This window comes from Lotus japonicus, chromosome 6, assembly GCF_012489685.1.
Source record: "Lotus japonicus ecotype B-129 chromosome 6, LjGifu_v1.2".
Classification (NCBI taxonomy): Eukaryota; Viridiplantae; Streptophyta; class Magnoliopsida; order Fabales; family Fabaceae; genus Lotus; species Lotus japonicus.
Genome location: NC_080046.1, coordinates 38,400,665 through 38,472,753, shown reverse-complemented (window position 1 = coordinate 38,472,753; position 72,089 = coordinate 38,400,665). Strand labels below are relative to the sequence as shown.

Sequence of the window (72,089 nt, the reverse complement as noted above, 5' to 3'; positions counted from 1 at the left end):
TCTGAACAGTGGCAAATACTTCAGAAGCTCTGAAGATGGAAGCTCTCAAGAAGTTCTGAAGAACTCAAGTCAGAAGTTCTGAAGACCAGATGTTCCAGTGGAACGGTCCAGAAGCAGAAGACTCAAGTTCTGAAGACTTGCAAGAAGTTGGTTCTGAAGACCCCAGCTATTCTAGCTCTGACGATCAGAAGTTCTGAGGAACGTGTTCAGAAGCAGAAGTTGCAAAGGTCAGAAGAATCCAAGCTTCAATCTGACGATGATCAGAAGCTTCACCAACGTTCATCTGAAGCTCCTTGATCTCAAGTCAACTGGTGAAAGGACAGGTCGCTTTCACAGTACAACGTCGTACATGTCTCAGTCTGTCCGCCACCTACCTTGTACAGCCTAGCAGTCTGATATCACAGAATTGCCACTCCAACGGATAAAAACCCTAGCAACGGCTACATCACAAGTCTTGGAGTATATAAAGGCTGAAGAAAGAAGAAAGAAGCTAAGAAACTTTGCTGAAAACATTCAACATATACGAACCATTCTCTTAGCATTATTTCTTCACTGTTCTTAAACATCTGAGTTTACTATTCGCTTGTTAGAAGCACTTATTGTAAACCCGAAACCTTTTACATCACATTGTAAGTTCATCAAGAGACCAAGGTTGGTCGGATCTTGAGAGGACTGAATCAAGGCTGATTCAGTATTTAGCTAGTCTTAAGAGGATCGGTAGATCAGCTTCTTAAGAGGATACTAGTGAGAAAATCAGTGTATTGTTAGTCACTTAGCAGGTTGCAAAGTGCAGTTGTAACACTCATTGATTTTAGTGGATTGCCTTCATCAGAAGAAGGAAGAAATCACCTTCACAGGTGGACTGGATTAGCTTGAGCTTTTATCTCAAGTGAACCAGGATAAAATACTTGCGCTTTACTTCCTATCATTCAGCACTTAGTTTTTATCTTTGAGTTTTGAAAAAGCTTAAAAGTATACCCGTGATTCAAAAACTCTATTCAAACCCCCCCCCCCTTTCTAGTGTTTTTCGCACCTTCAATTGGTATCAGAGCCTGGTTCTGATTTTAACACCTAACAGTGTTCTGTAATCCAGAACCTTGTGTGAAAAACAAACAATGGCCTAGGCCAATACTTCCGCTGACAACAACAACAACCACTCAGAGCACCAATCTTTTGATGGTGAAAAGTTTGAGTACTGGAAAGATAGAATAGAGTGTTATTCCTTGGCACTGACCAGATCTCTGGGATATGGTCATTGAAGGCTACACTGATCCAGTAGATGCTTCAGGAGTGAAGATCCCCGTTCTGAAATGACTGACGCTTAGAAGAAGCGTTTCAAGGATCATCACAAGGCGAAGTCTATGCTATTCAGCTCAATATCATATATTGGAGTATGAGAAGATCTCTGACAAAGAAACTGCTAAATCCATCTTTGACTCCTTGGTCATGACGCATGAAGGAAATGAAGAGGTCAAGGAAACCAAGGCTCTTGCTCTCATACAACAATAGAGCAGTTTAAGATGGAATTTGGTGAAACCATTGAGGAGATGTACTCAAGGTTTCAAACTCTGATTGCTGGAATCAGAGTTCTAAACAAGGGCTACTCTACTGGTGATCATGTCAAGAAGATTATCAGAGTTTGCCTAAGGAGTGGAGAGCTTTTGTCACGGCCTGAAACTCTCCAGGAATTTGAACTCGTTGAAGTTAGAAGAACTCGTGAGTCATCTCAGAAGCCATGAGATTGAACTCAAAGGGGACAAGCCTCAGAAGAAAGACAAGTCTATTGCTCTTAAGTCAAAGTCTGACAAAGCTAAAGCTTATCAGGCAGAAGAAGAAGATTCCTCTGAAGAGCTATCAGATGCGTCTGGTGATGAAAGAACTATCTCTTTTTCACAAAGAGATTAAGCAACTCTGGAAGAACAGACACAACAAAGGCAAAGGACCAAAGAAAAGTTCAGGAAGATATGAATCTTCATCTGGTCAGAAGAAATCATCTGGAAAGGAAGTCACTTGCTTCGAGTGCAAGGAATCTGGACACTACAAGAGTGACTGTCCCAAGTTAAAGAAGGACAAGAGACCAAGAAAAGTTTTCAAGAAGAAGGCTCTCTTAACCTTTGATGCAACTGATTCTGATGAAGCTGAGTCAGAAGAAGATGAAGCTGTGGAGGCTCTGATGGCTACCACCAGCAGAGGTGGTGAAGCTTCAGAAGATGACTCAGACTCTGACAATGACGATGAGGTATTCTCTACTTTTTCTATATCTGAGCTAAGAACTGCCTTATCTGAAATAATGAAAAACATGATGTTCTGTTAAATAAGCATAAAGAGCTTAAAAGGAAATATGCTGTTAAAACCAGTTCTTCAGAAGTCCATGAGAAGTCAGTCTCTGAACTCATGGAAGAAAACTATACTCTTGTTAATGACAATGCTGTTCTTCGTGCTAAAAATGATGTGCTAGAAGACCAACTTGCATCATCTGATGTTAAGTATGAGACAAAATATGAGAAAGCGTTTCAAAAGTTCCTTGCAAAGGGCATAGACAGAAGTCTTATGGCTTCAATGATCTATGGCATGAGCAGAAATGGGAACAGCGGCCTTGGCTACTTTCAATCCATGAAAGATGAGTCATCTGAGCCCAAACGCGAACCTTTGCATAAGCATTTCGTTCCCGCTCGCACTGTCATTCCAGAAAAGGTTACACCAAAGGTGGTGAAACCAAAGGGAAAGTTTAAACTTGATATGTCTAGATATTATACTCAAGTTCCTCTGCATTATCCTCCTGTTGCACCCAAAGTTCCAAGAACTTCTGGGAAAACTAACAAGAAAGGACCCAAGATGTGGGTACCTAAAGCAAAAATTATTCCTGTTGCAGACATCTTATGCAGCTCAGTTAAGACACCTGTCATGGTACCTGGACAGTGGATGCTTGCGACACATGACGGGCACAAGGTCTATATTCCAAGAACAAACACCGCTTAAGTCAGGAGGAGATGTTGGCTTTGGAGGAAACCAGAAGGGAAAAATTATTGGAAAAGGTTCCATAGGAGATGGAAAAATTCCAGTCATCAATGATGTACTTCTGGTGGAAGGATTATTTCACAACTTGCTCTCCATAAGCCAAATTGCTGACAAAGGTTATGATGTGATCTTCAATCAAACCGGATGCAAAGCTGTTAGTCAAACAGATGGATCTGTTTTGTTTTCTAGGAAGAGGAAAAACGATATTTACAAAATCAGATCTTCTGAACTGCTATCTCAGAAGGTTAAGTGTCTCATGTCAGTTAATGATGAGCGGTGGATCTGGCACAGACGCCTAGGGCATGCCAGCCTCAGGAAAATTTCTCAACTTAGCAAGCTAAATCTCGTCAGAGGATTGCCTCGTCTGAAGTATTCATCAGAGGCTCTATGTGAAGCTTGTCAGAAGGGAAAATTCACCAAGAAGCCATTTAAAGCAAAGAATGTGGTATCTACAACAAGACCCCTTGAGCTACTTCACATTGATCTCTTTGGACCAGTGAAAACTGAATCCATTGGAGGAAAGAAGTATGGGTTAGTCATTGTAGATGACTCAGCAGGTGGACATGGGTAAAGTTCCTAAGGCATAAAGATGAAACACACACCATGTTTACCAACTTCATCACTCAAGTTCAGAAGGAGTTCCAAACTTCAGTGATCACTGTTAGAAGTGATCATGGTGGAGAATTTGAAAACAAAGCTTTTGAAGAATTGTTCAACTCTCAAGGAATCTCACACAACTTCTCCTGTCCTCGCACTCCCCAACAAAATGAAGTTGTTGAAAGAAAGAACAGAACTCTTCAGGCGATGGCTCGCACCATGATGCAAGAATCAAGTATGGCCAAGCACTTATGGGCAGAAGCAATCAACACTGCTTGCTACATCCAGAACAGAATCTCCATTAGACCAATTCTGGAGAAAACTCCTTATGAGCTATGCAAAGGAAGACAACCTGACATCTCTTACTTCTATCCATTCGGAAGTACTTGCTTCATGCTCAACACTAAGGAGCAATTGGGTAAATTCGATTCTAAAGCTTTAAAATGTTATTTTCTTGGTTATTCTGAAAGATCTAAAGGTTTTAGAATTTATAATATTATTCATCAAACTGTTGAGGAATCTATCCAGATTAGATTTGATGATAAGCTTGGCTCAGAAAAGTCAAAGCTGTTTGAAAGATTTGCAGATTTAAGCATTGATTGTTCAGAAGCAAATCAACCAATGAAAAGCCCAGAGGATGTTGCTCCAGAGGCAGAAGCATCTGAAGATGCTCCAACAACTTCTGATCAACTTCAGAAGAAGAAAAGAATAGTTGCTTCTCATCCAGAAGAACTGATCATTGGCAACAAAGATGCTCCCGTCAGAACCAGGTCTATGCTCAAACCTTCAGAAGAAACTGTTCTGAGTCTGAAGGGACTTGTTTCTCTCATTGAGCCCAAATCAGTTGATGAAGCTCTTGAAGACAAAGGCTGGATTCTGGCAATGCAAGAAGAGCTAGATCAGTTCACCAAGAATGATGTATGGACCTTAATGCCCAAACCCAAAGACTTCCATGTCATAGGAACCAAGTGGGTATTCAGAAACAAGCTGAATGAAAAAGGAGAAGTAACAAGAAACAAGGCAAGACTGGTGGCTCAAGGCTACAGTCAACAAGAGGGAATTGATTACACTGAGACTTTTGCTCCTGTAGCAAGGCTTGAAGCTATAAGGTTACTGATCTCCTTCTCAGTAAATCACAACATCATTCTCCATCAGATGGACGTCAAAAGTGCCTTCCTCAATGGCTACATCTCAGAGGAAGTGTATGTCAAGCAACCTCCTGGCTTTGAAGATGACAAACATCCAGAGCATGTCTACAAGCTCAAGAAGTCACTCTATGGATTGAAACAAGCTCCCAGAGCGTGGTACGAAAGGCTCAGCTTCTTTCTGCTACAGAATGAGTTTGTAAGGGGTAAAGGTGACAATACTCTTTTCTGCAGAACCTATAAGAATGACATTTTTATAGTTCAGATTTATGTTGATGATATCATTTTTGGTTCTGCTAATCCCTCCTTGTGCAAGGAATTTTCTAAGTTAATGCAGGCTGAATTTGAAATGAGCATGATGGGAGAACTTAAATACTTCCTGGGAATTCAAATAGATCAACGACCAGGAGTCACCTATATCCATCAGAAGAAGTACACCTTGGAACTTTTGAAGAAGTTCAACATGAGTGACTGCAACATCTCTAAGACTCCAATGCATCCCACATGCATTCTTGAGAAAGAGGAAGTTTCCTCTAAGGTTTGTCAGAAGCTTTATCGTGGAATGATAGGCTCTCTCCTTTACTTAACCGCCTCTAGACCTGATATATTGTTTAGTGTGCATCTCTGTGCTAGATTCCAATCAGATCCTAGAGAGACTCACTTAACTGCTGTTAAGAGGATCCTCAAATATCTGAAAGGAACCACTAACCTTGGCTTGATGTATAGAAAAACATCAGAGTATACACTTTCAGGTTTTTGTGATGCTGACTTTGCTGGAGATAGAGTGGAAAGGAAAAGCACTTCTGGAAGCTGCCATTTCCTTGGATCAAATCTTGTATCTTGGTCAAGCAAAAGACAGAACACAATTGCTCTATCAACTGCTGAAGCAGAGTATGTCTCAGCTGCCACTTGTTGTACACAAACCATATGGATGAAGAACCATCTAGAGGACTATGGATTGTCTATGAAGAAGGTTCATATCTACTGTGACAACACAGCTGCTATCTCACTCAGCAAGAATCCTATTCTACATTCAAGAACAAAGCATATAGAAGTAAAGTATCATTATATTCGTGATCATGTTCAGAAGGGCACTCTATCATTAGAGTATGTTGATACTGACCATCAGTGGGTAGATATTTTTACTAAGCCCTTAGCAGAAGATAGGTTTTTATTTATTCTTGAAAACCTGAACATGGATTTTTGTCCAGAGTAAGGTTTTCCTCAGAACTTCTGACCATGGTACCTCTGAAGTCATCAGATGTTACTTCTTCAGAAGTTACTCGATCAGAAACACTTAACCCACCGGTTAAACTTCTGTGGTAGGCAACAATACACGTGTCACTTCATTTGTGACATAGTTCCTTGAGTCGCGTGGTATATCTGCTATAATGATGATGTCTACTCTTCTCTACTATGCTATTTTCAGACTATCTACTTTATAACCGTTGATTTTGCCTTTAATTTCTTATAATTGTCAACGGTTACCATTAAACCCACTATATGCACTGTCACACACGATCTTCCACTCACTTACACTTACGGTTTTGAAACTCTTCATGTGCATTGCATTCATTCATACTCCTCCCTCCAACATTTCCCCTTTCTCTATGAACCCTAAACCTCACTCTCTGAGAATCATGGGCAAATCGAGGAAACCCAAGGTAAATGTTTCTGCTTCTTCCAAACAAACTACCGAAGAACAAGAGAATCAAAGGTTTGAAGAAGCACAGAAGATTCTGAATGCACCAAATGTAGTCACTTGTGCCAAGAAGGTAGAAGAACTGAATGTGTGCTGTGAAGCAAGAGTTGACTTCGACAATCTGGCTGAACATGGGTTCGACATCAGGGATCAGGTCAACTTACAAGGGTGGTCTGGCTACTTCAATAGACTTCGTGGTCCGATTTATCACAAATTGGTTGTAGAGTTCTGGAAGAACGCTGTCTGCAACGACTACTACATTGTTTCTCATGTGCTGGACAAGAAGATTGTAATCTAAGAAGAGTCCATTGCAAAGCTGCTGGGTATGGAGTTCCAGCAAGGTAAAAGGATTAAAAATGTTGATGCAAATGTTCCTGGGATGAGGACCGTGGTCAACAAGGAGCTTTATGATAACTGGTCTCAGGAGAAAACCAAGTATAACATAAAGGACTTGAAGTCTCAGATGAAGATTTGGCAGAAGATCTTCATTCACTGCATTCACCCCAGAACTGGAGGAACTGATTACCTGAATGCAACTCAAAAGGTAATCATGTACTACATTTCCATAGGTGAGCCTATATGTCTGCCATTCCTGATCTTCAATTATCTGAAGGAATGCATTGAGAAATCAAGGACCACAACTGGTTCTGAGAACAAAAGGTTCATTTCTTACATTCCGTATGGAAGGCTGCTGTCAGATATCTTCGTCCAAAATAAGCTTGTCAAGACCCTGTCAGACATTGGACTTCATGAAGATCTGGCCATGTCTATTGGCGATGCTCTGAATGGAACAAAGTTGAAGAAAATACAGATCATGCAGAACAAAGTTGCTCCCAGAGAAGACACTTCTGATGAAGTTCGTCAGAGGAACTATCCTGTTGATGACTTCCCTCTCTGGTCCAAGAAGGACAATCCTGCATGTATTCTGGAATATGTGCGGATGCTCAGAAGACAAGGAGATCCTATCCCTCTTGAGGAATTTGTTCAAGCACTTCCTGAAAGCCCTCCTAAGTTGGCAACAAGGAAATCAAGAAGGGCAACAAGCAGCAAGCCTTCAGATCCTAAGGGCAAAGGGATTCTAACAGAGGAACCTGCAAAGAAGAAAGCTGCATCCAAGACTGTGATCATCAGGGAACCCTCTCCTGAAAGACTTCCGAAGAGAACCTCGGTTCAATCACGTCAAGTGTCTGATTCTGAAAGCTCTGAAGACACATGGGAAGATTCCTCAAGCGAGGAAACTGAAGATGATGATATTCCTGTGGCTAAGAGAAGAAAAGTTACTCTTGAGGAAGAGGAAGATGAGCAGGATGACCATGAGATCATCTAGAATGTGCTTCAGGTTATAAGGGAATCTTCTGACGCTGAAGAATCAACTGATTCTGATGTTGTTCCCTTAGTGAAGAGAAGGAAGCTTCCTCTGAGGGGTCCACTTCAGCAGAAAGAGGCAGAAGGAGAGCAAGCATCTGAACCTGCTTCAGAAGCTCAACGGGAAAGAAGATCTAAACGCACTTCTGATCCAGCAAGGGCTGCAAATCTTATCACAACCACATCCATCAGAAGTCCAAGTAAGGTAATTACTGAAAGCATTAACTCTGATTCTGCTTTAGTAGTTATTCCTGAACAACCCCTGCCTATATCTACCTCCATGCCTATCTCAAACCAAACAGCACCCACTCAACCTGAAACACAAGCTGAAACACAAACTGAACCTCAAGCTCCTAAATCAACCATCCAAACAGCTACCACAACCATCTCTTCCATTCCAATTTACACCTCTTCCACATCCATCCAAACTGAACCAGTACCTCCTTTCAATTCATTCATTCAAGGTATTGTTCAAAGTGAGGCTACCCTGAGAACCTTGGTTCAACAATTCACTCCCAAGCCTGCATCCACTTCACACACCTTCCTCATAACCCAGACTGGTGAGATCCCTGCTGAGACAGAAAAGGAAGATGATGATGTTCAGATCCTTGTACCGCCTTTCAATGTGAAGCCTCTTCAACAAGTAGCTTCCAACTTTGAAGATCCGCTTCAAGAGGTTCCTGAGACATCCTATGTGTCCCTGTCCAACTACTCTGCAGTCAACTCCCAGGATATGAGTTTCACCTCACCTGAGAAGACTGTTACCTCAAGGCAAAGGCCAGACACAATCTCTGAAGCTGAGCACATGGATGAATCAGATCACTCAGGCATAGAGAAGGACCATGAGATTGAGTCCACTCCTTCAGAACAACTCAAACCTGATAGCTCAAACGCTTCAAGCTCCAATGCTGTCAGAACTCCTCAGCCTGTTCTGACCTTGGCCACCTCCTTCCAACCTTAGAATCTTACTCAACTCATTCAAGGATTCTCTGAAGAGGCCACCAGAAGACTGAATTGGCTGTATCAGGTAACTGATAATCAGTTTGATGCCTCTCTGGTTGATGGTCTATGGTCTGCCTTTGAAAGATGGTCAGAAGGCAAAGTTCATGAACTTCAGAAGCAACTTAGCAGGGAGAAACGACTAAGAGTTCATGATGCATCTGAGAGGGCCTATGAGCAAAGGCAGAGAGTGCTGCACAGGGTTTGTGAACCCTTGAGAAGAGCTATGGCTGAAAGATCATGTGTTGTCTCTGAATGTACCTCAGAAGATGTTGGAAGGCCTTCAGCAGAGGTTGAAGAAGAAAGCTCTGACGGTATAGTCATTCTGGAAGATGCAAATATAAATGAAGTTGAGCAGCAAGGGCAAATTCAAGTTGATACTGCAATGTCTTCAGAAGCTGAAGTTGCTGCTCATACACAAGCTCCAGAAGTTCCTACCTCAGCTCCAGCTCCAGCTCCAGAAGTTGCCATTCTTGCTGCCCGGATTGACAGGATTCAGGATGATCAGCAGAGGTTATTTCAGATGGTTGCGCAATAAGGACATGTTCAGAATGAGCAAAGCAAGCAAATTCAAGAGTCCTCAAGCAAAATGGAAGCAATCATGAAGTATTTAATGGACAACCTTCCCTCATCTTCCAAGCCATGAATCCCCCACATCTATCATGCATGCATTTATTCATTATGACTGAATTTATTTCATGTTGACTGTGTTAATTTTTCATTCTCTGATTCAATGCACCGTCCATTTAGTAACTCACATGCATTTATGATTGATAAGTTTTATGCATGTTTTTCTGTTACTTTTCTTCTTTATATTCACTGCGTTCATCTTCCCCTTCACCATTCAATCCCATTCTCCTCCATTCATATCCATTTTCCTCTCTTCTACATCAAAATGACAACTGTCGAATTGATTTCTGGACTCAAGACTCTGGTATTCGACCAAGTCCTTCCATGGAGTGTTAATCTCTCCTCTTCTCAGATTTCTCAAGCTCTTGAGAAGATTGAGAAACTTCTGAAATGCTGGCTCACTTCTCATCAGACTCACTGTCTTCAGAACCTTCAAGATGTTCTGAATGACCTCCTCTGTCTGACCAATCGCCGGAAGGACGTTGAAGATCAGCTCCAGGGCATTTGTATGCTTCTGGAATATGAAGAAGATCACAATGCAGCGGATCAAGAGGCTGTCCAGGAGAATGTTGCCTTGAAGGAAGAACTGGCTACTCAGTTAGCCTCAATTGATCAGGACATTCGTCCCCTCCACCTTCAACTTCTCTCCATGAAGAATTCTCGAGCCTTCCTATTTATCTAGGATTAGTCTTCTTCATTCCTCTCACTCCTCTGTACTTCTTCTCCGTTCAGTAATAATAACATTTCTTATTTGCCTCACCCTCTTGTTATTGTTATTGTTGGTTTTGTTTTTCACTCTTTTTGATTATGACAAAAAGGGGGAGTACATAAAATGGTTTTGATAAATTTTTATATTATATAAAACCAGTAGAGGAGAACAAGTATCAAATACTTATAGCACATAGATATTGTCAAGCGTCTCAAATAAGGAATACATTTTGTTCATATTCTGAACTAATCTTGCTTCTAACGCCTTATTCCAATTATATCTGGACAAGAATCTATGTTATTATGTGATATACGCTAAGTTCTGAACCATCACTTCTGATGAGTATACATCTCTTCAAGCGTAAATTCTGATCACATAACCAGACTCCGAATCTAGACTATTCACCAATTCATCAAGTCATAGATTCAGGAGGAGTCAGGGGGAGACCCAAGCTCAGAATCAGGTGTTATCCCAGATTCAGAAAGAGCATTACAAACCGTTACACAAGGATAAGTTTAATCTATGATCTTTTCTCTCCTGTGTATTCAGTTTATTGTGTAAAAATTGTTCATCAAAATACTTGTTTTGTCATCATCAAAAAAGGGGAGATTGTAAGATCAAGGTTTGATCAGTGGTTGCATCTCTATGTTTTGATGATTACAATTAAGGTTTGTGATGATGAACAATTGTGGTACCCTAACGTTTGTCTTTTTAAGATGTGATAAACAGGTTCTGAATCTGACCCAAGCCTATTCGTTCAGAAGAAGAAGAACCAAGGGTTACTAAAATGAGAGCTCTTTAACCTACCATGTTTGTTATGAACAGTGGCAAATACTTCAGAAGCTCTGAAGATGGAAGCTCTCAGGAAGTTCTGAAGAACTCAAGTCAGAAGTTCTGAAGACCAGATGTTCCAGTGGAACGGTCCAGAAGCAGAAGACTCAAGTTCTGAAGACTTGCAAGAAGTTGGTTCTGAAGACCCCAGCTATTCTAGCTCTGACGATCAAAAGTTCTGAGGAACGTGTTCAGAAGCAGAAGTTGCAAAGGTCAGAAGAATCCAAGCTTCAATCTGACGATGATCAGAAGCTTCACCAACGTTCATCTGAAGCTCCTTGATCTCAAGTCAACTGGTGAAAGGACAGGTCGCTTTCACAGTACAACGTCGTACATGTTTCAGTCTGTCCGCCACCTACCTTGTACAGCCTAGCAGTCTGATATCACAGAATTGCCACTCCAACGGATAAAACCCTAGCAACGGCTACATCACAAGTCTTGGAGTATACAAAGGCTAAAGAAAGAAGAAAGAAGCTAAGAAACTTTACTGAAAACATTCAACATATACGAACCATTCTCTTAGCATTATTTCTTCACTGTTCTTAAACATCTGAGTTTACTATTCGCTTGTTAGAAGCACTTCTTGTAAACCCGAAACCTTTTACATCACATTGTAAAGTTCATCAAGAGACCAAGGTTGGTCGGATCTTGAGAGGACTGAATCAAGGTTGATTCAGTATTTAGCTAGTCTTAAGAGGATCGGTAGATCAGCTTCTTAAGAGGATACTAGTGAGAAAATCAGTGTATTGTTAGTCACTTAGCAGGTTGCAAAGTGCAGTTGTAACACTCATTGATTTTAGTGGATTGCCTTCATCAGAAGAAGGAAGAAATCACCTTCACAGGTGGACTGGATTAGCTTGAGCTTTTATCTCAAGTGAACCAGGATAAAATACTTGCGTGCTTTACTTCCTATCATTCAGCACTTAGTTTTCATCTTTGAGTTTTGAAAAAGCTTAAAAGTATACCCGTGATTCAAAAACTCTATTCAAACCCCCCTTTCTAGTGTTTTTTCGCACCTTCATAGAGTCGGGTGTAAGGCTAGAGCCTTTGGGTAGAAAAGCTTACCGTTATTGGTTTAAGCTTGCATGATCATTTTATGATTTGTATTTGAGGTTTTTGGTAGGTTTCGGTGCATTGCTTTCTTATGGTTATCCAGTGTGGAAATCATATGGAGTATATCGGATCTATGGAGTCATTACATAGTGGGTCCGTTGTTGGATCTTATTTTATTTGTCATGTCTTTTATTTTGTGCCTTAGTCAAGGCCAGATGTAAATTATTTACGATTGAGAGTATGCATTACATGTTTTAAAAATGCTTCGAAAAGGAAAAAAAATACTCGCATTTATAAATCTCTTTTTAGAAAATACTGCATATTTACTTTAACAGGTTACCAAAGTGACCCCCGAAAGTCGGGGTGTTACAAAACCCTAATTCAATGATGAGATTTACCAATTTAAGCCAAATAGGAGAGTTTAGTTTTTTAATGTTTTAAAACAAAACTGTTTGACCCAAAAAGTCCAACCCATTAAGTAAAAGTCATATGAGAAATTTTCTTAAAAAATCATCAATGAACTAAAATTAAATAAAACTAAATACATATTATAGAAAAAATTTGTATCACAAAATATAGTACTCCCTATTAAAAAGATAGAATACAATAGATTTATTGTAGGTTTATGACAAAGAGTCATAGATCGGTAAATAAAATTATGCAAATGAGAAATCAAAACAAAACAAAAGACGACTAATTTCAAAAATAATTATAATGTAACACTAAAATATGACTAACAACTACAACAAGCACAATGTTCCTACATCCTACCTCTCACATTCACATTAATTGTTAAAGCAACATTTGCAAGTTACTGCTTGCTCATTTTAAAAACATGTTTAGTCAAACAACATTGGAAAATAAGCCCAAGACGAGTCTCACATATACGTTTGAGGCTACTTACATCATAAATCATTATATGTTTGAATGCCTAATTAGTAGAAAGGAGAGGTACAAGACAAGTCAAAGCATCATATCATAAAGAGATCCATTAGTATCAGACAAAATAATAATGAGAAGATCCAAGTCCATTCCTTGCAGTTTATTTTTGGCATCATGATACTGTGTCTTCAGAGCCTTTTCAACTTGATTGCGTTGAGCGCTCTGCAATGGTACATTTAATCCGCAGTGCTCGACCTGATTATAGAGCGATCAACCTAATCAAGTCGAGAAGGTTCTTAAGACACGGTACAATGATGCCAAAAATAAACTGCATGGAAGAGAACTAATCTGCGAAAGTAATAATAAGGATTAATATGTTTCAAGTTCTTGAGATATAGGATTTAATCCGAATGTGTCCACATAATTATTTAATGACTTTTGGTCCTCTTCAAATATTTTAATTAACATAAAGACAAGTGATGTCATGGTGCTCACATAATCATTCTACGTGGGCTTTTCATATCACTTTTGGCTATTCTAAAATTTCTTTAATCACTTTTGATCTTTCTCCTCCTTTTTCCCTTTTTCCTCTTCGTCCTCCCACCCAACCTCCACAGCCACCACCCAACTCTCACTCTACCACCACCTAGCCCACTCTCAAAACCATTCTCATTGAAACCTCTCTTTCTTCTTGTTAGTCGGTTACACCCACTTTCACTTCCCCTCACTATCTTCTTAGGTTTTTCCATTTTCACTTTTTTATAATCATAAGTTTGTTCATCGGAATTTTTGGTTTGTTGCTTTTGATATTTCAATAATATTTGTCTATGCTATCAAAATTGTTGTTGATTTGTTGCTTTGGTTTCTTTCTCTCCAACATCGCTTCTGTTGATTCTTAATAGCTCTACATCGTCGTTATGTGTGTGTGCTAGATTTTATCATTTGATTTGCAGTGCATGAAGGAGTAAGATATGGGTTAGTGTGAGAAATTGTGACTCTATTAGTGTTGTAAACAAATCCCGAATTTGTGAGGTTGGGAAGCTTGATTAGAAGGTTGTTCACATATTGGTGAAGTGGGAGCTGGGCAACGATTATGGAGGTTGGGTGGAAGAAGGAAGAGGGAGGAAGAAGGGTAAAATGGAGGAGAATGACCATAGGTGGTTAAATAAATTTCATAAGCACCAAAAGTGATATGAAAAGGTCCACGTGGACTAACCATGTGAGCAGCATGATGTCACTTATTCTTATTTGAATTAATTTTTTTCAATGACCAAAAGTCATAAAAAAAAATTCTAGGAACCTCTTTGGTTTTGACCCTATATGTCAAGGACTTAGAACATATGTAATTTAATAATAATAATAATAATAATAATAATAATAATAATAATAATATTATTATTATTATTATTATTATTATTGCTGCAGGTTATTGATGACCAAGAGTAATAGATTGATAAATAAATTTTGTTAAGGAGAGATGATAACAAATTATCATGAGTCTGTATGATTTTCTTAGATTGGTTGGTTCCTTAGATCAGCATCAGTAAGCATGCTTTAAGCTTAATTTGTTATCTAATTATGCATTGCAGAATCACATTTTCGGATTTAAGTCCCACTGATGTAATTGCCGTTAGGCAATCTTTGAATGTTAATCTTTGCACCGTTAACCAAAAAAAGAGAGGATTTATTTCTCCAACGGTGGTTTATAAGGATTGGAAAAAGAAACAGTGAAGAACGAACTCCTTAGTTTGAGTTTGTCTGTGCTCCACATCAGTTGATACCATGTGATCCCCTTGTGTTGTGCGACTGTGATACTATATGTAGGAGGGGAACTAATTTTGTTATATACTCCCTCCATTTTAAAACAATTTTTATTTAAGGAAATGCATACAATTTAAGAACTCATTAATTGATATAAACATTGGCTAAAACACCCCAATTTAAAGTTGAGTTTTATTAGAGAGAGAAAATGATAGTTATTGGTTAAGTGATTGGGGAGAATTGTGATAAGTGAGAATTAAAGGTGGTAGATGAGAGATACAATATTAAAGGAGGGTATATATGGAAGAAGATGTGATAAATAGTCTTGAGGTACGAAACTCTAATTCAATGATGAGATTTATCAATTTAAGCCAAATAGAGATAATGTTGTTTTTAATTTTTTAAGAAAAACCATTTGACCAAAAAATTCTATCAACCCCCCCCCCCCCCCACAAAGTCTATCTCATTTATACACAATCATGAGAAATTTTTTTGAAAAATCATCAATGAATTAAAATTAAAATTAAATAAAACTAAATACATATTATAGAAAAAATTTGTATCACAAAAAGTACTACTCCTTATTAAAACGATAGAATAGAATTTTTGTAGGTTAATGACCAAGAGTCATAGATCGGTAAATAAAATTTTGTAAATGAGAAATGATAGCAAAACAAAAAAACAAATACTTTCAAAAATAATTGTAATGTTAAATAAGCCCAAGATGAGTCTCACATATACGTTTTAGCCCAGTTACATCATGAATCATTACAAGTTTGAATGCGTAACCACTAGAAATGAGAGGTACAAGATAAGTCAAAGTATCATACCATAAAGAGATCCATTAGTATCAGAAAAAATAATAATGAGAAGATTCAGGTCGCTTCCTTGCAGTTTATTTTTAGCATCATGATACTGTTTCTTCAGATCCTTCTCAACTTGACCGGGTCGGGCGCTCTGCAATCATACATTTAATCTACAGTGCTCGACCGGATTATAGAGTGCTCGAGCTTTTCATGTCGAGAAGGTCCTGAAGACACAGTATCATGACACCAAAAATAAATTGCAAGGAAGGGAACTGATCTTCTCATTGTTATTTTGCCTGATAATAACAACTTTCTCTATTGTATGATGCTTTGAATGATCTTTGTATCTTCCTTTTCTAATGATCAGGTATCCAAACATATAATGATATATTATGCAAGTGATGTCTAAAGTATATGTGGGATGTATCTTGGGCTTATTTTTCAATGTTGTTTGACCAAACATGTTTTTAAAATGAGCAAGCAATACCTTGCAAACATTGCGTAATTAAGGTGAAGGTGAGAGGTAGGATGTAGGAACATTGTGCTTGTTGTAGTTGTTCAACATTTTTTAGAATAAAGGTAAAAGGAAGAAACCTATATAGAATGAGAGATCGATAACAAAAATCACTCACATAGAACCAAAAAGAGCGGAAATTTACCAGAGAAAGTTTTTGGGGAGGTTATCAGTGGACTTTCGAAGATCTGAATTGTGCAAACATTCACCTGGTAATCTGCAACATGCACCAGGAAAAAGAGAGGATAAATAAATAAGATGAAGGGAGTAATAAAGCTATAAAAAAAAGACCAAAATCAACCTATACACACCAAACCAAAGCTTTTATGCAACCACTTGTGAGAAGAACAAGAGTGTATGTGTGCATGTGTATGAGAGGTACAAGAAATTCATTTCAAGAGTGTATTATATCATGTCCAAAATATAAACAAATGATACAATCAAATCGTCCATAAGTATCAAATTAGGATCTTTCCCCATCTCAAATCGTTGGTGCTACGTGAAGCACATCCAAAATTGAAAGATTGGTGGTGATACCCGCGATTTCGTTCAAAGACGTAGTGAGACTTGATCTTCTTTCAGATCTTGAGGGATTCCTTATCCCGATCTTGACGATTGAGGTGGTGACAGTGTGAATGACGACGGATCTGGTTTGAGAAGCGACGACGGTTGTTTCGTGGTGGAAGAGTCGAGGTGCGATGGTGGTGGTTTTTGGGTTCGGTGGTTGAAGGTTAAAGTCGTGGAGGAGAAAGATGAGAATAAAAGGTTTTAGTGGTGGCTAGTGCGTGCGGTTACGATTGGCTTAGAAGGATAGGGTTTGGGAGGAACATGGAGGTGGGGTTTTCGGCGGTAGCAGACAGAAAGTGATATAGAGACTGGGAGACTTTAGAGAGAGAGAAGAGAGAGAGAGAGAGAGAGGGAGAGAGATGTTGAAGGTTGGTGGAGGCTAAGGGTGGAGAGTATGAGAGAGAGAGAGAGAGAGAGAGACGCATGTGGTGGTGGAGCTTGGGAGTTTCGAGGAGCGATGGTGGCGGTTTTTGGGTTCGGTGGTTGAAGGTTAAAGTCGTGGAGGAGAAAGATGAGAATAAAAGGTTGTAGTGGTTGCTGATGAGCACAGTTACGATTTGCTTAGAAGGGTAGGGTTTGGGAGGAACATGGAGGTGGGGTTTTTGGCGGTAGCAGATAGAAAGTTATAGAGAGACTGGGAGACTTGAGGGAGAGAGAGAGAGAGAGAAAGATATTGAAGGTTAGTGGAGGCTAAGGGTGGAGAGTATGAGAGAGAGAGAGAGAGAGACGCATGTGGTGGTGAAGCTTCAGAGGTGGTTGGCGGCTAGGGTTTGTGAGCAAGCTGAAGAGAGGTTGAAGATTTAGGGTTAATGAATTAATGTGAGTATTTATATGACTTAGATTTTTTTTGAACGGTGGTGGGTTCAAGGTTGGATTGGGCCTTATCTGAGGTTTCTAGTTTTTTTTTATCAGAGTTGGTTCGATCGGTTCAGAGGTCAAATCGAACTCGACCGAACAAAACCTCCAGAAAATAGTTTTTGCAGTAGGCGGAACAGTTCCGGACGGGCAACAAAAAAATGGATAGGCCTACTATAAAGAAGAGAGTGGAAGGGTAGCTCACTTGGTGAGCTATGAGAATGAAGGGATTTGCAGGGTGAAGGGTCAGAGTTCAAATCTTGGCGAATGAACTAATTTACTAACAATTAACAACTAACATTTTCCTATATAAAAAAAGAAGAGAGTAGAAAAGGGAAGAAGAAAAAAAGGATGATGACGATTTATGCACGTATCAATAACATTTTGTTGTGGGCATAAACTAAGTTAAGATGTCTTTATATAGTTGAAAAAGTGATGAGAGGATGAGGGAATCTGAAAGTAGATAAACATTGACTTTTACTTCCACATTAAATTGTCAAAATTGTCTTTCCCAAAAAGAAAAATTAAGGACATGAGAATGGAGAAATATTTATTATAAAATACAATATTAATATAAATTATAAAGCACCGTTGATTGTTATAAAAACATTGACTCTTAAAATAGAAAATATTTTTTAAAATTATAGTATTTTATGTTATTAATATTAAAAATATTTAAAGTTCAATTTATTTTAAGCAAAAATATCATTACTAAGCCAATTTGTTCAAGTATGTATCAACCAACATTCTAACGCATTGACTGAAAATGAAAAAGATTTATTATAAATATAATATTCAATGTCATCAAATATCAAATTTTCAAATATGATATTTAATATATTTAATGAATATTTTTCTTAAAAAATTGTCAATGAATTCAAAAACATAAAATCAAATGCATAAAATTTTATAGAAAACTAAAAATAAGTCTTTATTCAAAAGACATAAAAAGAATAATATATAAATTCTTTAAAATAGGTCTAAATTTGTTTTGGTTACAAGAGGAAGAAATAGGTCTAAATTTATTAATAATATTTTATTTAAAGAAGTTAAAAATATAAATAACAATTTTTTCAAATAAATAGTAATTCTTGACCACATGATGATAGTAGAATTGACTTATATATTTTTTTGTGTAAATTTTTTGCTTCTTAAAAATCAATGCTCACAAAAATATATTATCATTATTATTCTTACTTTTGTTATATTTTAATTTTTTTTATCTTAATATAATACTATCTTTTATAATTAAGTAGTTGAATTACCCGTGCAATGCACATCTGACTTTATGATTATATATATAGGAGTACTTAGGGAAACAAGAGTCCAAGTACAAGAGTACATAATATTACAACCATCAACAAGGTTAAGAGAAATAAGAAGAAAAAGACTAAGAAAATGCATACTAAAGCACAAAGATTCAAGGAAAAAGACAACAGTAACAAGAGCTGCAATTCCAGACATAAAAACTAGTGTTTAAACAAGGACCTCACACAAAGAAATGGGAGTCCCCTCAACGACCTAAACAACGTTGATATGGCAAAGGTATTGCAGAAATCAAAACACGCATGAGCAACACCAGTAGAAGATGGCCAGGATAAATCAACAGCACCAAAAAGAAAAAGATCACCTCCTTACTGACCGCCATCACTTACAGCCCAGAGGGTAAGCAGCAGAAAAAACACTGACCAGTAACCTGAACAACAAGCTAAACCAAAGGAGTCTCAAGACAAACCCATAAGACTTCAGGCCTATTGCAACCTTCTTTAGCAAGTTTATCAGCTTTTTTCATTTGCTTCCCGGAAGATGTGATGGAACCCCCAAACAATTTACTTGACTTGCCAAAAAATCTATATGATTAAGATCATTTAGAAGAGCAAAGGGCCTTCTTTCTTGAGACATAGCCCAACCCATAGCTAAAGATAAGTCACTTTGAATGATAATATTCCTAAACATGAATTACTGACAAAACAACAAGGCATTAAGGATCGCCTTTACCTCTGATGTGAATGCCTAGCCGTGACCCAATTCTTGGAGAAATAACCCAAAATGACATTGTTGTGATTGCAAATCACTCCACATATACCAATTGGATCGGGGTTACCTTGGGAAGAACGGTCAACGTTAAACTTTAGAACTCCGGGAGAAGGAGGGTGCCAAACCGCCACCCTTAAGCCGGTTCAAAAAGACACTCTTTCCACAAGTTCTTTGTCCACCAATCCACTTTCAGAAGATGCAAGTCCCACACTTCATTTGTCCTGAAACATATATTGTTGAAATGTTTATCGTTCCTACCCATCCATATGACCCACACCAGAGCAAAGGGTATTAAATTCTAGAGAAAGATATCAGAGGCAACCACAAGAGAGCTCCACTCTTCTGCCAAAGCGAAGAGCGAGCCGGGGATGGCCCAAACTACCTTTTATAATTAAGTAGCCTTCTCTTTGCATAATAGCATTCCATAAAGACCAGACAACACTGTAGTGTAAAAAGAGATCCATGCTTGATTCTAAATTACTATATGTTGTGCTACTATAAATAAGGGGAGGGACGAATCGAAGCGACAATAGCTGAATCTCAGTGGATCGTGGCAGCAAGGCCACTCTGCCACTTACAATAGCCCGTCGCATATTTAAGTCATCTGCAAAGGATTCTACCCGCTGCTTGATGGGAATTGCGCTTCAAGGCGTCCCGCAAGGTGCATCCACCTAACGAATGTCGCCAACGACACGTGGTTTTAGGGAGCATAAGCCCCCTACTACTGGTAGTGGGAAGTTTTGTTATGTTTTCAAAAGTTCTAATACGTCGTTACTCTGTCGGTTTTATTTTAGGATTTCCCGCGACGAGTCCTAGAAACCTTAGAGAGTCACGTGGATTAGCTTGCAAAGGTGAGGGCACTTCGAATTAGAAACTTGTTTGTTAGTTCTATTGTGTGCCTATGATGTATATGTGCTAGTTATATATTGTGTAGATGATGAGATTATGTTAAACAAATTATGAAAGTATGATATGGAACCTAGAAGCATGTTTAGGAAATAGTTTATTTAAAAATTATTTCAAGTATGTTATGTTGATGAGATGATGAATCTAGACACAAAATGCTGCTGAAATTGTGCTAGAGATGCATGTGGTTAGGTTTCTTATTATTTGCCTAGTGGAGTAGGTATTTAATTGATATTTACATGAAAGTAATGAAGCAATTGTATAGTTTATGCTGGATAGATAGACTATAGGCCACGAGAACAGTGGTATAGAGACTTGCATGGCATTGACGTGAGAGAAAGTAGAAAGTAGAACATTGTTAATTCCCTAACAAAGGACTAAGACAATGTTTTAATTCCCTAACGAAGGACTAATTAAGTTAATGGTAGATACACTGCGGTGTGTCAAAGTGGCAAGCAAAGTGTAGGAGTTCGTCTCTAGCTTACCCCCAAGTGGAAATATTGGAAGAAGAAGTGTGCTTGTCCCGTATGCCCTGCGGGGATGCGTAAAGGATATATCCGAAGAAGTTGAATGAGGGAGGAAATCGTGCACGTGCATATAGACTAACGAATGATTTAGGCTATATGACTAACAAATGTGATGAGAATATGTGATGAGAATATGTGATTTTGAGACTGCACAATCATGGCATAAGAGATATTTGTGGTATGAAATTGATTGTGAGAATGTAATTCAGATAATTCATAAAACATCTGTGGTAGAAATTATGTTAGAGTAGAATCTCTCTCCTCTCTTTTCTCTCTCTTTTATGGAAGTTGACCATTTCTGTTTGTTTGTTGTTTGGGCGATGATTGCCTTTTGTTGTTGTTGTTGTTGCTGTGAACCGGTTTGGTTGAACCGCTGGCTGGGTTTACTGGCGAACCGGGCAGTCTTGGCTGGCTGGACCGGTCCTGGGCTTCAAACCAAAAAAAAATGGGTCGGGTCTTGTTGCAGGCGCGGGTTAGAGCGCAGCAAGAAGAAGAACCTCCACGGGCGTCGATCTGTGACCAAGAAGGGGAGGTCTGGCGGCGGCGCGGGCAGGCGGTGGCTGAGGAAAGCGGCCGGAGGAGCTGCGTGCACGGGAGGAGGCGCGGGCAGGTTTCGCTGAGAACGAAACGCGCGCAGCTCTGCTGGAACACGCACAAAGGAGCGACGATGCTGCTGTGGCGGGGCCGGCGGCGCGACTGGAGGCGCGGCTGGGCTTGGGCTGCGGCGGCGGCGGCACAAGAGGTGCGGGTGCGGCGGCGGCAGTTGGAGAAGGAAGAGGAAAGGAAAAACAATAAAAAAAAAATTAAAGGGGAAAATTAGGTCAGAAAAGAGGATCTGAACGTGCTCAATGATACCATGAAGAAAATACTTTCCGTGCCTATTATTGATAATAGATAGGGTATTTAAACAAAATACGGTTGACTAAATAATAATGATTAAACCTGATTATAAACGTAATTACAGTAAATAAAATACACACGAGGTAAATTGCTCTGATACCATGTGAGATAGTCGGGTAAATTCAATGGGTCATTTGCTCATTCATTGGAATGGAGATAAATATACAAAGCATATGACCAAAGTCAACTCATAAATATATGAGACTAATTAACCTAATTACATGAGAACAATTAGCTTAATTACAAGAGAATAATTCATATTGTATCAGTTGGACCTCAAATGTTTCAAGAAGAGGCGAAGAATTGGGAGATCGACCTCGTTGAGATGGAGTTATTTGACTTGGGTATTGGAGCTGATTTCTGAAGATGGTCGGTGAGAGTCAAGTTTGGGATGGGATGAGTGACTGTTTTCGAGCGAGTAGTTTCTATTTGTTAGTTTAGAGTTTTGGAAACGCTTTACTCTACGTATTTTGTAATCTCTTTTATTTTATAAGTTGGTGTACTTCGTTGAAGGTTTTGATATACAATTTGGAACAAGGTGTATTATTTACCTTTGAAGTTTTAATGAAAGTTCTTTTGGGTTCTTATTTACAAGAAGGTTTACTTATGATTTTTTCGCTGTGATAATTATTTCGAAACGAGTTTACAAGTAAGAGTTTTACGTTTCGCGTTGTGTATGTTTACGAAGTTTTTCCGCTGTGACATTAATTCTGACGCGACAACTATTTCTTTAAAAGGTTTTGTTGATTTTTAATTACGGAGTTATGAAGTGGGGAAAATGTTTACGAACTTTAATGAAGAGCTTTGTCATTAATGATGTTTTAATTAATCGACGCAAATTCTTTCGTAATTTCATAATTGGTTACTCAAAGTAATAGTTCCGAAAATCGGGGCGTTACAGTTTCGCCTCCAATGCTGGACAAGCCACCGCTGCAGTCCTCTCGGCCCAACACCTAGTCTCGTCCTCCTACAAGTGTATTCAAAATCAATTTTGATGCTTCTTTCCCGCAGGACCATATGGCGGGGTTTGGTTTTATTGCAAGAAACAGCGCGGGGAAGATTCTAGCTGCATCAACAAGTGATCCGACTGAGGCTGAAGCGCTTAGCTTCCGGTGGGCTATGTTCCTTGCGGTGGATCTTGGGTTCCGAAGGGTATGCTTTGAGACTAACTGCCTTCCTCTATTCGAAGCTTGGAAGAGAAACTTGCAGGGACCTTCCTATAAATACTTTACTCAAGCCAGACAAATAGTTTACTCATACAAATGACAAAAGTAACCATTAACAACTTAAAAAACATTGAATCTCACCAAAATATGGCAGGGCAAAATTGAAGTAACCGCAATATCTTTGAATTATATCTGCTTTCCAAGTTCGAACTACAATTTTTTAAAGAGAAAATATTATATTATATTAAAACAGGTGATTAAATATCCCAAGAGTCCCAGAATATAGGATATAACAAGATCACTTGGCTTAGAAGCCAGTTGGATTCTCCAAAGATGTGAGCTACCCCAAAACAGCCCACCTCCCTCATGATAAAATCAATCAAATTCAACTCATTAAGCAAAGCTAATGGTCGATTCAGTTTACAATTGACCCAACCCAAAGCCAAAGAGGAAGCACTCAAAATCATAACATGGTGGAGAGAGAACTGCCTGCAGAGAAGGAGAGCCTGATAAAATAGCCAGAACTTGTGCTTGATGAGCATATAAACACCAGGTTGCCAATGAAAAATGCCCCAAGATTTCTCCAGTTCTGATTCCTCTAGTATGCCTACATTATCATTCAAGTTGTAAGAAGGAATGCAACAGAGAAAAGGACTGGTTTGTGAGCTTTGCAATATACAATCAAACTCCAATGTAATAAATTATGAAACTCGAAATTAATAGAACAACTAAATAGAAATGGCCAAAAGCCCTCTCTTGCATCAAACAAAAAAATTAGAAATGGCAAAAAGAAACTGAAGCAGTTAATTACCTCAACCGGTCCAGACTTCTTATAGCATCCTTTTTCGTCCTGTAAAGAGGTGATAAAACAATTAAATTCAAGCATTCGATAGAGTAAACTATCTAAATTACAATGGCTTACAATCCATTCATTTTATAATCATATTGCTGATAAAAATAAGGGGTTAATTTGCTTGATGTCAGAAAAAAAAAATAGAATGCTTATTTATGAGTTGTGAACAATCCAGAGAAAATATATTAAATACATAAGATTTCCAAACATTACTCCAATAATCTGTCTCAGTTAAAATAAAAAAAAAATAGAAGAAAACCACATCCAGAGCTGTTGGAGAAAATCACCAAAACCAGATTTGAGCAATAGCAACAGCAATGCACAAAATGAAACTATCAGAAGTAGGAGTGGAAAAATAACAAATATCTTCTGTGCAAGACCATAAAACCACATGGCTTACTTAAAGAAGCAACCCCACCATCAAAAAGTATGTCCTTTGTCTCTTAGATTTAGATCAAGAAAAAAAGGAAGAAGAAAAAACAAAAACCTTAGACATTAGAGAAAAACTGAATAAGTAAAAACTTACAATATATATACATTTCAATCTAATCTGGAAAATATACATATTCATTTCATTTTCTCTTTACAAGTTTTCTCTTTGTTATCTCTCTACCTTCTTCATCATGTTGAATGATTGTTCTTGGGTTTCGGTCTTGTGGAAGATTTATGGAGGCATTTCAATTACCCAGATTTTCCTAAGAATCAGGTTTCTGATTTCTCTGATATAATTATACTAAATTTAATTTTACCACACTTATTTTTCTTATACTTGATTATACTAAACCTTAAAACAAAGATATCAATATTTTATGATAGGATTAGATTAGTTGTTAGGATATTTAGGAAAGATGAGATATTGAGATAGATCAGAATTATCTGATCATAATCTTCTCCTTTTCTGTTTTTAGTTTTTAACTTATCCTTTTTCCTCTCTCTCTCTCTCTCTCTCTCTCTCTCTCTCTTATGTTCAATTTGAATTGTAATCAGTCATTCAGTCTGGTTAGGAAACCTCTAAGCAATTATTTCTACCTATAAATTCACTGCATGTGAACTTTTTTTTGAAAACAATTTGTATTAATTAGCTTAAGTATGTCCTGAGACATTAGTTTTTCAAAACAAGTTAACCATTTGTGAATTGTGAGGCTTGGGTGTACGGGGTACAATACAATGTTAGCATGATGGAAGTATGAAAAACATGTTAAATTTAGATGAACAAAAAAGTCATCATTTTACAAAATTAATCACAACAATAAATGTAGAAAAGTCTTGTGAAAATAGAGGATATAATTCGCAACTGTAAAATTGTTACCTGGTGCAGGAATGGCTGAAGAATACTCCATAATTATGTCATCAGCTGATTCACCATATATTACATGGACTATTGTCTTCTTCACAGTAAATGGATGCCCCAAAACTACGACAACCTGCACGTCATTACCAGGTTCAAGATTTGACAAAAATCCTTGCCATTCTATATCTTTGAAGGAAGATGCTGTGCCTCGGTTGTAGGACAGAATGATGTTCTTTGTGTGATTCATTATCAAGACGCTAAGAATATCACATTCAGAAGCCATGTTCACAGGGGAAGAGGAACATATAATATGGAGAGTCATTCCTTTCAACCTGCTACCAGTGTCAGGCATTTTAAAAAACAATGACGAACCTTCACTTTTGAAGGTTAGCCATTTAGTGTCACCACCAGGAAAAGAACAGTCACAGTCACCGGATCCATCACTAGTCCATCCCTGTACAATGAATATTTATGTTAACACAGAGTAACAGCTATATATGTCATCACGAGAATTTCTGCATATTCTATTTTCATTCATCTTTTGTAGTAGCAGCTATATATATAGCTATATATAAATAGACAATCAAGGACTCTATTTTAAGAAGTACACTATCAAAGGCTAATATTGGTTTTCTCTTAGAACAAGGGATACAACTCATGCCAACAATTTAGAAACATTGCATGCATTTAATTATCCATCCAGATTGGAAGGACATTTTCCATTTTATCATTGTAACATTGGAAATAGAAGATCACAAAATCAAGTATTCTCATTCAATAAGTTTTTGGTTTTTGTTACAGAAGATCATGTATATATACTACTAAATATGTAACTAGAACTGGCTTTACAAGCCTTACTAACCGTAAGCACTAACTTACTCTTTTAATTCTTTTATGTATTTATACCCAATATATCAACAAAACTTTTCTAATATTTATATGTTTATTGAAGCTTCTTAGCCATCCAATATGAGGAAAATGATGTATAATGACAGTACTGCTCTAATTACTAAGAGACTAAGAGAGAGAGAAAGAAACCTGAGAAATACTCTCTGTAAAAGAATCACTATCAGTGGCTTTAGCTTTGCTGCACTCTCCTGATTGAATAACAAGAGAACTTGTCAAGTTTTCAGACTTTGCAGTGTGAATGGAGATCTGAAAATCAATTGATGTGTGAGTTTCTGTATATGTTATCTGAGGTGTTCTTGGTCTTAATTCCATTTCTGCAGGATTCATGCTAGCTAAACCAACTGAAAGACTTTGAAGTGATGATGAAATGCTCCCAAAAACTTTACACATAAGATTACGTGGAGACATTAGAGACAAAATTAGAGAAGGAAATACATGACTTGATAATCCTTCATAGCCACACAGAGACACATGTTTGATATTTTTTAATCTCATTAGAGAATCGGGAACCTGTGTGATAGCAGTGTCATCTGCCTCTAGATTTGTCAATGACTCCATCTGCATGATGTCCTCTTCCAACTTGTCAATTTTTGAACAGCCGGAAAGAACTAGAGATTTCAGAGATTTCGACTTATAGACACTTTTTGGGAGGTCAATGAGGGATTTACAGTCCTTCAAATTTAGCAGGATAAGATATTTAAGATCTCCAATTGTTGGGTGAACCATCAATAATTTTGGACAATCTTTCAGCATTAACTTTTCAAGATTTGGTAGTCTTAAAAAATCAGGTGTATGTGTCAAGTAATGGGAATGACTCAGATTGAGGAATTTCAGCCTATCAAGCAACTGAAAATATAAAAAACAAAAATGAATTAGATGCCAGCTATTATGTTGATCAAGAGGGACTGTCGAATTTGTTTTAATTAATCACCTGAGGCTCCTTCCAGATAAATTGCAGATTGCTGTGCTTCAAGTCAATAGCAACTGATTTTTTAAGACAAAAGTTCCCAGGCATGTATCTTAAAGGAAACCCAGGCCAGCAGAGCCAACGCAAGTCTTTCGAGAAATATTCAAAATCTCCAGTAAGTTTTACATGACCAAGTTGAAGCAATCTGAGTTTCTTCATCTTCTTAAAAGCTTTAGTCCCAAAAACAACATCATCATTGTTTTTTGGTAAACTTAAAGCCAGTCCCTCGACAGCTATTGTTGCCTGTAAAATAAAAAAACAATGTAATGCACAACAGCAAAATATCAAAGTTTAAAATATGAAAAAGACATCACAATTAAAAGTTAGGAAACAATACTACGCAATAGTTTTTTTTTCTTTTCTTTTAGTTTATGATGAGTAAACAAGTTTATGGTCCATTCAACATATTGACACACTTTTACTTTCCATAATATGTATTAAAATGTATGAAACAATCTGCCTATCAATGTAGATATATGAGAAAGTTCTTACAGTGTTGTTTGTCATCATATCAACAACATCATCATGAAACCATAACCTGCTGCGCTTCTCGGGATTCTTTGGTGACATCTCACGTACAATCTCTCTTCCCATTACTTTGAGCAAATCATGCATTTGAAGCTTATTATTCTTGTCAACTTTTAAAAGGCTTCGCTCAATGAGGACAGTAATTCCAATTTCCCCATGAAGTCCACATCCATCTAAAATCTGTGTAACATAGTTTCTGCCCTTACCTATGAAGAAACAACATATATCAAGGAATATATCTTTCTCCATCTCATCGCTTAAACCATCATAGCTTATTTTTAATTTTTTTTGAATTTGACCATGGGGAATAACTTCAAGTTTCGACAATGCACTTTCCCACTCAGCAATTTCCCTTTCAAACAAATGAGAGCCAAGAACTTCAAGGGCTAGCGGTAGTCTTCCAGAATAAGCAACAACCCTTCTTGAGAGTTCAATGAAATCTGCTGGTGGAGCAACTTGCTTAAATGCATGCCAACTAAAAAGCTCAAGAGACTCACTTTCATCCATTTCTTGGGTTCTGTATATATGAACCACTTGAAGAACTTTCAGTAAATGCTCATCTCTAGTTGTGATGATTAACCTACTTCCTTGACCAAACCATTCACGACTCCCGCACAAAGCTTTTAGTTGGTCCAAACTATTTATATCATCAAGTACAACAAGTGCCCTCTTGTGGCAAAGACGTTCCTTTATTATTGCTTTTCCTAATTCAATGCTATGTAATTTCATCCTTCTATTTCTTAAGATGCCTGAAAGAAGTTGTTCTTGCAAAGCAACTCTGCCATCATGTTGGTCCCAAGCTTCCCTTATATTTGGAAGGAAGCATTTGCCTTCAAAATTCTGATTAATTTCATTGTAAATGGCTTTGGCAATGGTTGTTTTACCACTTCCTCCCATTCCCAAGATTCCTACTATGCGAACCTCATTTGATTTACCACTTAATAATTGAATCATGTCCTGCACACGAGATTCCACTCCCACTGGGTGATCAGCAACAACCAAGTATGCACTGTCATCTAGTCTTGCAGTAACAGTTTTAAGAATATCACCAATCATCTCAATTTCAGTCCTGTCAAATACATAGATTACCAATGAGATAAAATAATCATCTATTAATAATTCTTACTATTAACAGTGCCATCAATCAAAAGGGGGAGAGGAATTTACGATGGATCTTCAATATGAGAAACAAAAATAAAAACAGGAAATTGAATTTTCAAGCAAGTTTTTGTTATATCTTAAGTTTGGGACAAAGGTTATCTCATAGACTACTAATGACCATAGTTATCAAATACGCAATATTCATTAATATGGATTCAATTATGCAGTATTGTTGATCAAAATTATCGTATGTGTTATACCTAGATGATTTGCTGCTATACCGATATAATCAAAATATAATAATTTAAAAAGTATGAAATATGCATACACATAGGGCAACTAAACTGTTGGATTACTTGAGTTCCCTTATTTCCTTCATTTTTGCATCTTACTTATAATTTTATTTGTATATCTGTACTTTCCTTATTTCTAGTTTTGGGCAGATTATATTATCAGAAGTAAAATTGAGACTGTGTATTGCAAGTTGGTATTAGAGCTCCCAATTTGTAAAGTTCTCACATGGACTAGATATATGGTCAAAATATTTCTTATATAAAGGGTACAGATTCCCTCACCCCTAAGCTAGTTTTGCGGTTGAGTTAGGCATAGTGAGAATTAGAGAGGTAAACTCCACAGATTCCCTCATCCCTAAATGTTAGAGCAGCCTTCATTGCTGTTGTTACTGCCTTTGTTACAGTGTCTTGGAGCAGCCTCCATTGCTGCAGTTCCAAACCCTCCATACCTGCTCTTGTGGTCGTACGTCACTACTGCAACCTTGAGGTATTTGCAAAGTCAAGCCCTAGTTGAGCTCTAAGTTGTCATTCCCAGCTGGATCCCTGATTCCCATCCCATCCAAGCCATGCTCTGGGACTAACGTTTCCATCCTAACCCTTTTAGCCGTCACGGCTGGGATCCCGGCCATCTGGCAGGACCCCAACGAGATAGTAAATGCCCCCCGTTTTCCGAAAATGCCGTCCCCTAAATGTAAACATTCAGGGTTTTTATTTAGGGGTACTTCCGAGTTTCCCCAAAGGAAAAACCCTAAAAATTTGATTTTGTTCAATCCTTCCTCTCTTCTACCCTAAGTTGTCAATCCCAGCGGGATCCCATCCCATCCCTGTTCACTGTCCCGGCAATCCCAGCAGGATCCCACCAGGATAAAATTATAAAAAAAATTCAAAAAATTTCCCCAAATGTAAACCGTTGGAGGTTTTTATTTACGGGTATTTCCGGGTTTCAAAACGAAAAAAACCCTAGAAATTTGATTTGTTCGATCTCTCTCTCTTCTTCCACCCACTTTGACCCTCTTCACGTCTGTTCCTATCATGTATATCATTGATTTAGTATGTATATATATGGTTTAAATAATACAAAATGTATACAAAATTTTGCTATCCTAGCCATCCCACTTTTCGGGATCCCGCTTTTCAGGATCCCGATAGCGGTGTTTTTCTTCCAGATCCCATTATCCCAGTTTTGAGGCTGGGACGAATTGGGATTGACAACATAGTTTCTACCCAATTCGACCTCTTTCTCCTTTGTTCTATCTTCACACCTTCCCTCTCTTCGGCCCAAAACCAGCCGCCAACCACTAGGACAGGACCTCCGACCTTTCTTCATCAAGTGTTACCTCTGTTCTACTCACTTCGACCCTCTTCTCCTCTGTTCTACTCACCTCTTGCATGTAAGTTCAGGTTAATGACCCAATGGGTTGTACCATAATATAAATACCAATGGTCCGCCTATTGGGAGGAGGAATTTTCACACACTTATTTAACTGGTCTTCTGTGTTAGGCATTCTTTGTTCTTGACTCCTTCGATAGATAAAAAGTTCACTTTGTTAACAGAAGGCACACCCAGAGTCAGGATGGTCATACTCTCTTTAAAAAACATTTATGCTGACAAACCAATACTTCTTATGATTATGGTATCTTTGTTTTTATTGTTATGAATCCATGTAGTATAAAAACATGTAACAATTCTCATATATCTCTCTCTTTACCTTTTCTCAATGCTCTACTCTCTAATGCAACTTGTTACATTCTTTGAGGAATCTTTCTCCTTTATTAGTTTCTAAGCATCCTATTGTGTATGAGATTCTCCTAGATCGTTACTGCCTTTAGTTGGTCCGTCTAATAAAATGAAGCCTTTTCTCACATTACGCAAATTTATCAAAATTTCTTATGAGCATATGCAACTATTAATCAATTCCTATTGTAGAACTTTTAACTACAGGATGCTACCGATATTGCTATTTGTAAAGGTATTTCCTTCCAATCTAATCTTCAACAATCAACATGTTTACATGATCTCAGATACTATTTTTGTCTTTCCTATATTTTGTCCTTTAGCTCTCATCTATACTGCTTAGACTACAAATGATACACTGAACCATTTCATGAGACCATAGACAATTGAAGCTCGTTCTTTTGTCCATTTGAAACTCTATCATTAGGTGTCATTGCATCAACAATAAAATTGGCCTCAATGGAAAAGTTGATTGTCTAAAAGCATGATTTGTGGCAAATACCAACAATTTTAAAATTAGTTGGACTATGGTGATGCATTCTCACATGTTTAAAAGATTAATTTTGTTTACCTCTTTCTACTAATGAAAGAAAAAATTGATTACCTGTAACTATTTAGATTCCACCCGGACAAGTTTGCAGCTTCAGCGAGTGCTCTTTTCCATCTGATAATCATTTCTTTCGTAGCTGAGGTTTTTTGTACAAGTTCTTCCAGTGCTTTTCCAAAAGATCCAACTTGGTTGCGTACTTCGGACGGTTCCACATCATAGAATACAGGTACAACTTCTTGACCAATAGTTTTATGACATTCCATGATTTTCTCCAACTCTTGTAGGCACCATCTTGAATTTGCATAGTTTACTGAAAAAATGATTATAGAAACTCTAGAGCATTCAATTTCTTGCAACAACGAGGATGAGATATTTTCTCCCCTTTTCAGTTTGTCATCCATGTAAACCTCAATACCAGCATTTTGTAAAGCGGCATAGAGATGAGAAGTGAAAGACCTGCGAGTGTCTGAACCTCGAAAGCTCAGGAACACATCATGGACCCATTTAGATTTTGGCTTCAAACGATTCAGTTCTATTCCCATCTCTTGCACCAAATCATGCATTTCAAGCTTGTTATTCTGGTCAACCTTTAGAAGGCCCCGTTGAATAAGTTTACATATCCCAGTTTCGGCAGCAAGTCCGCAGCTATCCAATAATTGTGTGATATTGTGTCTGTCCTTTCCCATATAGAAGCAAGCAACTTCAATGAATATTTTCTTCTCATCATCATCAAGAATATCATCATCAAGAAAATCATAGCTCAGTTTTAGGACATTTAGTACCTCATTACTTTGATTTCTATTAAGCAGCTTCAATATACATTCCCACTCTGACGCTGTTCTGTCATGTAACAACGAACCCAAAACTTCGAGAGCCAGTGGCAGTCCTCCACAGTAATAAATTGCTTTTCTTGAGAGTTGGATCAAATCATTAGGAGGACTATAATGCTTAAATGCATGCCAACTAAAAAGCTCAAGTGATTTACTTGTGTCCATTTTCTTCATTTCATATACAACGTCCAATTCAAAGAGATCAAGTACTTGCTTTTCTCTGGTTGTAATCAGTATTGTGCTCCCAACACCAAACCTGTCACGACTTCCACATAAAGATTTCAGTTGGTCTAGCTGACTCACATCATCAAGTACTACAAGTACCCTTTTGTGAGATAACATTTTCTCCATTTCAGTGCTACCTACTGACATGTCTGTTGTATTATTGATGTCAGAAAGAAGTTGTTTTCGTAGATAATCGTCACCATTATCCTGCTTCCATACATTCTTAATATTTGCAAGGAAACTTGAACCCTCAAAACTGTGGAAAATGTTGTTGTAAATGACTTTGGCAATGGATGTTTTACCAATTCCTCCCTTTCCCCATATTCCAACAAAGCTAACTGTTGTTCTCCTCATTCCAAATCTGTCAATTAAATCTTCAGCACGAACATCTAACCCTACAGCTTGGAGTGGGCGGGACAAAAATTTACTATCTAGTACCATACGAACAGAACCCACAATATTACCCACAGCATCACAACTGCAGGAATTAAAATTAGGAATCAGAGAAAAGCAAAATCAATTATTTAATATGAAATTAAGAATGACATCAAGCATATATAATTAATGGACTAATTTCACTTTTAGCCTCCAGAGTATCACGATGTGCAAATTAGCTCCTTTTTACTAAAATGAGTGAATGAGTCCTCAATGTTCACATGATGTAGCAATTAAATTAAGTTCTGACATCAGTGTTTCGTCGAAAATTAAAAAACTTCAAATCTAGCTTCCAAATGTGTATAAGTGATGCGGCATACACGTAAGACGGTCACATGACTTGTATATGATCTTCCCCTTTCTTCAACCAAGATGAACCATTGTGAGAAGAAATGGGGTCTTCATTGAACTCTTCTCTGTTTCCTCACGTATCAACTTCCCCTCAATTGGACTGCCAGATTGTGCAGTTGAAATGCTGATTTGTTTATTAAAGCTTACTGATGTGGTAGCTGATACTGATAGGAACCAGAAAATTAGATAGAATTAATTACATAAACACTAGAAATTTGAGAGTCCAGTTCTCTCCCAAGTCCCAAATTCCAATTTCCCAATGATCCCAAGGATAACCAAATCATTTAGATCTGATCCTTATTTATAGATACACCATAACTACTCCTAACTAGATGTAATTGTTCACCAAATGGTTGCGTCTGTTGGCGAAGATGTGCCTATTCCCAAATGGACGTATCTGTTCCTGAACGGATGTGTCTGTTCCGAACAGATGTATTTGTTGGGAGTCCTCTTCCTAACAATACTCCACCCCTGAAGATTCACCTTGTCCTCAAGGTGAAGGACTGAATTCACACTATAGAATTGAACAATAATTCCAAAGATCCACCACACTGCTGCTGATATTTCTTCAAGTTTTGGGTCTGCACTTTGTTTTCTTGTACGGTGAATATAAAAGCAACCACTTGTGAAATCTGAAAATCCACCACCAATCTGTCACTGAAAAGTAAAAATATCCTCCAGGATCCCATGGAACAGTCTTGATCTCCATAACACCCAGCCACAAATCCTTCATTGTTATCCTAAAAATCCACAACCACCTTGCGCGGATCCATCCGCAAAATTTCAGAAAATCAGCAAAAGCTGAACAAGGCAACGCTGGCCACCAAAACACGAGACCTCCATGAAACCCGTGCCCACATTATGTCCCCCAGGAATCTGTCATCACTACCTTTAACTCAATTTGCGGCCTCTGGATGATTCTCAAGCAACTGTTGTTCCAAACCACTGATCATAACCTCCTCCTCAGAACCACCATACACTAGACCCAGTTCTTTGCCCAGCTTCCATATGCGTTTTGCTCTCGACCTCGTAGTAATGCCCAAATCATCCAAATCTTCCTCACTGACCGCAGGTCATGCCGGCTTCGGTTTGTTTTTGCTCCCCTTTGGTCCTGATCGTTCTTTGGTCGCCTTCATCGTCGGCTATATACTAGATGCCTAAACTCTCATAGCAATCCCTTACTTATAAGCTATAAGCCGACTAAGAGCAACTCCAATGCCTTAGACTTTTATACACTATTCAGCATTATTCTACACTATTTATGTGTCATGTCAGACTTAAGAGCCTGCTAAGAGCCTGAAGCAGATTTTGCTCCAATGCATGGGCTCTTAAATTACTATTACAAGGGTCCTACTGTGTCCCACCATACAACATTAAATAATGATATTTATTTTCACCTAATTTAAATTTAAAAGGCTTAATTGCAGTTTTCGTCCCTGATGTATAGTGCTTGTGCAATTTTCATCCCATGTGTTTAAAACGAGCGATTTTGGTACACCTAAGTTTGAAACGTGAAAATTGGGTCCATCCGTTAGTTCACCGTTTAATACTTAACTCCGTTAGCCTATGTGGACATCCAAAATGGTCTGGAATTACTACCTGCACCACCCTTGATTAAAATAATTTATTTTTTGAAACAAAAGAATTGAATTAAAAGTAAATTTAAAATAACTCAACCCTAGTTCCCAAATCTATTACCCGATTAACCTCACCAATCTTAGAAACCTTATCTTTTTCACCTTCTTCTTTGTGCACATCGAACCCCCTTTCTTCCTTCCCCTTCAATCTCCTTCAACCGATTGTGAGGAAGTGTGTGATCGAACGGCTCCAACGGAAGAATCTCCAATGGCTAGTGGGCACGCGCGTGGAACACGAGGCTCACAGGGACAACGACCAGGAAAGGAGCATGTGGTCCCTGAACCTGAACCTGAACGAAGAACATGCGACAAGCCACATCCATAGAACCTTCTCCCTGGGTTCTCTCTGGTCCACGACGTCCTAAGTGGAGAAACAACCCCACAATCGCAAATCACTCTTCTGCCATGGGGGTCACCCACACTCGTCGCAGACGACGACGAAGCTTGAGGCACTCGCCCATTCATGTCCATTCACGAAGCCTGGAGAAAGTTCTTGGTCTGGGTTCTTGGTCTGGAGAACGTTAGTCTCGAACAACTGATTTCTAGGGTTTAGAATTGGGAAATTTGGGACTGAATCCTTATTTAAATGTCCATGGTAATTTTTTTATTTTATTCATCTTTTTTTTAATCACATGGAAGCTTATCTGGAGTCATAGTGGCAGTACAGGTCATTAATGAGAGCCACGTATGCCAATTTAAACGGTGAACTAACGGATGGACCCAATTTTCACGTTTCAAACTTAGGTGTACCAAAATCGCTCGTTTTAAACACAGGGGATGAAAATTGCACAAGCACTATACATCAGGGACGAAAACTGCAATTAAGCCAATTTAAAATTTAATAGTATATCAATACTTCAACTAGAAATTAATTTAATTATTACTTATACTAATTTAATTTAAAATTAATTTTACTAAAAAATTTAAAAAATAAATTTTAAATTTGAACATGTTAACTTAAAAATTTTTAGAAAAGTACATTGTATTGAATTATAGAAATAAAAGAGAGCCAAACTTGAGAGAGAGCCTCATTAAAACCTTACTAGGAAAAGCCCAATTGGGATACAAGCCTAGTGAAGGAAAAAGAGTACAACAATCCCTAAGAGAGACCTTAATACACTACATTAACAAAATAAATACGAAAGGAAATACATGACAATGAAAAAATAAACAACAATACATTTGAAACGAAATACACATTAAGACGTGAAGATTAAATTTCATTATTATCGATTTCAGGAAGCTCCCAGATATGCTCCACCAAGTCTGCTTGAAGTTGGCGATGAATTGACTTTTCAATTTGATGTGCTCTCCTTTCCAACATATTTCTAAAAGCGGGAATAGGACCGCTTAATACTTCAGCATCCGATATGTCATTATTGACCTGCTCATAAACAAAATTACCTTTGTACGTGTTGCGCTCATCTTCAACAATCATGTTATGCAATATGATGCAAGCATAGATGATTGACTTCATGTCATTCGGATGCCACCAGCGTGATGGACCACGGACAATCGCAAACCGAGATTGGAGCACTCCGAATGCACGTTCCACGTCCTTTCTTGCTGCTTCTTGTCTTTTGGCAAACTTTTGCTTTTTTTCTCCTTGTGGCATTGGGATGGTCTTCACAAATGTACCTCACTCGGGATAGATATCGTCTGCTAGATAGTATCCCATGTGATACATTGTTTCATTCACTCTAAATTTCACCATGGGAGCAGCTCCACGCAAAACCTCATTAAACACGGGAGATTGGTTTAGCACAGTAATGTCATTATTTGAGCCTGCAATGCCAAAAAATGCATGCCAAATCCACAAGTCTTGTGATACCACTGCTTCAAGCATGATTGTGGGTCTTCCATGATCACCTCGGGTGTATTGACCTTTCCACGCAACTGGACAATTCTTCCATTTCCAATGCATACAATCAATGGAACCTAACATACCTGGAAATCCACGAGACTCCCCCCATTGAAGTAGGCGTGTCATGTCTTCCTCGTTCGGACGCCTCAAGTATTGCCCACCAAATACTTCACACACACCTTCTACAAAATTCTTTAAGAACTCAATTGCAGTACTTTCACCAATTCGAACTTATTCGTCAACACTGTCAGCAGGTGATCCATACGCCAACATACGAATAGCGGCGGTGCACTTTTGTAATGGTGATAGACCTTGTCTTCCAACTGCATCAACAGACATTAAAAAGTACGGGTTATAAGACCCAAGGGCCTCTACAATTCTGAGGAACACATGCTTTCGCATTCGAAACCTTCGTCGAAAAAGCTCTTCCGTGTATACAGGATTTTCAGAGAAGTAGTCCTTCATCAACCGCTCGTTCCCAGCTTCACGATCTCTCTTTATCACTCTTCTTATTTTCTTGGGTCTAACGGTGTTGGCATGTTGTTGTTGTTGATAGAACTCCATCTCCTGCTGCATCATATCTTCAACGAACGTGTCATTCATAAAATCCTCCACACATTCGTTGTAAAATGTGTTCCAGTCGGGTAAATTGTTTGGGTCCATTATATGGCACAATGAGAAAATATTGGTGTAATTTGATAGGAGGAATACAAGATGAGAGAACGAAAGAACTGTTGAATGTTGAAATGAATGAAATATGGCATGAATAAATAAGAGAAACAACGGTTATATTCCCAACGGCTATATTCCCCAACGACTATATTCCCAACGGCTATATTCCCAACGGCTATATTTCCCAACGACTATATTCCCAACGGCTATATTTCCCAACGACTATATTCCCAACGGCTATATTTCCCAACGGCTATATCCCCAACGGCTATATTCCCCAACGGCTATATCCCCAACGGATATATTCCCCAACCGCTATATTCCCCAACGGCTATATTCCCCAACATTGACGTAGTACTTATTACCAAATTTGAATGATAAAATTACGACATTGACAATATACTAATTAAGAAATTAGAATAACGAAATTACAACATTGATGCAGTACACATGAAGAAACTAGAATAATAAAATTACAACATTGATGCAATACACATTAAGAAATTGGAAGAATAAAATTACATCACTGATACACATTAAGCAACACAAGAAGATTTAAGACATTCCTAGTTCACTTAAGGCGAAAGCACGTAGTGAGTTATGCGTACGCAACTCCTCATCGTTCATTCCAGATGTGTTCTTGTTAAGGATATCCATATATGCCCTAAAGTTCTCCGCCTTCTTAAATTTGAGTTCTTCCTGTCTCAATTGCAGTTCACTTTGTTTCAGTTGTTGGTCAGCTTGTTGCAAATCTAGTTCTCTGTTCCTTATCTCCCTAAAATTTGCCATCATTTCCATTTTAGCGTTCCCCATGGCTAACACATCAGGGTGAGGAGCAAAAGATAGAGTACTTGACGCAGTATCTGTTGTTTTGGCCTTTCTCTTCTCTGCCTTTTTGCCCTTCGGGCGGGTTGTTGGTGGTGTTGCCTCATATTCGTCGTAATCAATTGATGCACTTGGGTCAGTCGATGTTCCGTCGGCGCCAGCTCCTGACTTCTTTTGTCCCCTTGAATTGGTTTTCATTGATTGTCCCTTCCACTTTGGTTCATCTTTCACCATCCGCCATACATTCTCATGTGTGAAATCTTTTTTATGGTCTACCTGAAATAGGGCATGCGCCTCAGCCATGATATCCTTCTCTGAGTGTCCACTTTTCCAAGGAGTGGTAACTTTGTTGTAGCAACCGGTAAAGAATTGAATATCTTTACTCAACTTTCCAAAACGACATTTCAGCATCTTCCCTGTCCTCGGAGGAGTGTCAAAGTCACGGTACTCTTCAAATTGGTCGCGGATCCTATCCCAAAACTTTGATGCCGTTTGATCAGTTCCCACCGTCGGATCCTTAGAAATGTTGAGCCATGATTGAACAAGAAGTAAATCGTCTTTAACCCTCCATCTGGTGCGTTTCTTTCCAGAAGATTGATCTTCATCTTCAAGATCAATATCATCTAGACCCTCGTGTTGTGTATCATCAGGCGTAGCCTCACATTGTGTATCAGAGACTTTTGAACCAGTACTACCAGTAGGAGGGGCTTGGCTTTGAAATTGGTATTGTGGTGGATGCATGGGGTATTGTGGATTTGTGAAATTTTCATCAGGGTGAAGTGGTTGGTTTTGAGATGTATATGGAAACATTTGGTACTGAGAATTATGAACATTGCCACCGGTGTGAGGCGGTTGGTTTTGAGGTGGATATGAAGACATTTGGTATTGAGAATTTTGAAAATTGCCACCGGGGTGATGCGGTTGGTTTTGAGGTGGATATGGAGACATTTGGTGTTGAGAATTTTGAAAATTGTCACCGGGGTGATGCGGTTGGTTTTGAGGTGGATATGGAGACATTTGGTGTTGAGAATTTTGAAAATTGCCACCGGGGTGATGCGATTGGTTTTGAGGTGGATATGGAGACATTTGGTGTTGAGAAATTTGAAAATTGCCTTGGGTGTGACGCGCTTGGTTGTGAGGAGGAAATGACAGCGTAGGTCGAAACACCTATGAAGGTTGGTTTCCTTGTTGTAACATCGGCGGAGGTTGAGAACTTTCATTGGTGGGAAGTGTTTGATCGTCCAACAATTCATAGTATTGTTGATAATGATGGTGATCCATTTTGAATTTTGTTTGAATCTTTGGACAAGAGAGAACTGTGGGAGTAAAAATTGATGTGTAAAATGATGAAGTGCACACTATATATAATGTATAAAAGCTGAAAATGGGAGAGAAACGGTCTGATAACCGGCCAAACCGGTCAGACAACCTAAAACGGTAAAAAAACCGGCTCCAGCCGGTCAAAACCGGTCTGAAACCGGTCCACAACGGGAGGGTGACCTGCCCAACCGGTCACCCTATATATAAACCCATTTCAGCCCCATTTTTTAACCCTAGCCGTTTCTCCCCCTCGAAACCCTCTTCTTCTTCTTCTCCCCTCTTCTCTTCTTCTTCTTCTTCTTCTTCTTCTTCTTCTTCTTCTTCTTCTCCCCTCTTCTCTTCTTCTCCCCTGCCTCCTCGAAACCCTCTTCTCTTCTTCTTCTTCTCCCATCTTCTCTTCTTCTCCCCTGCCTCCTCGAAACCCTCTTCTCTTCTTCTTCTTCTCCCCTCTTCTCTTCTTCTCCCCTCTTCTCTTCTCTGCTTCTACCTGCAACCTCACTGCAACCCCACCAAAACCCACCTCACTGCAACCTCACCACCACTGAAACCCAACCCACCGAAACCCAACCCACCTCACCGCCTCAAACACCCACCACCACAGCCAAAATCCACCTCACCGCCCCCAAATCGACTGACCACCACCCAAATCGGAGCCACCAGATCAGATCAGGGGAAAGGAAGCCCCTTTTCGCACATGCAAGTCTCCAGATCATCTCCCTTTCAAGCAGATCGGACATGCAGGGCTCAGAGATTTTTTTTTTCCTATGTAAATATCAGTTGCAGTGTAAAAGTTTGATTTTTTATCATTCAGTTTGATTTTGGTTGTAAAGTTTGGATTTTTTTAAAAAAAATTGATTTTGGTTATGTTCTTGTGTTAGTTTATTTCAAATCTGTTGTTCTTCCTTCTTCCCTTCTACCGTTTCTTCCCTCTGAAAGTAGTTGATGAGGAGCATGTGAGAGAAGATAATAGTTTTTTAATATAAGAGCTCATTAAGCAGGAGCTCTTGCAGAAGAGCCTCTGCACTGTAGCTAAGAGCTTGAAGGCTCTCTCCAACGCACAGAAAAAATAAGAGCTGGCTCTTAAGCCCTCCAGCTGGGCTAAGAGCCCAGCGTTGGAGATGCTCTAACAATAAGCCCACTCTAGTCCTAGGTCTCTATCTCAAGTTATCTTGGCTAAATGTAGTAATCATTTATTTCCTGTGTTAAGAGTTGAAATTTCTAAAAGAAAACCTTCAAATTCTTTATGTTGATGCAGCAACGAAGACACGATACCTGAATGCTAGCAATCAAGAACTATGTCCTCCCAATGAAGCTAGACTATCTTCAGATAATCTTGATCCCCCAACGCCTTGGGAAAATAAGTCTCGTTGCTAGCTCCTACAATTTACATTTCAAGCACTAATCTTGTGCAACGCATTTTCAAAGTGTTCGCATAAAAAAACTTTAGGGCATTCTAGATTCTACGAGTTTAAGGGTGACATGAATAGATATGGGAGTGACACTAATAATAATTCTCTTTCTAAAAACCCATTCCTCTCCCCTCTAACCAAACAGGGGCTAAAAGTTGCACCACAAAGTTTCAGACCAACAACCGATTCCAACATTTAGGGTTCACATAAACCCTAACCACCATTCCTTCTCCCAATACTTGTCCGCTCTTGAACTATCCCTACATTTTCTTCTCTACCCTACGGAAAGTTTGGAATTGTCCCTTCATTTTAGGAAATAGCTGATTTTGGTCCTTGCCGAAGTTTTGTATCCAGCCAACTTGTCATTCTTCCCCACCGTGCTTTTGTGAAATGCTTACATGTTAAATGAATAGGATGTGTAATTTTTGTCCAACTTGTCATTCGTCACCACCATGCTTACGTGTCATGCCTACATGTTAAATGAATATGACGTGTAATTTTTTTTCTTTTTCATCCTATAAATTAAAACATTTCGCATCATTAAAAATAAAAAAATTATTAACTAACCAAAAACTTCTTTATTTTTGTGCAGTTCTCTTCTCTACCACCCTCATCAATCAAACCCACAAAAAACTCTAACCCTGAAAAAATCTCAAAATCCTTTGCTCTCTTGTCTCGCAGCTAATGTGCACCAACATAACTATAAGGGTTGATTCTAATGGTGGAGCAAGTCTCATATCATCTAATATGTTAAATAAAGAAGAAGGTAAAAGTTTAGTTATTAGGGAATTCCCAAATCTCCTGATATGGTCAAGCCAAAGGGAGGTCAAAGCTATATATTGCACTTAAGTTTTTTGTTTTTAGATACAATCTATGAAGCACGGGTACTTAAAAAATGATGTTGCACCCGTACCGGGTACGTACTCGATGGGTACGTGTACGTACTCGAGACGTATCCAAAAATAATTTAAAACAAAAAAAAATGGGTACTTCTTGGGTACTCCATCAATGTTTTTGGGTACTTTTGCATCATTAGTGAATGGTTTCACAAAGACACCTTACTAACTTCATACACATTCGCAAATCACACATTACTGGTAACTCTACCTCAGAAACGCCTCCTCTAAATGTTAAAATGTTTCATTCAATTTTAAAATGTTTCATTCATATTCAGCTTAGCGACTTATTGTGGTCTATCCATTTAAGTCTTCTTTACATTAATATTATGATATATTTATTGAATATTATTTTAATTTATGGTTTTTCTATATTTTTCATGATATGGTCATATTTATATATAATTTTATATTTCAATTCATACACATATATAATTTTTTTTTTAAATATACACATATTCTAACGTACCCGTACCCGTATCAGTAGCACTATAGTTAATATCTGACTTAGTTTAATATTTGTTTTGTGAGAGTGCAAGTGTACTGGGGTATTGGGGTGAGAACGAGAGAAGTATGTGTTGTAAAAAATTTCACATAAGTGACTATTCTTTAGTTGTCGATTTAGACAACGAACTTTGTTTTTTCTCCTGTTTTGGAGCTTTTCCGCATTTATTCTTGTTTCTTTTAATTGTGCTTATTTTACTTGTTTAGTTGTGTTATTTTAATTTTCAGCAATAATTGCATCATCAGATCACAAGAAATCCAGAAATCAATGTTGAACAACCAATGTTCAAGAGTTAGACATCCAAACCTAGCCAACCCAGAATCTCTTTCAACCAACATATTTAGAAGAGAAACTAGGAGGAAGATGTTTGTATCAAATTTTTGACCTTTAATCCTTAGATTAAATGGTTTAAATTAATAACTAAAAAGTCGAATTGGGAGTTGATCAAATGAGTCAATATAATATTTAAGATGAGGATCGTACCGGAATCGGTCAGGGGGCGCAGAGTAACCCGTAAAGGAAGCAATTTCCGAGAGGGCCTTTCTCCAAGTCAAGACGGTGTCTTCCTCCACCGACCTTCTCTTGACCATCAGTTCAAACTCTTGCCCGAAGATACCCTTTTGCTCCCGCACATCGCAAACATCAACGCCAAAAAACACAGGCAAAACCACTTGACCCTGGACTCTGTGACACTCCAAGATCTTTTCCAGCTCCTTCAGACACCGGCTGGAACCACCGTAGCGCTCGGAGAAAACAACAACGGAAACCCCTGACCCTTTGATTTCTCGCCGGGGAGGATTTCCCTTCACCTTGTTGATGTTGTCGAAGCAGCATGTTGGGATTGATAGTTTTTTGTGGAGAAGGGAAATGAAAGGCTCCACCTCAATGTCCGCCAATGTGTAGCTGAAGAAAACTCGGTCTATTATGCTTTCGAGATTTGCAATGTTGGTCGACGATGAAGACATGATCGAATTGATTGGATTATCTCTGCAAGAGAGGAAGGGTATGATTGAGGAGTCTTTTTCAATCGTAATAATTAGAAGACAGCAGTACCATAAATAAGCTGTGAGAAGAAAACAAGTCAACCAAGTCAAGAAGCATCACTCATTCGATTATCTTTTATCTCATTGGATGGAGTCTATAAGTCATCACCGTGCCGCTTCATCTTTTTCTCCTTTGCTTCAATTATTTCAGAATTTCTTTGCAACTTCGAGTCACAACCACCTTTGCGAAGAAATTGTTTTTGTAGGGCCCTTTGTCTTTTTCATTCTACTTGTTTTCATGTGTGAATGTGTGTGATCCCAAAAAAATTCCACACATGACACGACTCCTTCCCCCTAACTTCCTTCCTCTTAGTGTAAATGAATGACGGAACTCTTTTTTTTTTTATCTTAAATAAATGAGGAAATCTATCTATCTATCTATATCTATCTATCTATCTATCTATCTATACTATATATAAAGGGAAAGTTTTTGCAGCCTGGAGGGCGACTTTGTCATTCAATATTTCATTGTACACCACTTTTAAATTAAGCATGGGTATTTATCTAAAAATGCTACATATTTCCGTTAGATTGGATCAGGACCGTTGATTGCATCTGCAATGTTGTTGGCATCCCTCATATGTTAATGCATCTTCCTTTCCCCATTCACCAGTTACACTTTCTCATAAACCTCTTGGGCTTCAACAATCTTCCCACCATTCAATGAATTTAATTCATCCTCACATGGGCACTCCTAAGATCAAACAAGTTTGCATCGTCTCTTCCTCTTCCACCTTCTCAAGTTCCACGTTATCATCCACCTCTTTAGCTTCAACTATCTCCCTATAAAATGTCTTCAACAAGCTTTCCTCACATAGGCACTCTCAAATCAAAGCACGCACGCTATAGAGAAACACGATTCTACCAACCCTCCGCACCACTTGTGCCAATTTTCACATCAAGGTATAACTCAATCACTTATGCTTCATTCCTTTGATTATATTCAGTTTCATATCTCAATAATCTTTTGTTTTATCTCACATCTTCCCTTCCTGTTTCTTTACCATACAAGCCCTACATATCATCCTCTACATTACTGTAAGAACTCTCTTTTGAACACTTTTTTTTGCTTTTCATGTTGGCATTTTCTCTGAGAAATAGTTTCTGATTTATAATTCAGGCATATTTTACTATATATGTTAGTGCATTTGTTGTTAACTTGACAATAACAATTTTAAATTTTTTTGCTATTTTTAACTTTATTGTATGCATGTTTATGCTACAGAATCAAAATCATGGACGGATAATTTGCTTGCAGTTCTAGAGAATGTGTATTTTCATGACCATCATCTGCCATGATTTTAGAAGTCATTGTTGTCCATCTACAGCAAGTTTGCAACGTTAGAATGTCACTCAAATCATTTTAACTATTCTTCTCCCAATTTTTAATTTTTCACCAGTATCTTCTTCTCCCCCCAAACCACTGATGAGTTGCATTCGTCTCTTATTTTTATTTTTTTAATTCACCTACCCAAGATAGACAATCTAAGGACTTCATCACATTTTTTGTAACACATACCTCAAAGGTTTACAACATTGTTTTTTTTTTTCATTATGTAATACATAATTTGGTCTCTTCATTTATCATAAATGCATACGGTTGTGATTCTCAGATTTCTATTCTATTTGTACGGTTATGTTGCAGTGCCTTTAAACTTAGTTCTTTCATGGTGCCTTATGTCATAAGCTTACCTATTCTTAGTGCTTTTGCCATCTCCATTTCATTTGGAGCATACTTCTATATGTGGCTTAATCACTTGAGGTCCACTAAATGAAAAGAATTCATCAATTGGCAAAAACAATTATCACCTTTGTTACCTACCATCTGGATAAGGTTAGATAAATGGGAAACCTTGCAGAAATTTAGGCAGGTTAAAACAATATTATGTTTTTTTATTCAACATTATTCCTCTTATCCTATTTAGTGGAGACACTGGAAGAGAGCTGGACTGATTTTTTAATAGAACAGTTTTAACTTATTTTGTAATGGCTTTCAAGTAATTTGTGAATTCATAGTTTTGTGGTCAATTGATCAATAATTAGGATTTTTATTTTGTTGTTAAACTTTAATTGATTTTATGTTGAGCTTTGATTTAATTTGCAACTGAACTTGATTTTTTTTACCTTACTTTTCAAGATACTAGAGTATTTTTAATCTTCTCTACTGACATTGGTGTGTTATTTTTTTTTTGTTCATCAGAATGTCTCTTTGTATCATTTTATTTAATTTTAATGTTTTTCGGCACTGTTAAGTACTTTATGTGATAAGGATAATGGTGGTGGTTATATTTGGTCGGGTGGTGTTAAAATTTAAAAATAGGAACCTCCAATTTGCACTTTCCTGCTCACTCTTATTTGTTAACTACTTTGTGTCTTACTTGAAATTTATTGCTTATAGTTATAAGGAATGTGGTTATATATAGTGGGGTGGTGTTAAAAATTAAGAATAAGAACAAACACTTTGCACAAATGCAGTACTTCCCATCTGAACATGTTTCATGGCCACAAAAGAATGAAGCTTATTGACAGATTTGGAAACACAAAGATTGAGAAAGCTTTGTTGGATTGTAAAAGAACAAAATAGGAATTATACTTGGGGAGCGAATGATATGAATTCTGGAAAATTGCTGAATTTGGGAGGAGAGTATTGGCTTTTAGTGTAATGCACACGATTTTTATGTGGGCGTAAAGCCCCTGGAGTTACTGTTTGCCTAATAGAATATTCTTTGGTTTTCCTTTTGTTCTGTAAATTCAGGTTCCCTGTAGTACGAATGTCCTGCACGATGCTAGGACAATAGGTTCGACAATCGCTAACAGTAAAACAAAACTTAAACCAGAAACAACAAGACACAAGAATTGTTAACCCGGTTCAGTGAAAAACTTTCACCTACGCCTGGAGGGTTTGCACCCAAAGAAAGGAAATCCACTATCTCAAGATTCAGGAATTACAGACACTCATGAACACAATAGTTCATAGTTCACTTCCTAATCTACCCAGCGTATTTCTACTTAGAATCTCAACCTAAGTATGAGAGCCCCTCTCACTTTCTCTCAATCACTGCCACAGTGATTGGTGAATACAATGAAAAATCAGAGTTTGAATGCAATCAAACACACAGAACCCTTCTTTGCTTTATAGAATCAGTGAGCAAAGAGAATTCACAACTAACAAAGGACAAAGCACAAACACAAATCCTAAAACACTTGATCTCTCTCTTAGCTTCGGTGGTCTTCATGTTTTAGGTCTTCATCCTTTTATAGACTTCAGCAGCGGTAGCATGGGCTCTAGGGTTAGCATGGGCTGAAATAACAGATTGCAGCAACAACAAATCATAACGCAACCTTGATAGATTCAGTTTACTTATTGCACAAGTAAAGATAGAAACCAATCTTTTAACAAAGATTGTTTCAACAAATAACAACCCATAATTAAAACCCTTCTAGAATAGCTACTTGCACCTTAAGTAACTTGAAAACATATCTTCAGATAATCTTCAGAGGGCCCACAACAGAAACTCAAGCTAAGGACTGGTGCCCTAGCTTCACGAGATCAGATGCCACGGTATCTGCTTCGACAATCAGTTGTTTTGACAAAATGCAAGGCAACATGTACCAACAATCTCCCCCTTTGTCAAATTTTGTCTAAAACAACACAAAACCAGAAAGGATAAAAATAGAGAATTAGAGAATCAATTCTCCCCCTTAGTCAGAGCTCCCCCTCAAATGATGCATCCATACTAACAACTAACATACACCAAACAGCATAGTTGGAACAAAACACTTAGCAGCAAAAACACACAACCAGAAGTACAATCAGGCCTTAGCATATGATGACTCCAAAATAGATCAGCTTGAACATCAACATATCAGAAATACTATCAGAAGCTACTTGCACATAAGCTATCCATATAAAGCCAGAAAATGCAACTTGAAACACAACATAGCTGTCTTGACATTGTCTTCAAATTAAACAGACCAAAGATAACACTAGCAGAACACAGAATCAACTTCATAGGTCATAGGTCTTCATAGAAGTAGCACAAAATATTACAGACCATAGCAGATAGAATCTTCAAACTTCAAACTACCCCCCCTTTTTAGCACAAATTTGCAAAGGGTGCACAAAAGAAAATAGCAAAAGAACATAGCAAACTAGTCTTCAGAATTGGACTCCTCTCCAGACTCTTCTGCACTCTCTTCAGATCCTTCCTCCTCTTCATGACTCTCATCCTTAGCAGCTGTAGCAGCAGCACTTTGCTCACCACCTTGATGTTCTTCTTCTTGTAGCTTGAGTAGCAAAGCATCAACCTTGAGCTTCCTGGCAGTGCTCAACCTTGACTTCCTGTAATTCAGCAATTATGACCTTAGTGCCAGATTCAGTCACAGGAGGGGCAGATGTCCTGCTGGTTGGCATGGCAATGTCTAGGACATGTGGCTCCATAAACAAACGTTGATCCAAGGTGATTGGAACTCCACGAGACATAGCCACTTCATCAGCCCTAAGAATCTGAGGATGTTGCTTGAGAATGATATCAGTAAGAAGTGAAGGAAAAGAAACAGGCAGCTTCACAGCACAAGTATCAGCATGTTTCAATGTCTGCTCAAACACAAACGTTCCAAAATCAAAAGCAATAGACTTGCCAATCCTATAGATCAATTTGGCAAGAGTTGTAGAAACACCAGAGGTATGTTGGGTAGGAACCCAATTCACAGCACCAATCCTGTTAAGGATTTCATACTTCACAGTAAGATTTCCAGTGGACAACAGCTTCTTGCTGGGCCACATCTTCACATAACCAGCAGTAAGTTCCTTGGCAACATCATCCATATACACTTTTTCATCAACAAACTCAATAACACTTCTTCCAAGTGCTTGATTGATCACAGCAGGTAAGAACACAACACATTCAGCCCTCACAAACACTTTCCTGAATTCATCACTATCAGGAAGACCAACATCCACAGAGAGATTCACCAAGAACTCTCTCACAAGCTTCTCATAGCACCTTCCAACATTCTGAATTGTCTTCATCAAACCAGCCTTCTCAATAAGAGCAATAACATCCTTACACTCAAGAACATCAGGACCGACTTCCCTTTCCTTGGCCATTCTCCTCTTACAAACAAACTTCCACTTCTGAACATTCTCTTCCAAATGAAAAGATACTCTATCAATAGGAAGAGCAGGAACATTTTGAGGAATACGCTTACCATAAAATTTCTTTTTCTCAGAAGGTCGAATGTCCTGGACATCCACTTCAACATCTGACTCAGAGTCTTCAACATCAACTGGAATCCTCCTTTTCTTCTTCTCACTTGGAGTCTTGACATCCTTTTGCTTTCCCTTATCCTTCACACTTGCTTGTCTAGATTTGTAGGTTACAGGAGATGACTTGGATCTCTTTGGTGGAGTGGGAGTGGCTTCTGGAGTAGAGACCCTTCTTTTTCTTTTCATCCTAGCAGCAACGCTATCAGGAATGGACTTAACCAGGGGCTCATCATCAGAATCATCATCAGAGATGTCCTGAACAGGAGCTAGAGCCTGGGTTGGCTCTGCAGAGTTGGTATCCTCAGAATTGTCATTCTTTGGATCAACATCCTTTGAAGAGGATGATACAGAGATATCAGGCTGGGTAGCATCGCCTGAATCTTCATGAGAAGTGGAATCCTTTTCAGGATTTTCTTTGGCAGAAATTTCCCTAGACCCATATGCCCCAACATCAGGCACAACATCAGGAGGCAGTTTCACAGGAGAGTCTTCAGCATCGATGTCCTCTTCATCAGTGACATCCTCACAGAGAGGAACATTGGTGGGTTCTTTGTTTTGAACCTTGGACATGTAGGTTTTTCTTGCTGGGTATCTTGTCTTCGTCTTCCTATGAGCTTTCTTTGACATAGTAGATGGTTGGGAAGAACCACTCTTCAAACTCATGCATTTCACTCCTTTAGCAGTTCTTTCAATCTTTGCCTTGACAGAGTCATTCTTTCCTAAACTTTGAGACATGATGAAATGAGAGCAAACGAAAACAGAGCACAGAACAATGAAGAAAAATTGCAAACAAGAGAGAATGAGCCTTGAAGAAAATAGATGAACAAGCGGTTGAGAGAACACAATTTGCTCGTTGGAGGTAGTTATAGGGCATGTGAACCATGAAATAACTTTCTCTCTGCTGATGTCACAACGGCAGTTAATGATGACAAAAAATAAACTAGCCGTTAACACAATGGGACACGCTAATTGTTATGCATCAAAAAGGCAAATCCCTAGATTTCCTCTTAATTTTTCAAAAGTAATTGCATCAAGGGGTTTTGTGAAAATATCAGCCAATTGCTTGTCAGTTGTAACATGCTCCAAATTGACAATTTTATCCTCCGCCAAATCTCTAATAAAATGATGTCTAATATCAATATGCTTGGTTCTGCTATGCTGTATGGGATTCTTGGAAATATTGATGGCACTGAGATTGTCGCAGTACAATGTCATGACATCCTGTTCAACATCATACTCCTTCAGCATTTGCTTCATCCACATAAGTTGAGTACAACTAATTCCTACTGCAATATACTCTGCTTCAGCTGTAGACAATGAGACACAATTTTGCTTCTTGCTAAACCATGAAATCAGATTATTCCCTAAGAAGAAACATCCACCATATGTGCTCTTTCTATCATCTGCACTACCTGCCCAATCTGCATCACAGTATCCAACTAAAGAGGAATTTGTATCATGAGAATAGAGAATAACATAGTCACTTGTGCCATTGATGTACTTGATAATTCTCTTGACTTGTAGCAGATGACTAGCCTTAGGAGCTGCTTGATATCTTGCACATACACCAACAACAAAAGTGATGTCTGGTCTGCTAGCAGTAAGGTACAACAGGCTTCCAATCATACTTCTATAGAGACTTTGATCAACATCTTCTCGTTGCCCCTCCTTAGACAGTTTGATGTGTGTAGCAGCAAGAGTTCTCTTGTGACCAGCCTTTTCAAGGCCAAACTTCTTGACTAAGCCTTTAGCATACTTACTCTGTGATATGAACATAGAATCCTCCATTTTCTTGACTTGAAGCCCTAGAAAATAATTCAATTCACCAACTAAGCTCATCTCAAATTCAGATTTCATTTGTCGGACGAAATGCTCCACCATTGAGTTCGACATTCCTCCAAAAACAATGTCATCCACATAAATCTGTGTTATCATGAGCTTACCTTTGTCATTCTTCACAAACAAAGTTTTATCAATTCCACCCTTACAGTAACCATTGCTTACAAGGAACTCAGTTAACCTTTCATACCAAGCCCTAGGTGCTTGCTTCAAGCCATACAAGGCTTTCCTCAACTTGTACACATGATCTGGATGATGTGGATCTATAAATCCTTTAGGTTGTTCAACATAAACTTCTTCACTCAAATAACCATTTAGAAAAGCACTCTTCACATCCATCTGATAAAGTCTGAACTTCAAGAGACAAGCAACACCTAACAAGAGTCTTATAGATTCCAGTCTAGCTACTGGAGCAAAAGTCTCATCAAAGTCAACCCCTTCTATCTGAGTATATCCTTGAGCAACTAGCCTTGCTTTATTCCATGTGACTGTTCCAATTTCATCTGATTTGTTCTTGAAGATCCACTTGGTGCCTATGATGTTTACTTCTTCAGGCCTAGGCACTAACTCCCACACTTCATTTCTCCTGAACTTCTCTAGCTCCTCTTGCATAGCATTTATCTAGTATTCATCAGTGAGAGCTTCATTGACATTTTTGGGTTCTATCTTAGAGATGAAACAACTGTGAGCAATCATACTTCTGGATCTGGTAGTCACCCCTTCTTGAAGATTACCAATAATGTTTTCTTGAGGGTGATTCTTCTGAACCCTGATTGATGGAGCTTTGTTTGATGGGATATCTTTGTCTTCCTTTTCATCAGCACTTGTCTCTGACTCATTGTCGAGGGCGGTTGCTGGAGCATCGGATGGAACATCAGCACTATCATCATCTTCATTCAAATCTGCTTCTTCCTTCTTGCTTGGTTCATCATCCACAGTCACATTCACAGATTCCATCATGGTCCTTGTGCGAGAATTAAAAACTCTATAAGCTTTGCTGTTCATAGAATACCCCATGAAAATCCCTTCATCACTTCTTGGATCAAGCTTCCTCCTGGGATCACGATCTGCAAGAACATAGCATTTACTTCCAAATATGTGAAAGTATTTTATAGAAGGCTTTCTTCCTTTCCATAGCTCATACTGAGTAGAGGATGTCCCTGCCTTGATGGTGACTGTATTGTGAATATAACATGAGGTACTCATAGCTTCAGCCCAGAACTGGTGTGGAATCTTCTTAGCATGTAGAATTACTCTAGCTAATTCCTGGAGAGTTCTATTATTTCTTTCAACAATTCCATTCTGCTGTGTGAAGGTGTGAAAAACGACTAGAAAGGGGGGTTGAATAGAGTTTTGAATATAAAAACTTTCCCCTTAAGATTTAAAGTAAATCTTTTCGGTTTCTCTGAGATAGAAGGTGCAGCGGATAAAGATAGAGAGAAGAGAGAAGCACACAAGTATTTTATCCTGGTTCACTTGATAAATCCCTCAAGCTAATCCAGTGAGGTGATTTCTTCCTTCTTAGAATGAAGGCAATCCACTAATCAGATAATTGTTACAACTGCACTTGAAACCTACAAGTGACTAACAATACACTGACTTAGCTCACACTAAGATTCACTCTCTTAGTCTTCTCTAGGATCCGATCAACCTTGATCTTCTAAAGGAATCACCACTAAGATTCACTCTCTTAGTCTTCTTAAGGATACTGACCTACCCGGTCCCTTAAGGAAAATCAAACAACTGTTTGAGGTTGGTGTTTACAAAGGTTTGCTTCTCAATAAGCTAAGTGTAAACTAAATAAGAACAGATGAAGAAAGTAGAAGCTTGAATCTTTTCTTGTATTGCAGCTCTTGGTTTCTCTCTCTTAGCTTTCTTCTTTTCTTCAGCCTTTTATAGTCCAAGGTGCAAAGGATATTTCTGTTGAGAGAATATGACGGTTGGAGGGCATTTCTGGAACTTCCAGAACCTGCTGTGGCTGAACCTTGGTAGGTAGGCTTGTCAGAATAGTACACTGCTCTTGTACTTCTTGATAGAGACATTTGCCTTTAACCAATGACTTCTGATCAGAGTTATGCTTCGTGTTGGAACTTGTGAAGCTTGGTGATCAGAGTCAGAGGGATGCTTGGATCCTCTGACCTTCGTAACTTCTGCTTCTGGACCTTCAGAGCTTCTGGACCTTCAGAGCTTCTGGCCTTCAGATCTTCTGATCCTCAGATCTTCTGATCCTCAGATCCTCAGATCCTCAGATCCTCAGATCCTCAGATCCTCAGATCTTCAGATCCTCTGATCTTCAGATCTTCTGATCTTCAGAACTTCTGACGAATATATCTTCTGGTGTCAGAATCAGAACCTGTTTGTCAAAACACTCAAGACAAACATTAGAGTATCATAGTTGTTCATCCACAAATAAATACTTGTTATCATCAAAACATAGAGTTGTACCACATGACCAAATCTTGATCTTACAATCTCCCCCTTTTTGATGATGACAAAACCATGTATTTTGATGAACAACTCTAAACAAATAAACTGAATACACTCAGAGTATAAGGTATCAGAGTTAAAACTTATCCTGATGTGTATAGTTTATCTTGCTCCTTCTGAATCCAAGACTCGTGCTTGATTCTGAGCTAAGCTCCCCTTGAATCTAATACTTAATATCAACGTTAGTAATATCTAGATTCTGAGCTAAATAATATAGGAGTTGTCAAGATACTATAAGTTCTCCCCCTTTTTGTCATAAGCAAAAAGAATGAAGGTGGAAAAAAAAATAGTAAGAGCATAAGACGAAATACTCCCCCTCAGAAGGAATACCAAGGGATACTTGGCTGCTGATTAGTGTATCTTCTGATGAGAGCAGAAGTGTGGTTCTGGTGACATCTCCGTTCTGGACAAAATTTCATCTTCAGATACTTCAGAATGAGAAGCTAGGAACCTACTCTTCTTCTGATGACGCAAGTCAGAAGTTGTAGTAGCATCTTCTGATGTTGTTGCTTCTGGTTCGTCAAGTTCTGAGTCTTTGTTTCTTTCTGAAACGGTCATGCTCATCTCTGCAAGCTTTTTCAGCTAGCTTTGACTTGTCAGAGTCAAGCTTATCATTAATTCTAACATGAATAGCGTTCAGAATATCAACAGAGGGGTTCTTATCAAAAACCAATGATTCCTTGACCAAATCTTACTCTACTGATGCCTCCAAGATCAACTTCACCATCAGGTTCAAGTTTAGGATCTTGGGATATATGTCTTTCTCCCATCATGTGTTGCCTGCATCCACTGTCCAGGTTCCATGGTTGGAGTTTCGATGGACCTATTGAAGATATCTGCAACATATATAATCTTATCCCTAGGTACCCACTTTCTGGGTCCTTTCTTGTTAGTTAGCCCAGAAGTTCTGACAACTTTGGGTCTTTCAACAGGATAATATAAAGGAATTTGAGCATGATATTTTGACATTGAGAAAGTTCCTTTCTTAAGAGATGATGGAGCAACTGCAGAAGGTTTAGAATGACCAATGCCATATATTCCATTTCTGCTTACGTCATAGATCATTGAAGCCATTAAGCTTCTGTCTACGCTTTTAGCCAGGAATCTTTGAAAAGATTTTTCATACTTAGATTCATTCTTACTATCAGAGGCATCACATGCAACTACTTCTTCTAACTTAGCAATCTGGTTCTTAAGCACAGAGTTAGAATTTACCAAAGCATGATTATCATTTTTCAAATTAGAAATAATTATCTCATGTTCAGAAGGAGTCTTAGAAGCAGCAGATAAGTCCTTTTTCAACTTTTTATGCTTAGACAATAAAGAGTTATACTTATCCATGATATCAGACAAAGCATGTTTCAGTTCAGAGGTTGAGAAAGAAGCGAATACCTCATTTTCATCGTCTGAGTTAGGATCTTCTTCTGATTCTGAGTCAGAGTCAACAACATCCTTTGACTCTGCTTCATTGTCTTTGACAATAGCCATGAGTCCTTGGACTTCACCATCAGAGTCAACATCCTCTGACTCTGATTCATCAAAAGTCACCATCAGACTCTTCTTGGTCTTGAAGTGCTTCTTTGGCCTTTTGTCCTTTGATGAACCTTTGTATTTGCTCTGCCTGTGCTTCTAGATGCAGTTGAGCTTTCTGGATATCAGAGTCAGCTCATCCTCATCAGAATCTTCTGATGCTTCTTCAGATTCTTCTGCTTCAGCTTGAAGAGCTTTTGACTTCTCAGATTTAGCCTTCTCAGATTTGGATTTCAAGGCTATAGATTTCTTCCTCAGATCTTGCATCTCTGAGCGCTTCAGTTCATGACATTTCAGTATGCTGATGAGTTCTTCTAAACTCATATGCTCAACATCTCTTGTAAGCTCTATTGAAGTCACTAACGGCATCCAGCTTTCAGGAAGACTTCTGATGACCCTTATGACATGATCTTTTGTAGTGTAGCTTTTGTTGAGAGGTCTTATTCCAGCTACGAGCAATTGAAATCTGGAAAACATGTCCTCTATGGACTCATTTGGCTCCATGATGAAGGATTCATATTTCTGGATCAAGGATAGCGCCTTTGATTCTTTCACCTTTTTGTTTCCTTCATGTGTCATCTTTAAGGAATCAAGGATACACTTAGCGGAATCACGATCAGTAATTTTCTCATATTCTTCATATGAAATGGCACTTTGCAGAATAGCTCTTGATCTGTGATGATCTCTGAACTCCTTCTTTTGATCTTCACTCATCTTCTCCCTTGGGATCTTTACACCATGTTCATCAACAGGAGGGGTGTAGCCATCAACAACAAAATCCCAGAGATCAGGATCAAAGCCAAGAAAGAAGCTCTTGATTCTGTCTTTCCAGAAATCAAATCTCTGACCATCAAAGATAGGTGGTCTTGCACTGTATTGATATTTGCTTGTAGTAGTGGTGGAATCCATGAGTTTTTCACACTGACCCGGATCTACTGAACACTGTTAAGTGTGGTAATCAGAACCAGGCTCTGATACCAATTGAAGGTGTGAAAAACGACTAGAAAGGGGGGTTGAATAGAGTTTTGAATATAAAAACTTTCCCCTTAAGATTTAAAGTAAATCTTTTCGGTTTCTCTGAGATAGAAGGTGCAGCGGATAAAGATAGAGAGGAGAGAGAAGCACACAAGTATTTTATCCTGGTTCACTTGATAAATCCCTCAAGCTAATCCAGTCCACCCGTTAAGGTGATTTCTTCCTTCTTAGAATGAAGGCAATCCACTAATCAGATAATTGTTACAACTGCACTTGAAACCTACAAGTGACTAACAATACACTGACTTAGCTCACACTAAGATTCACTCTCTTAGTCTTCTCTAGGATCCGATCAACCTTGATCTCCTAAAGGAATCACCACTAAGATTCACTCTCTTAGTCTTCTTAAGGATACTGACCTACCCGGTCCCTTAAGGAAAATCAAACAACTGTTTGAGGTTGGTGTTTACAAAGGTTTGCCTCTCAATAAGCTAAGTGTAAACTAAATAAGAACAGATGAAGAAAGTAGAAGCTTGAATCTTTTCTTGTATTGCAGCTCTTGGTTTCTCTCTCTTAGCTTTCTTCTTTTCTTCAGCCTTTTATAGTCCAAGGTGCAAAGGATATTTCTGTTGAGAGAATATGACGGTTGGAGGGCATTTCTGGAACTTCCAGAACCTGCTGTGGCTGAACCTTGGTAGGTAGGCTTGTCAGAATAGTACACTGCTCTTGTACTTCTTGATAGAGACATTTGCCTTTAACCAATGACTTCTGATCAGAGTTATGCTTCGTGTTGGAACTTGTGAAGCTTGGTGATCAGAGTCAGAGGGATGCTTGGATCCTCTGACCTTCGTAACTTCTGCTTCTGGACCTTCAGAGCTTCTGGTCTTCAGATCTTCTGATCCTCAGATCTTCTGATCCTCTGATCCTCAGATCCTCTGATCTTCAGATCCTCTGATCTTCAGATCTTCTGATCTTCAGAACTTCTGACGAATATATCTTCTGGTGTCAGAATCAGAACCTGTTTGTCAAAACACTCAAGACAAACATTAGAGTATCATAGTTGTTCATCCACAAATAAATACTTGTTATCATCAAAACATAGAGTTGTACCACATGACCAAATCTTGATCTTACACTGTGGAGTGATGGGGGCAGAGAACTCGTGACTAATACCTTCTGTTCCACGGAACTCCAAGAACTTTTTCAAACTCCCTTCCATGATCACTTCTGATTCTCACAATCACACAGTCCTTCTCACTATGAAGTCTCAGACATAGGTTCTTGAATATTTCAAAAGTCTCTGACTTTTCTCTCATAAACTCAACCCATGTATACCTCGAAAAATCATCTACACAGACAAACACATACCTTTTTCCTCCCAAGCTTTCAACCTGCATGGGATCCATGAGATCCATGTGAAGCAATTCCAGAACCTTTGTCGTGGTCTGATGCTGGAGCATCTTGTGTGACACTTTGGTTGGTTTACCAATCTGACATTCTCCACAAAGCTTTCCTTCTCCCAATCTTAAATTGGGCTGGCCTCTTATTGCTTCATCAACAATAATCTTTTGCATGCCTCTGTAGTTGAGATGTCCTAGTCTTTGATGTCATACATTTACCTCATCTTCTTTGGTTAACAAACATCTAGAAACATGAGCTTTTTCCTCTGATGTCCACATATAACAGTTGTCTTTTGATCTGACCCCTCTCATCACAACTTTATCATCATCAGTGGTTACAACACATTCTAGCTTATTGAACTTCACATCATACCCTTGATCACATAGTTGGCTTATACTGATCAGGTTGGCAATTAAACCATTAATAAGTAACACATTATTCAAGTTAGGAGATTCTGTGCTAACAAGCTTTCCTACTCCCCTGATTTTTCCTTTAGCTCCATCTCCAAAAGTAACATAGTTCGTTGAGTGACTTCTGATGTCTTGTAAAAAGCTCGTGTTCCCTGTCATGTGCTTTGAGCAGCCACTATCAAAGTACCAGTCTTCCTTTGATGATGCTCTGAAAGATGTGTATGCTACCTGACATTTGATTTCACCATTGGGCTTCCATTGCTTCCTCATCTGAATAGGCTTTGTAGACTTGATATTATTGTGCATCTGAGGATAACCATATAGCTTGAAACAGTAGGGCTTTATATGACCATTCCTACCACAGTAGTGACACTTCCAAGGCACAATTTTACCAAGCTTGAGCTGAGGGTTCACATGCTGAGGCACTTGTCGGGGCAATGGGTCTCACAACTGATAATTCTTGGGTTTCTTGAATTCAGTTTGTATTGTAGCAGAAACAAATTTCTTTGATCCTTTCTGATCTTCTTTGTTGGATGTTGATGACCCTATGTTTATTCTATCTTTATCGAGTCCTTTTTGCCTCTTTATTCTTCTTTTTGAGTCTTTCATTGAGTGTTGAGTCAAGTTGAGTCCCTTTATAGTTCATAATTGCATTTGCATTGGTTTAGGTATTTTTAATTTATTTATTTGGTCTTTTTATTAGTTTTAGTTTGAGGTTAATTCTTATGTTCAGATTTGAGCTGAAATCTTGAGAGAATATGAGAGTTGATTGCATATTAGGGGTTTTATTTGATGAATTGAATGGATGATTTCTGAATTATTGTGATTAAATGAGTGGATCCATGAGTTACATTGGTGGAATGATGGTTTGTTAAGATTCCTTGAAGGTTTTAGGTGTTTTTGATGGCTAATGAAGTTGATTGAAGACCAAGTAATGAGCCATGATGATAGTTGAAGAAGGAGTTACAAAATTCGGAGAAGAATCCGATGAGTCACGCATGTGCGCCACCTGTGCCACGCACATGCGTGGCTGTTCTGTGAACGAAGGGGAGGATTTGCTGAAGCCCACGCATGTGCGCCCCTCTGGCCACACACATGCGAGGTGGTTCTGATGAAAAAAATGAACGAACGTGAAGGCCATGCATGTTCGCCGTTTTGGCCACGCACATGCATGGTAAGCAGACCTGGGAGCTGATTTTTGACAGATCATCCACGCATGTGCGTGCTGGAAAGTCTATAAATTAGGATATTGTGATTTCTTTTAGGCATCTTAGTACTTTTCTGAACAAAACTTAAGTTCTAGTTTATTGGAGCTTGTGGGAGGCTTCTTGGCACTCTTGTTTCAGGTTTTTGTTCTTTTGATTTACATTACGAATTCTCTAACCATGCTTGGCTAATTTCTCTTTGTACTTTGGGTGAAGTGAACCTTAGTTCTGATTATGGTTTGATCTTCTTTCTTTTCTTATATGAATAAAGTTTCTTTTCCATGTATCTTTTCTCTGAATCAATATTCTCTTGAGTGCACACAAGTATTTTGCTTTCTTCTTGAACAACGGAAGTTGGTGAGGATTAAGGGACTTGGGATTAGATTTATTTGTTTGCTATCACTTAGGAATAAGGGTAGAAACTTATTGTGTTGGCCTGAACTTATAAACTTCATTCTTCAATTGAATTGACTAGGCACTAAGGAATTAGGTTTGGCAAATGAAATTGAATGTTTTACTTGATTAAGGAATTAACAAGTAGAGGTAGAGGCTATAACATCATGGATAAGGATTCTGAACTTCATATAAGAATTTGATTTGAGAACCATAATTGGACTAAGTGGAGTTTTGCCCAGGGTACTTCTTTTCTGAATTATAATTCTAAGCTTTTACTCACAAGTGTTTTTCACACAATCAAACTTCAAACATATATTGCTTTTCCCCTTTACAATTCTGAACACTAAAATCCTTGAACAATTTGATAAACAACTATCTCTGTGGTTCGATATCTTTATATTACTTCGGGCAATCCGTGCACTTGCGGAACTTCTATCAGATGTCCTGTAGTCAAAGCCAATTCCCTTCAAACTCCCTCCTTGCTTGCTGGTTTCTTTCAGAATTTCATCAGGCATATCGGAACCACTGTTCAGCATTCTAACAGATTTGTGAGTAGCTTCAAGCTTTCTTGTCAGAGTTGCCACTTCCTCTTGAAGTCCTGCATTAATCAACATTAGATTAGCCTTTTCCATAACATCAGCATTAGTAAACTTACTTTGCCATTCCTCCAGGTCTTCCTTCAGCTTTGTGCTGAGCTTTTTCAGCCTTTCATTCTGAGAGACAAGTTGTTCTATCTCACTTTGCTTTTCTCTCACAAGTTTACATGCTTCTTCCCACTTGATATGTAGCAGCTTGTAAGTCTCAGCCAGTTCCTCATCTGAAATGTCCTCATCACTTGTATCAGACTCATAGATGGTTCCAGAGAAAGCATTGACTTTGTTTGCAGATATCTCCTCCTCATCCTTAGTGTCTTCATCTGACCAAGTTACCATCATACCTTTCTTCTGCTTCTTTAGATAGGTGGCACATTCAGACCTGATATGACCATATCCTTCACATTCATGACACTGCACTCCTTTATTATGACCAGATCTGTCTTCTTCCTTGGTCTTCCTCTGTGAATTAGAAAACTTGGGTTTGTTGTCGAACTTCATGTCCTGGACATTAGGCCTGGTTCTTTTGTCAATCTTTCTTAATGCTCTGTTGAATTTTTTTGCTAGCATAGCCAGAGCCTCAGAAAGGTTTTCACCCTCACAGTCTTCATCAGCACCTTCATCAGTGTTTGACACAAAATCAATACTCTTATTCTTCTTTTCAGACTTTCCACTGAGTTTCAACTCAAATGTCTGCAAAGAGTCAATAAGTTCATCAACCTTCATGTTCTCAATGTCTTGAGCCTCCTCAATTGCAGTGACTTTCATAGAAAATTTTTGAGGAAGAGATCTCAAGATCTTCCTTACAAGCTTCTCATCTGACATAGGTTCTCCCAAAGCAAATGAAGCATTAGACAAGTCACGGACACGCATGTGAAATTCTGAGATAGTCTCTTCTTCAGTCATCATCAAATTCTCAAATTGAGTAGTAAGCATATGAAGCCTTGACATCCTTACTCGAGTAGTTCCTTCATGTGCAATTTTCAGAATTTCCCAAGCATCCTTTGCCACAGTACACGTATTGATCAGCCTAAACATATTCTTGTCAACTCCATTGAAGATAGCATTCAGAGCAGTTTCCAAGAGCAGCTTCATCTTCAACACTAGTCCATTCCTCTTCAGGTTTCTCCACAACAGTAGTAGAGGTGCCTTCAACCTCAGCCTTATTGGGGTGCTTCCAACCCTTGACAATAGCTTTCCAAGTCTTGTTGTCAATTGACTTGAGAAAGGCTGTCATGCGAACCTTCCAGTAGTCATAGTTAGTACCATCCAGAATGGGTGGCCTATTGACTGATCCTCCCTCCTTGTTGTCCATGAGAACTTGAATCAAACTCCCTGGAGCTCACCCAACCAGAACAAGGTGCCTGCTCTGATGCCAATTGGAAATTCAGGTTCCCTGTAGTACGAATGTCCTGGACGATGCTAGGACAATAGGTTCGACAATCGCTAACAGTAAAACAAAACTTAAACCAGAAACAACAAGACACAAGAATTGTTAACCCGGTTCAGTGAAAAACTTTCACCTACGTCTGGAGGGTTTGCACCCAAAGAAAGGAAATCCATTATCTCAAGATTCAGGAATTACAGACACTCATGAACACAATAGTTCATAGTTCACATCCTAATCTACCCAGCGTATTTCTACTTAGAATCTCAACCTAAGTATGAGAGCCCCTCTCACTTTCTCTCAATCACTGTCACAGTGATTGGTGAATACAATGAACAATCAGAGTTTGAACGCAATCAAACACACAGAACCCTTCTTTGCTTTATAGAATCAATGAGCAAAGAGAATTCACAACTAACAAAGGACAAAGCACAAACACAAATCCTAAAACACTTGATCTCTCTCTTAGCTTCGGTGGTCTTCATGTTTTAGGTCTTCATCCTTTTATAGACTTCAGCAGCTGTAGCATGGGCTCTAGGGTTAGCATGGGCTGAAGTAACAGATTGCAGCAACAACAAATCATAACGCAATCTTGATAGATTCGGTTTACTTATTGCACAAGTAAAGATAGAAACCAATATTTTAACAAAGATTGTTTCAACAAATAACAACCCATAATTAAAACCCTTCTAGAATAGTTACTTGCACCTTAAGTAACTTGAAAACATATCTTCAGATAATCTTCAGAGGGCCCACAACAGAAACTCAAGCTAAGGACTGATACCCTAGCTTCACGAGATTAGATGCCACGGTATCTGCTTCGACAATCAGTTGTTTTGACAAAATGCAAGGCAACATGTACCAACATGTTCTTTTGAATTTCTAATAGTTTTTTAAAGCAGTGTAAATGAGAATTAAAATGCTATGGAAACTGCTTTAGGGGAAACTCAAACATAAACTGAAATATAAAAAATTAAAATCCTAATTTAATTTTTTATTCGAGTAAGTGAAAAATTTGTGGGATTTTTTTATAGTTTATTTATTAGGAAATTATATAGTCAAAAAAAGAATATGTAATTTGAGATAATTTTGTTGATTTTTTAAAGGTTAATGAGGAATCATAACAAAGAAAGAATTGAATAGTTACATGTAGTATATGATAATATATAACGTGTAACGCCCCGATTTCTCGAGGGTCACTTTAGTAACATTTTTTCAAAAACGTGTGTAAATTTTCGTTGAAATAAAACTTTTCAATAACATTGCTTACAAATAAAAAGTAGTAACTTGAGAAATAGACTGAATAATTCATTTTATTAATAAAAACTTTGGAAGCGTACAATGATTCTTTCAAATTAAAACATAATGATTAAACTAGTGTTCGACCGCTCCCGAACCAACACAACAAGAAGGTCTCTAGGTTAGGTTCGAACCCTATAAACAAACTCAGCTCACCCCCAAGTACAGACTCAATTATCACACTCAATACCCGACTCATAGGCCGCGTGCCCTCCAAGGCCTCCTCCAACGCTCGCATCATATCGTCTCGCATCCTCTGCTCTCGCCAATCCCATAGCTGAACCATCAGTTGCGCGGTCGATGTCTCGAGCCTTGCCGTCGTCCACATCAAGCAGATATAGGGTCGCATCTCGACTGATCACACGCATGCTTGTTGTCTAGGCGTTAAGTGTAACACCCCGATTTCGGTGGCGTCACTTTAGTAACCAAAAATAAACTTAATGCGGAAAAACGTGAATATTTTTTTTTGATAATAACTAAGACAAGACTGAATTGAATAAAACCCGAATGCGAAAAGCAATAGAACTAATATACAATATATAAACAGCCCCCGCTGTAAGAAGCAACCTCGTCACGAGTAAACCTCCAGTGACGGAAGGAGAAAGATGTAACACCCGTATGCAATATGTACAAACCGAATGAAAGGGTGAAGTGTCCGCAACACCATCCCTCAAAACTGAGAATAAGTTGACAATGGTCTGAAAATAAGACCCCCTAAGTCCAACCAACTCTCTGTGATTCCCGTAAAGAAATCACACAAAAAGCTATAGGTGGGAAACTACCCTGTTCCCAAAGAAAACAAATGATGTTCAGAGCTAAGACTCTACTCCTACACTAATCCCATCCCGAGGAGCTCACACTAACACTCAGTCCTACGTGCTAACATGATCGTCGTCTGAACCAGAATCCAGAACGACCTAGTCTATGTACACCATCCGTCCTCCTCTCGCTACCGCGATGCGCTCCTGTTCCAGCATCTCCACTCTAGTTCCCCCCGAAGGGTGAACCATCATGAACCAGCCCGCCAAAGACACCTGACAAAGGGCGTTTGTCCGCCAAAGCACACACAGAAGACGCGAGGGTCAACTCCAAAGAATTATGTAAATAATACATACCACCAATAGATACAGATAAGGAAATAGCCACTTAGGCTTATAGCTAGGGATAACATCCTAGGGTTGCATATTTCTCAATGAACATAAACGACAGTAAATCACAGTTAAAATGCCTCAAATAGAATTAACAAGTACCAAACACACTCATCAACTATGTCAGTATGCATGTTGCATGAAATGATATGCAGGTTAACCCAGTCAACCAATATGCAATCCGGAACGGATGGACATCAAACGGATCAGCCCTAACACCAGCCACGGTGGGACCATTTCGGCCCGCGTGCCTCTTACACCACACAAAGGTAGTCAGATCAGCAGTAAACCCGTAGGTCTGCCATTTCGGTCTGCTACAAGAGACGTCTATAAACGCTCTTACACGGCATTCCGGGTCTTATGACCATTTTGGAAACCGACAACATTTGGAATTCTCCGAGGTCCGGTATCACGCCGTGTATTAACCTCCTATGTATGCATGAATGCAATATGATTAACCAAACAACATCTCCGACCTCACTCGACACGTCGCCACGTGTTCTAGGTAAATTAATGTCTCTAAAAGCTTACCCTAAGGTAAAAGTCGATTCTGCGACAAAATACAATAATCATAAAATGAGTGCAACCACTCACGATAACTCTTCGAGTCATCAATGCTCTCACGAAGTCTCCCGCTTCAGTGGAGTCTCACACATTCACAAAGTCTCACGCTTCAGTGAAGTTTTATGCTTTCACAAGGTCTCACGCCTCAGTGAATTTACACACTTGCACGAAGTCTCACGCTTCAGTGAAGATTCACGCTCTCACAAGGTCTCAGGCCTCAGTGGAGTTCCATGCTTTTCACAAGGTCTCACGCCTCAGTGAAGATTCACGCTTTCACAAGGTCTCACGCCTCAGTGAAGCTCCATGCTGTTCACGAGGTCTCACGCCTCAATGAAGATCCATGCTTTCCACAAGGTCTCACGCCTCAGTGGAGTATCCCGCATTCACAAGGTCTCACGCCTCAGTGAAGCTTCTCGGCTCATCCCTTGGATGGCTAAACAAACTGCTCGACGAGCAAAGAGTATCAACCTACTCAAAACCTCTTAACATTCTCAACACTTAGGATCCAACGACACTTCTCGCTTTCCAAAACTAAGATTTGACTTCCAAGCCTTCCTTTCGAGATTGTTATCCTTACTTAAAGATTTAGAGGTTGTTTAATGTCTTATGAGTTTTCCTTATAAAATAGATTACATTTTGTCTTATCGCAAATCTTATAAATTTTCAGGATCTCCAAATCCCAAATCACTTCCAGAGAATGTCTCGATCCACTAAACAAAAACAAGGCCCGAACCTCGTTCGTCCTATCAAGCTTCCTCAAAACTCTCAAAATAAAATCGGCATGACCTGCCCGCTATTCTCACGATTCAGAATCTCAGATTTCATAGCAGCAGCATAATTAACTCATCACAGTCAACAACATGTCATATATCAATACATCTCATCATAAACACTTAGCACTTAGCATATAAAGCATGCACCACACATCCTAGATTACCCACATAGCACATAGCATGTAAGTCAATCTCAAAAACATTCAGTAGATGAATCATCTACATTGTCAGCCGAAGCCTCAGAAAACATTTTCCAATCACACACAATCCAGTACATAAACAGTAAACAATGTCGAAAGCATCGACCCTAAGCATTAACTAGAGATTCAGTGAGTAGCCCTCACCTGCAGATTCTCCAGGATGAACTTCCAACTCTTCCTCACAATCAAAGTGTTGTTCCTCAGGAAATTCCTCAAAAGTTCCTTTAAAACAAAGTCACAGAAATACTATCAGAATCTACCGAAAACTAAGCTATCGATACTTACTTAGGTTACTCGAAGTAATCTATACTCTAAGGTACGATAATCTAGCGCGAAAGACAAGTTTTCGGAAAAGGAAATTTTCCTCCTCCTCCTCTATAGGGCTCAGCCACTTTTGGTAATTGTGGGGCTCGATTTTTCTTCGATCAAACTTGGTTCCTATGCTATCATTAGCCGTAACTAAGGGTATTCTGAACTCGGAAAAATTATCGGATCAAAAACTGTCGCAGGGGTATTTTGGTCATGATTTTTAACTTAGGATTTTCAAAACTGAAATCCCAAAAACCAAATTTTGCAGGGACGTCACCAACGACGTTTATGACAACTAATCCTACTAGCACTAAGCTAAGGCGATAGTTTTCAGCCTAAAGGTTGAAGCTTTACTCCAAAAACTCCAAAAATGGGTATTTTAGGCTAAAATTGATTCCGGCGGAATTCCGGCGACATAACGGAAAATCTAATCCGGCAGAAGTGATCTTGGGCACATAAAGAAGAGGTTTAGAATCAGAAATGAAAGATTCGGGATAGTTTTGCAAAAACCCATAAACTATCAGCTCAGAAAAGTCTACAGAAAAGCTATGGAAAAAGCGATCAGAGGTAAGGATTAGCGACTATACCTCGAAACCTTGAAGTAGCAACTGATTGATCGACGATCACGCAAGAATCGAACAAAAGCTCTTCTTCCTCCTCTCCTCTCAAACTCGCGGCCTCCTTGGTGAAAATGGGTAAGATATTTGTTTTTTTCTCATTTCTTGGCTATATATAGAGGTTGGCAAAACGCGGTAAAATGAAAGTTTCGCGAATCTGATTTTTCTGGCTTCATTCTCCATGAATTCTAAGATAGGTTTTGGCGAAAGAATTCCAAAACTAAAATGAGGTCTCCTTGTATTTTTAGTGACTAATGCATAATCGGTATAAAACTATTTTACCCGATAAGTTGCTTTTTGCATCGAATGTCGGAATGGAAAACTTCCTTCTGAAGAAAGATTGAAATCATCAAGAGAAATGGGTGTACGCGTGTAGAATCTTCATTTGATGTTCCGAATAGAAAAAGTCTTCATTGTCGGTTGATTCTAGGGTTTTGAAATACCAGGGTTTCGGTTTCGGCAAACTTCCGATGATTGGAATCGGACGTTCGTAGATCCTAGAGTTTCGCCTCGAAACGATTTTGATATATGGAAAAAGAGAAGTTCTAACATTTCTGTGAAGATTTTTGGAATTAACTTCCATCGGCCTATAAGTGAAAACTAGCTATATACTAGGGTTTCTAACCTAGGTTTAAGCGTATAACGATCGTGCTATAACTTAAATCGACTTCGATAAAATCCTTTGACTTTTCCTGAACTTTCTCCTTCATAAATCTATTTCATTTGACAAACTCTTGTTCAGGTTTCCTTTCACAATACATCAACCCTAATCGTGAATAAGATTTTATTCACTAAGCATAAGCTTAAAAACTTGGGTCTTACATTAAGCGCCCCAAACAACAAACAACAAACAAGCAAACAAGCAAGGGTCAACTTCTAACACACACATATCACAAGTAGGGTATACTACCCTATCAATCACAAGTCCTTCACTAAGCTAACATTCACAAATATGAGAACTATATTAAGTTCTAAGGTTCACAAGTATAGGGAACTATCTCATAATTCTAAGTTTCACAAGTATAGGGAACTATCTCATAGTTTATTGTTAGTCAATGGTTGTGCACATGCATGCAGACGCTTTGGATATCCATAAGCCAATCCCTCATGGAAAGGCTGGATGAACACGACTCCGCGATCGGGGTTGGACCTCTCCAACGCACCGCTGCCCAACAGCTTGATGATCGGGGTTGGACCTCTCCAACGCACTGTCGTTTCACGTTCGTCCTTATTCAGGGCCTCCCCTGAATGTCACCATCGACTAACCCAGTCCAGGTCACTAGCCGTGGCCAACCAAGCCCAGTCCAGGTCACTTGGTCCACAATGCATGCCATGCAAGTCAGTCATCATCACTAGGCCCTAAGCCCGTCACGTTCATCTCATATGAACAAAATATCATAGTATAATAACTTGCATGCATAGCAATAAATATGGCTAACACCCTAGGCATTTTAGCATGTTCATAATAACACTGACTAACATTTATTGCATCATTATCATATAGCATATCTAGTACATATATCATCGATAGTCCTAGCATCATGCTTGCTAACAATCACAATCACAACCAATTCATCTAGGCCGAGGCCGAAGTGCCCTTACCTTAGTCACAACAGAACATGTCCTAGGACTTTGGATTTGGCGGGATCACGCTCGCTTCGAACTTCCTAGTCATGTGGACAGAGTAACGGTACGAATTAGTAGTCGTTTAGCAATAATATATCCCTTCCCCGTCGTTTCAAAATTTTTATCTTAAACCTCGAAAAATCAAAACTTTCTCTTTCATAAGATCAAAACCTCTTTTCTAAAATACTTGTTTGAAGATCATAAGAACACTATAAGAACACCATGAATTTCTTTAAGAAAAACCCCACATTCATAAACATTCCTAAGCAACCCGATCAAGATCATTCTCTTATGGTTTTTGGCAGATCAGCTTAAGCTGCAACCACAGAGCATATTGAGAATGACCTTGCTTAAGGCTTAGAAACTAAAACAAGAAAAAAAATAAAAGAAAACAAGAGAGGGAGAGGAAGCTCACGGCTAGAGAGAGGAGAGAGCAAATGAGCTTGGTGTGAAGAAATGAGAGGGGGAAATGATCTATTTATAGTGAGGGGTGAGAGCCAAGCATTAAATGCTTTTGTTTCTCCCCATGGAGCAGCCCAAACCCACGAAATACTCAGCCCATATTAGGGTTTCTAGAGCTTTCCAAGCTCCCCTTATTCAGCCCTCAAATTTAGGTTTATTTCCTGATTAAACCCTTAAGAAAATAGCATTTAAATCCCCAATCATTTAAAATATTCAAATCTGAATCCAAAGGGTTTTAAATCAGATGTGAAAGGATCCTTGGATGTCTTAAAAGTTTAGAAATCAATCCCCCATTAATTGAAAGTCAAAGAATCAAAATCCCTAATATCTCTCCTTCATAAAACCTAGCTAGAAAAGGAAATTACTTGCAAAAGTCTCATCTTCCTTCCTCCACAAGCCTTGGCCGCCCAACACACTCTCCATGCTCAGATTTTATCCACAAATTTTTTAAATCATAATTTGAATAAAAACCCCAAAATAATTAATGCATTAAATGCATAATTTCCCTCCTAAATGCATCAAAACTTCAAATTTTAAAATCAAAAAGGCTTATCAATAATTTTTGGCTCCAAAAATTCGTGCATCAGCTCCATAATACCTCAAAAATATTTTAAGAATTAATTTTGATATTAAACCATAGGTTAAAATTATTTCAATACATTTTATTTAAATAAAACCCCATTTTATTTAAATAAAATCTTCAAAAATAAAACCAAGGAATATTCTCTCATAGAATATTCTTAAAATCATGCCCAGCTCCTCCCCATAAGGTACGGCCCATGAAATCGTCCTCGTCGACTCGATTCGCAAACTCATCGCTGCTGTCGGGTTCGATTTTGACCTAAAAGTCGCCGTCGCCGTCGCGCACATCAACGTCTAGAGGTTTCTAAGACTGAATATTGCTTCTAAAAATCAATCTCTCTTTTTAAAATGCATAATATCACATATAGCACAAGAAATTCACATAATATTATTTAATATTATTATTAAAATAATATGTCATAAAACCGGGTATGACATAACGCAAAGCTATTCAAAATTTCAAATACAAAAAATGTAACGCCTGAAATTGGGCACATGTCTTTGGAAGATTATTTAAATCTCACAAAAAAACAATAATTTTTAATTAATTACTTATAAACTTTTTTTGAAAAAAAAAAACTTGACGGAGGCACTTCTACAATAATGGGTACGTAACAAAATGAATTATTATTTCACTTTAAAATGTTGATTATCACTATATTCCAAAAATTAATTTGCATTGATTATTTATAATTTTTAAACTAAATTCTAATCTTTTTTTTATTACAAAAGAAAAACAAACTAAATTCTAATCTAATTTAATTTAAATTCTAAATTAATCGGAAATAATTAATTAAATCCTTTAATGTTTATTCAGTCACTATATTAAAATTAAATTACACTTAAAAATGTTCTAATTCTTGATTTCTACTGTTAAGGTTTTAATGAAATTTGAAATGAGTACACCCTTAATTGTATTAATACGTTAGGACATCAGTTTCACTCTATCTTTTTTTTCACATGCCTTGAGTTCTATTCTCTATTCTCTTATAAAATGCTGACACTTTCTTTTGCGACCTTTTCTATTGAGCACGACGAATGTGTCGTTAACTCATTCACTATAATGTGTTAGGAAAAAACAAAAAACAAACATTCATTAAAAACACTTACAAATTTATGATTGCGTATATCTAAAATAAATTTATTCTTTTAATCCATAAAATATCTTTTAAGAAATAACACATTTTAAAAAAACACAAAAAACAAAAATGGATGTCCCCGTGCATCGCACGGGTAAAAAATACTAGTTATGTGAATAAAACATTACACCATTTTTTTTATCGTTCTTAAATTTCAACATCTCATGAAGTATGGAAGTAGGGGTGCAGCTTCTTCATCTTGGGGGAGCCACTTCACCCCAAGATTTTTAAAATATCTAAATTACCAGTACCATTTTTCTCGAAGTCCTTAATTAATTCAGACACACAATAAGTGTTTAATAAAATTGTTGAGGGTGACATACTCAAGGCTTTCTATGAAGTCGAGCATACTCAAGGGCATCACGTCATCTAACTCAATTGGCTCCGAGTTATATATGACACACTACAATAAAATTGTTGATTATCGATAGCCGAAACTCGTTGGTAAGGAAGTAAACCATCAACAATTAAATATTACTCCCTCCGTTCCTGATCTTTTGTTGTTTAAGGTTATGCACATTGTTTAAAAGTGCAATCATTGATATATTTGTTGACATAAGCACCCCTATTTAATGTTCTCTTATAGTGAAGAGAGAGAATTATAGTTATTGGTTAAGAAATTTGTTATGATTTTGATTGGTGAAAATAAGAGGTGGTAGGTGAGAGGTATAGTATTAAATGAAGGTATATATGGAATAAATTGAGAAAAAATGCATTGGATTTGTAAAACAACAAAAGTTTTGGAATTTAGGCCAAAAGTTAAAACAACAAAAGATTAGGAACGGAGGGAGTACGAACTGTCTTCTACAACTCCGTTTCCACCGATTTAGAGCTTGTCAATAATTTTTACTGGTGATTTTTCAACGGCCAAAGCCTGCGTTGACCTTTTATCTAATAAATGTATCACTTCCAGAAGTCGGAGTTTGTTACACGTATTAGCTCTAGAATTACTATAGTTATCCGAGTAGTAGATACCATCAAACAAACTATAATTAGTTTAATGATGGTAACTTCCAAAAGGATGGAGCTAGCTAGCAAAAACAACCCAAACACAACTCATACACCTTCACCTCGCCTTTATTGATGTCTATCTATCATGACCAATGTAATTCATTAACTACACATAATGCTGCGGTCTGCAGATCTCAAATTGCTAATAGTACAAGGACATAGAGCACTTCAATTGCAGTTCCATGGCATTTTACAATGTTATCATCCTTACATTGGAATTACAATACCCTTCACACTGTTAATTTATCACTGATAATACTTAGACACCCAAACAGAGCGACATCCTATTTTTCTCTCTACCTCTTTTTTTTTATCACATTCATCATACAATAAATTCATTACTTATTTCTCTTCTCTTCATTTCTCAATTTGTGTGTTAATTGGGTGTCTGCATTATGCGAATATCTACGAATCATAAATGATGATTCATTGATTTATTTTGTTACTGAGAGCCAGCTGCTTAATGCATCAGGGGCCTTGAAATATCTCCGATAAATGCTTCCAGGTTCCCATCGGAGGATCCCCCTTCGCCAATTGCTCCATGACAACTAACCTTGAGTTCTCTTGCTCTGTCTCTCATTTTCTTTCCCTCATGGCTCTCAAGATCCATGAACCTCTTAACTATCTCTTCTATCTTTTCTTTACCCACAACCACATCACCTACCAACTCTGATATCTCCACCTTACACCCATTCTTCCACTCATCCACTATTTGGCTGCTATTTGGAACTTGATCCAAGAAAAGAGGGAATGTCAGCATTGGTACACCAGAAAAAACAGCTTCCAGAGTTGAATTCCACCCACAATGGCTCCAAAATCCACCTATGGAAGCATGGGACAACACCTTCAATTGATCACACCATGGCACCACCAAGCCCTTATCTCCACACTTCTCTTTCAACCTCGAAGCTTCACCACGGGCCACCCAAAGGTAACGAATCTTGCTACTGTTTAGTGCTTCCAGAATTTCATCCATTTGGGTATTAGACACTGAAAGAAAACTACCCAAAGAAATGTACAAAACTGATTCAGCTGGCTGCGAATCTAGCCAGTTCATGTAGTCATGGCTGTTGCAAGTGTTCAACAAATAGTTTTCTCCCAGTTCTATGTAAGGGATTGCAGGGCCAATGGGATATACTGGAAAGGGGAATATAGCTTTCAGGGAATTAATTTTTTCAGCTTCTATCTCTTGGACAGTAGTGAGTAGAAGATAATTAGCTGTGGGCACCTTGGAAATGCATTCCAATGCAAGCTGCAAGACTCGTTGATCATTTTCACGAAGTACGGTTTGAAGATCTTCCAAATGAGCTGAAGAAATTCCTGGGATGTTTTCTGCTTGTTCACCTTCATGACTTCAAACATAGCACAGATCAGAAATGCACCCATACAAAATTTCATTAACCCTTGGAGATGATTTGCTGCAAAAGAAATCCATTAGCCTAAAACAATTGAAGGAACTATATAATATTGTATTAGTGAAAATAAATTCTTGGAAATGCAGCCGACAGCCATGAAACTAACCCTCGAGGCTCTGAGATAACATTTAGTGGGTTGGCCCCTCCCAACAAATCTTCACCGCCCAGAGATCGAACCCTCGACTAAATGCTCAAAGAGCTCGGCTATCTAGGTATCATATTTAGCACTATTCTTTTATGTTT

General features: G+C 38.3%; 2 protein-coding genes across 4 annotated transcripts in view; both read right to left on the bottom strand.

The window, feature by feature from the left end:
• Positions 1-23,137: 23,137 nt before the first annotated feature.
• Positions 23,138-43,557, bottom strand: LOC130724660 (disease resistance protein RUN1-like). 3 transcript variants are annotated; one of them, XM_057575937.1, is made up of 9 exons: positions 43,253-43,557; positions 42,650-43,153; positions 31,252-32,730; positions 27,483-28,587; positions 26,955-27,233; positions 26,153-26,869; positions 25,133-25,568; positions 23,782-23,820; positions 23,138-23,577 (listed from the first exon to the last, which is right to left on the bottom strand). In XM_057575937.1, exons 2-8 carry the CDS (start codon positions 43,129-43,131, stop codon positions 23,801-23,803), a joined length of 4,518 nt encoding a protein of 1,505 aa, XP_057431920.1. In that variant the 5' UTR covers positions 43,132-43,153; positions 43,253-43,557; the 3' UTR covers positions 23,138-23,577; positions 23,782-23,800. The 3 variants fall into 3 exon arrangements, with proteins under 3 accessions (XP_057431920.1, XP_057431919.1, XP_057431921.1); XM_057575936.1 differs by having other exon boundaries at positions 43,271-43,557; XM_057575938.1 differs by lacking the exons at positions 42,650-43,153; positions 43,253-43,557 and adding an exon at positions 33,008-34,362.
• Positions 43,558-70,529: 26,972 nt separating this feature from the next.
• Positions 70,530-72,089, bottom strand: part of LOC130723944 (UDP-glycosyltransferase 87A1-like) — a 2,404-nt gene continuing 844 nt past the window's right edge. The window contains exon 2 of the mRNA XM_057575091.1: positions 70,530-71,775. Coding sequence (XP_057431074.1) covers positions 70,892-71,775 — 884 coding nt within the window. The 3' untranslated portion in view covers positions 70,530-70,891. The remainder of the gene's footprint in view (positions 71,776-72,089) is intronic.

Bases quoted from the DNA above. Each gene is read 5' to 3' on its own strand.
- LOC130724660 (XM_057575937.1), bottom strand. From the start codon at position 43,131: ATGTCTTCATCGTCGACCAACATTGCAAATCTCGAAAGCATAATAGAC. The intron at 27,234-27,482 runs GTAAGAACTTTC...TTTATTTTACAG, and splicing joins ATATGATGACAAACAACACT to GCAACAATAGCTGTCGAGGG. The intron at 23,821-25,132 runs GTAACAATTTTA...ACCTCTTTACAG, and splicing joins TTCAGCCATTCCTGCACCAG to GACGAAAAAGGATGCTATAA.